Source organism: Schistocerca serialis, chromosome 3 (assembly GCF_023864345.2).
Source record: "Schistocerca serialis cubense isolate TAMUIC-IGC-003099 chromosome 3, iqSchSeri2.2, whole genome shotgun sequence".
NCBI lineage: Eukaryota > Metazoa > Arthropoda > Insecta > Orthoptera > Acrididae > Schistocerca > Schistocerca serialis.
Genome location: NC_064640.1, coordinates 730,631,291 through 730,703,379, shown reverse-complemented (window position 1 = coordinate 730,703,379; position 72,089 = coordinate 730,631,291). Strand labels below are relative to the sequence as shown.

The 72,089-nt window shown below is 40.6% G+C and overlaps 1 long non-coding RNA gene across 1 annotated transcript; it reads left to right on the top strand.

Annotated features, from left to right (window-relative positions):
* Nucleotides 1–17,637: 17,637 nt before the first annotated feature.
* On the top strand, nucleotides 17,638–69,665 carry LOC126470590 (uncharacterized). Its single transcript, XR_007586258.1, has 3 exons — nucleotides 17,638–17,766; nucleotides 50,219–50,297; nucleotides 69,642–69,665. It is a non-coding gene; the product is annotated as an uncharacterized LOC126470590 (long non-coding RNA).
* Nucleotides 69,666–72,089: the final 2,424 nt, after the last annotated feature.

The following is a 72,089-nucleotide window of genomic DNA, read 5'->3' as shown; positions in this document are numbered from 1 at the left end:
TAGAGTGATTAGTCATGAGACTTCAGAGTACACTTTAACTTCTTGTCTGGGTGCATTTTAGCATACTAATATTTTTAACACAGATTTTTTTTTGGAAATTTGTGGTAAGGTCTTATGGGACCAAACTGCTGAGGTCATCGGTCCCTAAGCTTACCCACAATTTAATCTAACTTAAACTAACTTACGCTAAGGACGACACACACACCCATGCCCGAGGGAGGAGGACTTGAACCTCCGACGGGGGGAGCCACGCGGACCCCTGACAAGATGCCTTAGACCATGCGGCTAAACATAGATTTAATTTAATTACATGGAAGTTAATAAAGCTTTAAATTTTTCGTTGAAAATATGACACTTTTTTGGCAATGAGGGAATATTAATTTTTCCTTTTGCTTTCTCCTTTCTCTGCTATTCATTATTTGACATGTTTATACGCTGACCACTAAGCTATGCCGTTACACTGAAAAAGGCTGCTGTATTTTGACTCTGGTGTCCAAGTGCCAACGATTAATTGACAGCCTTCAAAAATTCGGCTTCGCGCAATGTCGCCCGAAGCTTATCTAATGTAATCCCATCTCTGCGATTATAGTAACTGATTAAATGACGGTGAATCGCGTCTTATGCGGAAGGATCCATTAGCTTTTGGTTAGTGCTATGTGAGAAACGTACGTACGTGTGTGTGTGTGTGTGTGTGTGTGCGCGCGTGTGTGTGTGTGTGTGTGTGTGTGTGTGTGTGTGTGTGTGTGTGTGTGTGTGTGTTGAAATACGAAATAAAAGGGCCAGACCCAGGGTTTGGGATCCAAACACATCAAGAAGAAAGCCAGACAAGGAGCTGGAAGTGAATTAATTGTGTACTCTGGAAGCATAAGCATAGCATGTCCGCTGCTCGTTGCCACCGGAGTGACATGCAGCTAGTGAAGTCGCTCCCGGTAGCGCGGTCTCACGAGAAGCAAATTGAAATGTACCGGTCCGCCATGCCGGAAAAGAGGCAAAGCGGGCAACGCCATCAGAACAGGCAAGCCGGCGATTATATGCAGCCGGCCGAGGTGGCCGATCGGTTCTAGGCGCTACAGTCTGGAACCGCGCGACCGCTACGGTCGCAGGTTCGAATCCTGCCTCGGGCATGGATGTGTATGATGTCCTTAGGTTAGTTAGGTTTAATTAGTTCTAAGTTCTAGGGGACTGATGACCTTAGAAGTTAAGTCCCATAGTGCTCAGAGCCATTTGAACCATTTGATTATATGCAGCCAGCGGAAATAAAACGCGCCGCAAACGTCTCCAACACTTCTTCCACTGAAATGGAAGGCGTGATGTTCGACGAGGGGCCACCTACAGTGTATTCCGCCAGATTCACCACACCGCCAGAAACAGAAGAAGGGCCAGCTCCACGTCTCCTGTTACGCTGTATAGGAGGAAAGTCGTGGACTGAGCTCCAAGCAAACCTCACAAGGAGACTTCGCTGCTACCACAGAGGTTGACAGCAGTCTGCTGTCATTATCCACCACGACCACCACACCCTATTACACTGCCACACAGAAGTTCTGCGACTTCGTCATGAAAGAACTTCCCACCCCTGAACCGAGGTGGAAGAAACTGTCGCCGGCCGGAGTGGCCGAGCGGTTCTAGGCGCTACAGCCTGGAACCGCACGACCGCTACGGTCGCAGGTTCGAATCCTGCCTCGGGCATGGATGTGTGTGATGTCCTTAGGTTAGTTAGGTTTAAGTAGTTCTAAGTTCTAGGGGACTGATGACCTCAGAAGTTAAGTCCCATAGTGCTCAGAGCCATTTGAACCATTTTTGAAGAAACTGTCAAGGCCAAAATCGGCAGTTCTCCTGGCCTGTCACACCAGACGAAGTGGTCCACGTGCTAAAACGCAGATTCTACCACAGCGTTGTGGACTCAAACAGGACACGACCTCTCGTGTTCCTGTTTGTGGGCCCCACCTGTCACACCAAAAACGAAGAAATCTTCACCATCGAGAGGTTCCTCCATATCGAAATGTCGATCGCACTGATTCCCTGTGACATGGAGCGATCAGCGCAGTGCTTTCACTGCCAGAAAATGGGGCATGTAGCGAGACGCTGCCCCGACGACAAAGGATGCACCACGTGTGCGCTGTCGGATGACACACGTACCTGCCAGAACCCTGCCACGCCGCACCAAAGGGCGCGAACTGCGGGTGATAACATGTGGCCAGCTTCCGGAGCTGCCGGTTGATCCTGAACTGGTGTCCGCGAAAGAAGAAGAGGTCACGCAAAAGAAAGCAGAAACACTCTGAACTTGGGTCAGATGATCATCTGCGCGACCAGCAGACAAGGGCCCCTACGCCCGCCACAAGTACTGTGGTATGAATGGGACAGCGCTCCAATGCTTTAAATCATACCTAACTGGAAGAGTGCAGAAAGTTGAAATAAACAGTTCACAAAATATGCAAAAAACTGGTGATTTCTCAAACTGCGGAACAATAAAGAATGGGGTGCCGCAAGGTTCGGTCTTGGGTCCTCTGCTGTACTTAATATACAGGGTGTTACAAAAAGGTACGGCCAAACTTTCAGGAAACATTCCTCACACACAAAGAAAGAAAATATGTTATGTGGACATGTGTTCGGAAACGCTTACTTGCCATGTTAGAGCTCATTTTATTACTTCTCTTCAAATCACATTAATCATGGAATGGAAACACACAGCAACAGAACGTACCAGCGTGACTTCAAACACTTTGTTACAGGAAATGTTCAAAATGTCCTCCGTTAGCGAGGATACATGCATCCACCCTCCGTCGCATGCAATCTCTGATGCCCTGATGCAGCCCTGGAGAATGGTGTGTTGTATCACAGCCGTCCACAATACGAGCACGAAGGATCTCTACATTTGGTACCGGGGTTGCGTACACAAGAACTTTCAAATGCCCCCATAAATGAAAGTCAAGAGGGTTGAGGTCAGGAGAGCGTGGAGGCCATGGAATTGGTCCGCCTCTACGAATCCATCGGTCACCGAATCTGTTGTTGAGAAGCGTACGAACACTTCGACTGAAATGTGCAGGAGCTCCATCGTGCATGAACCAAATGTTGTGTCGCACTTGTAAAGGCACATGTTCTAGCAGTACAGGTAGAGTATCCCGTATGAAATCATGATAACGTGCTCCATTGAGCGTAGGTGGAAGAAACTAAAATGAGCTCTAACATGGAAATTAAGCGTTTCCGGACACTTGTCCACATAACATCTTTTCTTTATTTGTGTGTGAGGAATGTTTCCTGAAAGTTTGGTCGTACCTTTTTGTAATACCCTGTATATTAATGACTTGCCATTCTATCTTCACGAAGATGCAAAGCTGGTACTTTTTGCCGATGATACAAGTATAGCTATCACATCCGACAGACAAGAATTAACTGGTGAAATTGTAAACGATGTTTTTCAGAAAATCATTAAGTGGTTCTCTACAAATTGGCTCTCATTAAACTTCGACAAAACACAGTATATACAGTACCACACAGTAAATGGAATGACCCCATTAATAAATATAGACTTCGATCAGAAATCGGTAGCTAAGGTAGAATATTCAAAATTTCTAGGTGTATGCATTGATGAAGGGTTGAACTGGATGAAACACACTGAGGATCTTCTGAAACGTTTGAGTTCAGCTACTTACGCTATTAGGCTCATTGCAAATTTTGGTGATATACATCTGAGTAAATTAGCTTACCACGACTGCTTCATTCTCTGCTTTCGTATGGCATCATATTCTGGGGTAACTCATCATTGAGTAAAAGAGTGTTCATTGCACAAAAACCTGTAATCGGAATAATTGTTGGAGCTCATCCAAGATCATCCCGCAGACACATTTAAAGAGCTAGAAATCTTCACTGTAGCCTCACAATTTATATATATATATATATATATATATATATATATATATATATATATATATATTCACTCATGAAATTTGTTATTAACAATCCGAACGAATTCAAAAGTAATAGCAGTGTACATGGCTATTACACTAGGAGAAAGGATGATTTTCAGTACTCAAGGTTAAATCTAACTTTGGCTGAGAAGGGGGTAAATTATGCTGCCACAAAAGTCTTTGGTCACTTACCTAATAGCATCAAAAGTCTGACAGATAGCCATATAGCATTTAAAATGAAATTAAAAGAATTTCTTAATGGCAACTACTCATTAGATGAATTTTTTGATATAGTAAGTGGGTAATTTCACAACCCCCACAAAAAAAAGTATTGAGTGTCATGTAATATTTTGTCTAATGTAATATCATATATAGACACCTTTTATTAACCTGACACGTTCCACATCACTACGAAGTCTCGTATTCATGATCTGTAGAACAAGTACTAATCTAATGTAATCTAATCTAAACAGCCACAAGTAGAACCGAAGCAGACGCCGACTCGCGCGGTACAAGGCGAGCCAAGACGTCCATAGCTGCGGGTTGTGCTGTTACAAGTCTGCAGAATGAAGCCGCCACCACGCCATGACGTGTCTAGGTGACCACACAGACGGAAAGGCCGCGGCTAGTAGGAAAGATGGTCTTGAGGACTCAGCAGGCCGCCCGAAGAGCTGTCAGCTCGCACGGGCCGGCAGAGCTAGTGCACGCCGCTCCCAGACAACAAAAGGTCGCTCCCAGCAACGCCCGCGCCGCGGCGCCACAGGTGGCCACCCGCGCCGCCTCTCCCAAGGGGCAGGCATAGCCACAGTCTTCGGTTCCAGTCTAGGCGACAATGGACCAACACCACTAAGTTGCTCAAAGAGGTGGGTTACACAGTCCACTTTATGGGTAACGTCCAACCACAGAAACTATCCAGCATGTCCTCCCAGCCAACAAAGGAAGAATGGTGCCAGTACGTGTCCTAGATGTTTCGGACGCCCGGATACGGGGCCAGACGACGACACCAGCATGGACAGCCCTAATAACCTGTCACTGCAACACCCATCCTAACCCGTCCAGAAATTGGCACGATACCATATCATCATCGTTCACGCATCAACTCATCATCCCACTAATCAAGAGCCGGCCGGTGTGGCCGAGCGGTTCTAGGCGCTTCAGTCTGGAACCGCGTGACCGCTACGGTCGCAGGTTCGAATGCTGCCTCGGGCATGGATGTGTGTGATGTCCTTAGGTTAGTTAGGTTTAAGTAGTTCTAAGTTCTAGGGGACTGATGACCACAGAAGTTAAGTCCCATAGTGCTCAGAGCCATTTGAACCATTTTTGAACCACTAATCAAGTCTAGCACGATCCAAAAAAATTCTCTGGCTCTGCCTAGTAAAAGAAGAGATTCATCTTTGCAGATCACCAGAGGGCAGTCCAGTAAGGCAGGTTCACAATTGTTCAAATGGCTCTGAGCACTATGCGACTTAACTTCTGAGGTCATCAGTCACCTAGAACTTAGAACTAATTAAACCTAACTAACCTAAGGACATCACACACATCCATGCCCGAGACAGGATTCGAACCTGCGACAGTAGCGGTCGCTCGACTCCAGGCTGTAGCGCCTAGAACCGCACGGCCACTCCGGCCGGCGGTAAGGCAGGCCACGTGTCACCACTCCTTGGGGAACTGCAGAAAGAGTTTTCCAGTGCTTAGCCCTTTCTGAAGAAGAGAAATTTGTTAACATCGAGTATTGATTTAAGTGCCAGGAAGTCGTTTCTGAAAGTATTTGTATGGAGTGTAGCCATGTATGGAAGTGAAACATGGACGATAAATAGTTTAAACAAGAACAGAATAGAAGCTTTCGAAATGTGGTGCTACAGAAGAGTGCTGAAGATTAGATGGGTACATCACATAACTAATGAGGAGGTATTGAATAGAATTGGGGAGAAGAGGAGTTTGTGGCACAACTTGACAAGAAGAAGGGATCGGTTGGTAGGACATGTTCTGAGGCATCAAGGGATCAACAATTTAGTATTGGAGGGCAGCGTGGAGGGTAAAAATCGTAGAAGGAGACCAAGAGATGAATACACTAAACAGATTCAGAAGGATGTAGGTTGCAGTAGGTACTGGGAGATGAAGAAGCTTGCACAGGATAGAGTAGCATGGAGAGCTGGATCAAACCAGTCTCAGGACTGAAGACCACAACAACAACAACAGCCTGCACTTCATCAGGTCTGGGAAAAGACCTGTCGGTATCAGCGTCACCGTCTGGAAGCATAAGCTCTGGCCTTTTAGCACTTTCCTGTCATGTACAAGAACTTGTGAGGTAGCTAGCACTCGGGATATGTTATTTAGCGACCTATATTTCATCAAATGCTAGTCGTCATAAAAATCTCTTCTCTTTTTCTGTACGTCACAACAAGTTTATGGATGTAGACTATGTTAGATTTACCGTATTCACTCAGATTCATTATTCTAACATTTACTTGTTCAAAGTAAAAGATATCAACTATAGAAAATTGCACTCTCAAGAGCCAATTGGTGAATCTGTGACACCGTTTCTCTCAGATTGTAGACTCCATCACAAAAAATCTCCGTTCCTCCGAACCGGCCATCCCTAACCTTGGCCATTTTCACTCTCTGCTGTCCAACCCTGTTCTCCCTCACATTCAGTCATAGTGGACTCGCCATGAAGAAAGAATATCTATGTTAAAACTACTGCTACAGATCAACCTGAGCACTGATGGCACCTCACGGGACAACGATTCTGAAAGTAAACTCTGGGATTCATGTGAAAAAATTGAGACTACCTAGACAAGAATAAGAAAGGAAAATAATGAAAGTTGCTATTAATTTTGCTTATGTAATACTACCCACAACGGAGACGTAATTAATCAATCAAACGTCTTTTCTATGCAATGAAGACCTTCAAAGTTCAGAGGAGTCATAAAGTTCACTTGCAACATTCACAGAGGGGGTGAAACTTATTCCTGCACGTGGTGCCCCTGCATAGGTACTTGGAATCGATTTCCAATACTGAACTGAATACCAGCATTCCAGAAACAAACACACATTCAGTATAAGATGAACAAGATGGTATCCAGCAATCGGGAAAGGCTCGTACCAGAGCCTAGCATTACAATCATCTCTGTAAACATTGTAGGTTTATCAAAGTGTAAAGAAGAGCTATTACACAACCTTTGTTATACACACATTGCTAAATAAAGTGCTTAACATAACTGGGGATAACAAACTCACCCAAATGATAGAATGCTTTCTTCAAAACAGAAGGTTTTTTGTTGAATTTCAAGGTCAGCGGAGCAGATGGAGGAAGGTAAAGAACGGCCTTCCACAAGGGAGTATGCTAGCTCCTATACTTTTTAACATCTGCACAAATGATCAGTCCCGCCCGCAAGGGACAAAGAGATTTATTTACGCTGATGATGTCGCTCTAACAGTTCAAGTAACATCTTTTGAACTTGTTGAAGAGAAGTTCTCCCTACTCTGGCCGAGCAGTACACGAACTGCACAGGAGAAATAAAGGTGGCGAGTGGCAAAATGCATTCGGTTCTACGTGTCACTACCGACTAAACCCGCAGAGAATAAAAAATCGGAGGAATTCTAAAACTACCGAGTCGGCACGACAAACTGCGTGTGGAGATGAAGACATGCGAGTAACGAAACGTTTCAGACACTCCGAGTCCGTTGTGGCTAACGAATCAGAGGAATATGAAAACCGCCGAGTCGCGCACGAATTCACGAATTGCATACGGACAAGAAAACGTGTGATTCATGAAACATTTCTAGGCGTACATAGCGCTTCGTGAAATATTTGGTACTCAGTAACGAGTACATATGACATGCAGCAGCTCTACCGAGATGTGAGGCCGTCGACAGCCCCTTTGCTTGGCGTTTGTTACGGTCTCTTCGGAAGTCCAGCGGGAGTGTATAACACTAGGGGCAACACATCTTTCCGTACGTGATCACGACAGCGGAGAGGGCGGCTTCGTTCAGAGAACCTCGGTCACTACCCTTCAGGGGATATAATCCATACCGCATAGGTTCTTGAGGTTGTCGGTTAAGTGAGGCACGAGAAAGAAAAGCATGTTAGAGTTGACAGAGGTATACCAATCCTCATCGGCGTCAGCCATTTGAGGTCCAATGCGGGACAAACGTCCCCTTCAGATTTCTCCATGCATTGAGCTCTTCTGTCTTTCGCATCCATGTTGCTCCTGCACGCTTTATAAGGTCATGAACTCGTCTTCCAATAGGTGCGTCTATAATGAGAGCTAAGAGTGACAAAAAAAAACACTGCCACACGTTACCATAAATGGTCTTTCAGAGAATCTCAGGAGATTCTACTTTACGTAAAGCCACTAACCAGCTCAAAAGCTTCAGTTCAATTACTCGTCGATTAATCTACTGCTCAAGTAAAAGTCAACAAAAAGAAGGACGAAATCTTAAATCTCGTATTTAAAAAATTATTCATATACGAAGATAGTACCGACCGCTGCACAAACTCTTAAATGGATGACATAGAAATAATTATTAATAGAACAGAAAAGCGACTGAACCATTTGCAAACGAATGAGGACCAGATCCTGATGGAAATCCAATTTGGTTCCACAGAGAAGGTTCTGCAGCACTGGCCCCTCTCTCAGCTCACACTTACTGTGGCTCTCCCACGGTAAAGAGTTCCAAGTGGTTCACGTAGCCTAGATAAGAAGGGTGAAGGAACTGATGTGCAAAGTTACAGACAAACATCTGAATTTGAATCTGGTTCTGGATCCTTCAGCATATTCTAACGGTGAATACAATGAGTTTGCTAGAGAGAGAAACACTTCTATCCAGAAATCAGCTCGTTTGAAACACAGCTTGCCCTTTTCACACATTACAATTTGTGAACCATGGATGAAGGCCAAAACAAGATACCACACCGTCTGACAAAAAAGTGAAGCACCCAGAATGGGAGGAGGAGACTGACCTCTATTATGTCTCATAAATGTTCTGCGGGAGTCACGTCGGGCGATCTGGGTGGCCAAATCATTCGCTCTACATCTACATCTACATCCACATGACTTCTCTGCAATTCACATTTAGGTGCTTGCCAGACGGTTCGTCGAACCACAATCATACTATCTCTCTACCATTCCACTCCCGAAAAGCGCGCGGGAAAAACGAACACCTAAACCTTTCTGTTCGAGCTCTGATTTCTCTTATTTTATTTTGATGATCATTCCTACCTATGTAGGTGGGGCTCAACAAAATATTTTCGCATTCGGAAGAGAAAGTTGGTGACTGAAATTTCGTAAATAGATCTCGCTGCGACGAAAAACGTCTTTGCTTTAATGACTTCCATCCCAACTCGCGTATCATATCTGCCACAATCTCTTCCCTATTACGTGATAATACGAAACGAGCTGCCCTTTTTTGCACCCTTTCGATGTCCTCCGTCAATCCCACCTGGTAAGGATCCCACACCGCGCAGCAATATTCTAACAGAGGACGAACGAATGTAGTGTAAGCTGTCTCTTTAGTGGACTTGCATCTTCTAAGTGTCCTGCCAATGAAACGCAACCTTTGGCTCGCCTTCCCCACAATATTATCTATGTGGTCTTTCCAACTGAAGTTGTTCGTAATTTTAACACCCAGGTACTTAGTTGAATTGACAGCCTTGAGAATTGTACTATTTATCGAGTAATCGAATTCCAACAGATTTCTTTTGGAACTCATATGGATCACCTCACACTTTTCGTTATTTAGCGTCAACTGCCACCTGCCACACCATACAGCAATCTTTTCTAAATCGCTTTGCAACTGATACTGGTCTTCGGATGACCTTACTAGACGGTAAATTACAGCATCATCTGCGAACAACCTAAGAGAACTGCTCAGATTGTCACCCAGGTCATTTATATACACTCCTGGAAATGGAAAAAAGAACACATTGACACCGGTGTGTCAGACCCACCATACTTGCTCCGGACACTGCGAGAGGGCTGTACAAGCAATGATCAGACGCACGGCACAGCGGACACACCAGGAACCGTGGTGTTGGCCGTCGAATGGCGCTAGCTGCGCAGCATTTGTGCACCGCCGCCGTCAGTGTCGGCCAGTTTGCCGTGGCATACGGAGCTCCATCGCAGTCTTTAACACTGGTAGCATGCCGCGACAGCGTGGGCGTGAACCGTATGTGCAGTTGACGGACTTTGAGCGAGGGCGTATAGTGGGCATGCGGGAGGCCGGGTGGACGTACCGCCGAATTGCTCAACACGTGGGGCGTGAGGTCTCCACAGTACATCGATGTTGTCGCCAGTGGTCGGCGGAAGGTGCACGTGCCCGTCGACCTGGGACCGGACCGCAGCGACGCACGGATGCACGCCAAGACCGAAGGATCCTACGCAGTACCGTAGGGGACCGCACCGCCACTTCCCAGCAAATTAGGGACACTGTTGCTCCTGGGGTATCGGCGAGGACCATTCGCAAACGTCTCCATGAAGCTGGGCTACGGTCCCGCACACCGTTAGGCCGTCTTCCGCTCACGCCACAACATCGTGCAGCCCGCCTCCAGTGGTGTCGCGACAGGCGTGAATGGAGGGACGAATGGAGACGTGTCGTCTTCAGCGATGAGAGTCGCTTCTGCCTTGGTGCCAATGATGGTCGTATGCGTGTTTGGCGCCGTGCAGGTGAGCGCCACAATCAGGACTGCATACGACCGAGGCACACAGGGCCAACACCCGGCATCATGGTGTGGGGAGCGATCTCCTACACTGGCCGTACACCACTGGTGATCGTCGAGGGGACACTGAATAGTGCACGGTACATCCAAACCGTCATCGAACCCATCGTTCTACCATTCCTAGACCGGCAAGGGAACTTGCTGTTCCAACAGGACAATGCACGTCCGCATGTATCCCGTGCCACCCAACGTGCTCTAGAAGGTGTAAGTCAACTACCCTGGCCAGCAAGATCTCCGGATCTGTCCCCCATTGAGCATGTTTGGGACTGGATGAAGCGTCGTCTCACGCGGTCTGCACGTCCAGCACGAACGCTGGTCCAACTGAGGCGCCAGGTGGAAATGGCATGGCAAGCCGTTCCACAGGACTACATCCAGCATCTCTACGATCGTCTCCATGGGAGAATAGCAGCCTGCATTGCTGCGAAAGGTGGATATACACTGTACTAGTGCCGACATTGTGCATGCTCTGTTGCCTGTGTCTATGTGCCTGTGGTTCTGTCAGTGTGATCATGTGATGTATCTGACCCCAGGAATGTGTCAATAAAGTTTCCCCTTCCTGGGACAATGAATTCACGGTGTTCTTATTTCAATTTCCTGGAGTGTAGATCAGGAACAGCAGAGGTCCCAGGACGCTTCCCTGGGGAACATCTGATATCACTTCAGTTTTACTCGATGATTTGCCGTCTATTACTACGAACTGCGACCTTCCTGGCAGGAAATCACGAATTCAGTCGCACAACTGAGACGATACCCCATAGGCCTGCAGCTTGATTAGAAGTCGCTTGTGAGGAACGGTGTCAAAAGCTTTCCGGAAATCTAGAAATACGGAATCAACTTGAGATCCCCTGTCGATAGCGGCCATTACTTCGTGCGAATAAAGAGCTAGCTGCGTGGCACAAGAACGATGTTTTCTGAAACCATGCTGATTACGTATCTATAGATCGTTCCCTTCGAGGTGATTCATAATGTTTGAATACAGCATATGCTCCAAAACCCTACTGCAAACCGACGTCAATGATATAGGTCTGTAGTTAGATGCATTACTCCTACTACCCTTCTTAAACACTGGTGCGACCTGCGCAATTTTCCAATCTATAGGTACAGATCTATCGGTGAGCGAGCGGTTGTATGTGAGTGCTAAGTAGGGAGCTATTGTATCAGCGTAATCTGAAAGGAACCTAATCGGTATACAATCTGGACCTGAAGACTTGCCCGTATCAAGCGATTTGAGTTGCTTCGCAACCCCTAAGGTATCTACTTCTAAGAAACTCATGCTAGCAGCTGTTCGTGTTTCAAATTCTGGAATATTCCATTCATCTTCCCTGGTGAAGGAATTTCGGGAAACTGCGTTCAATAACTCCGCTTTAGCGGCTCTAATTTTGGCTCTAATTGTGGTTCTAATTGTCCAGAATGTTCTTCAAACCAATCGAGAACAATTGTGGCCCAGTGACATAACGCACTGACACCCATAAAAACTCTATCGTTGTTTGGGGATATGAAGTCCTTGAATGGCTGTAAATGGTCTCCAAGTAGCCGAACATGTCACTCCCGGTCAGTGATTGGTTCAACTGGACCAGAGAACCTAATCCAGTCCATGTAAATACAGCCCACACCATTATGGGACCACTACCAGCTTGCACAGTGGCTTGTTGACAATTCGGGTCCATGTCTTTGTCGGGTCTGCACCACACTCGAACCGTCCCATTAACTCTTACCAACTGAAATCAGGACTTATGTGATCAGGCCACTGATTTTCATTCTAGGGTCAATCCGATATGGTTACGAGCCCAGGAGAGGCGCTGCAGGCGATATTACGCTGTTGGGCACTCGAGTCGATTGTCCACTGCCATAGCCAATTAACGCTAAATTTCGTCGCACAGTCCTAACGGATACGTTAGAAGTACGTTACACATTGATTTCTGAGGTTATTTCACGCAGTGTTGGTTGTCTGTTGGCACTGACAACTCTACGCAAACGCCGCTGCTCTCGGTCGTTAAGTGAAGGCCGTCGGCCACTGTGTTGTCCGTGTCTGAGATACGGTATTGTTGGGACATTCTTGACACTGTGGATCTCGGAATATTGAATTCCCTAACGATTTCCGATCTGGAATGTCCCACGGTATTACCATTCCACGTTCAAAGTCTGTTAGTTCCCGTCTTGCGGCCATAATATAGTCGGAAACCTTTCCACGTGAATCATCTGAGTGTAAATGACAGCTCTGCCAATGCGTTGCCCTTTTACATCTTGTGCACACCATACTACCGCCATCTGTATATGAGCATATTGCTATCCCATGACTTTGGTCACCTCAGTGTAATCTTGTCTCGTTTCCTTTTGACTGCCCCTTATACACTACTGGCCATTAAAATTGCTACACCACGAAGATGACGTGCTACAGACGCGAAATTTAACCGACAGGAAGCTGATGCTGTGATATGCTTATGATTAGCTTTTCAGAGAATTCACATAAGGTTGGCGCCGGAGGCGACACCTACAACGTGCTGACATGAGGAAACTTTCCAACAGATTTCTCATACACAAACAGCAGTTGACCGGCGTTGCCTGGTGAAACGTTGTTGTGATGCCTCATGTAATGAGGAGAAATGCATACCATGACGTTCCCGACTTTATAAAGGGCGGAATGTAGCCTATCGCGATTGCGGTTTATCGTATCGCGACATTGCTGCTCGCGCTGGTCGAGATCCAATGACTGTTAGCAGAATATGGAATCGGTGGGTTCAGGAGGGTAATACCGAACGCCGTGCTGGATCCCAACGGCCTCGTATAACTAGCAGTCGAGATGACAGGCATCTTATCCTCATGCCTGTAACGGATCGTGCAGCTACGTTTCGATCCCTGAGTCAACAGATAGGGACGTTTGCAAGATAACAACCATCTGCACGAACAGTTCGACGACGTTTGCAGCACCATGGACTATCAGCTCGGAGACCATGGCTGCGGTTACCCTTAACGCTGCATTACAGACAGGAGCGCGTGCGATGGTGTACTCAACGACGAACCTGGGTGCTCTAATGGCAAAACATCATTTTTTCGGATGAATCCTGGTTCTGTTTACAGCATCATGATGGTCGCATCCACGTTTGGCGACATCGCGGTGAACGCACATTGGAAGCGTGTATTCGTCATCGCCATACTGGCGTATCACCCGGCACGATGGTATGGGGTGCCATTGGTTACACGTTTCGGTCACTTCTTGTTCGCATTGACGGCACTTTGAACAGTGGACGTTACATTTCAGATGTGTTACGACCGGTGGCTCTACCCTTCAGTCGATCCCAGCGAAACCCTACATTTCAGCAGGATAATGCACGACCGCATGTTGCAGGTCCTGTACGGGCGTTTTTGGATACAGAAAATGTTCGACTGCTGCCCTGGCCAGCACATTCTCCAGGTCTCTCACCAATTGAAATCGTCTGGTCAATGGTGGCCGAGCAACTGGCTCGTCACAATACGCCAGTCACTACTCTTGATGAACTGTGGTATGGTGTTGAAGCTGCATGGGCAGCTGTACCTGTACACGCCACCCAAGCTCTGTTTGACTCAATGCCCAGGCGTATCAAGGCCGTTAGTACGGCCAGAGGTGGTTGTTATGGTACTGATTTCTCAGGATCTATGCACCCAAATTGCGTGAAAATGTAATCATATGTCAGTTCTCGTATAATATATTTGTCCAATGAATACCCATTTATCATGTGCATTTCTTCTTGGTGTAGCAATTTTAACGGCCAGTAGTGTATTACAATATTCCTCGAATGTGTTGGTCCGTATCAGGCAGGAGTAATAGGGATCTGACATTACAGAGAAGGTGGCGCTGGCGAGTCATTCTCGTTTGACTTACGGGATTTGTTGAAGGAACTGGATTGTGAACCTCTCGAAAACAGACACTGATTAGCACGTGAAAAGTAGTAATTGAGTTTCTAGCGCCTGTATTGAATGAGAAACGTCCTCCAGCCTACTACGAATTTGAGAGATTAAATTAATAGCAGCTTGGCGTCATCACAACTGTTGGTATGCGGCGCTCGGAATACGCTACAATGGGAAGCAGACCTACCCTCTGTTGTGTGCTTCGCTGCGATCTACATACGGACGCGCACTAATTGTGGGTACGGAACTTTTAACTAGCAGAAAGCAAAATGATAAAGGCAGTGTCTGTCAAGCTACCGTTTCAAGCGATTTTTACGATTATGAAAATGTTGGTTCTGCTACTATTGCTCCACTAATAAGCAAACGTGAGCAGACGGACTCAATGATGACAAGTGACTTAGACAGAAACACAAAATACATTTTTTTTGAGAACGTTAAACTGTGGACCTTTTTTTACTTGTTTGCTTCCGTTTTTAGAATCTGTTTCTTAGTGCGAAATAGTCATCAAAAGTATTGCCATCAAAAGACACCATATAACACTAGCAAGAACAGCAACAATTAACAGTTTGCGCATCGAAGGAGAAGTTCCAGTTAGGCTCCAACAACAAATTTCAGGATTACTCTGCCATTTTTGTAACATAAAAATTCATGTACAATTCCTTGATTTAAATGTATATTATTTGTGGTATTAAAAGGATTATATTTGTTTTTAATCGTAACTGACTATCCTTGCTCCACAGATAATACCCGACTAGTAGTACGAAATAATTTATTTAATTTTTGTAAATATTTGTGGAATGTTTTTGAGTTTTCCCAGTCCCTCGCGAGTCACCTAAACTGCATACTGTACTTAATATAAATAATTACAAGCTATAAAAATTCGATAACTACGATATCGATTATCATCACGATGTTCAAATGTTAATTCCTTGGCAATGATCTTCCTTCCTGCTGCGGACGCCGGACTATTAGGTACGTAGTTATTAGCTCTCTGTAAAAAATTTAAATTTTCGTTGGTAATATAGGTTTCGTTATTAAAGAAGTGTCTTTTCTAATAATGTAGCGAGGCAACAACTCGAATGAAGAAAATTTTTGAATATTTCGGTCACGTTTTGAAAGAAATTTGCGAAAATTTTACGGTTCAGGATCTTGCGCCTTGCATGGGGAAATATAGAGCGCAATAGTGACTACGCAAGAGTAAATCAAATTGTGATGGTAAAAATTTCCAAAATCTCTTGTATCTTGGGTCAAAATGCAGTAAATCTAACGTCAAAACTTTGATTTTGTGATTTTTTGTGTTAACGCAATCTGTGCAGTGGTAACTGATATTCGTTCCGAGTTAATCCAGAAATTTGAAGACGATTTCTACGGTAGCAAATTTATCTATCGCAGTTAATGGTTTACAAATGTATTAGCAGAATTCGCAGAACTGTAAAAATTATACAAATCCATGCCGCACGCGACACCATCCGTATTGCGTGTTGAATGGTTTCGTGTTAAGAAAAAACGAAATATTATATTTGTATAAATGTTTCAAATGATGCAGCTTCGAAGTTTAAGTATAAAATTCATGGTGTTTCATTGCCGTATATGAGGATACGCGCTTAAATCTCATTACAAATTTAATTTTTTTTAACTTGACATGCTTCCGCCATGTTGCCAGTTCCTTGAGCGTACGAAATAAGTTTTCATTGGAATGATACAGTATTTTCGCTAACATTAAAACTTCATTCTGAGGTTGCTGCTAGGATTTACTATTCTTACAGTGGTGTATAAAATAAAAGAATCGGATGTGGTAGGTGTACGGAGTACTGCGGTTCAAGATGGCTACACAGACTACCGTTATTCGCCATCGAAAACGTCTAATGCCGGTGTAATACGATGACGTGCTGTGGCTAAACACATAAATTAAAACGAATCAAATTCCATTCTACGCCTTTAAACATTCTTTCTCTGTGTAATTGTTTGTGAGACGGTCACAGATAATCAGTTTATTGAAGGTTTGCCATGCAACAGTGCACTACCCAATGGTAGCTTGTGATCCCATCTTGCCAATGTGTAGCCAGTTCTCCTTTTAGTCTTGTAATAGCGCTTTTCATGTAGAAAACAAGCAATTCTCCCAATTTTGATCAACTTCGCCGTAATTTAAGATATTTTGTCAAAACAACAAAGCGTTAAGTTACGGATATCACCGCACATCTTAACAACAGGTGTAATGCACTCAACATGACCGATTAAATTGTACAGTTTCTGTCTCCAGACAACTCAACGAATATCTGAGTATAGGGTTGTAAACATTTTCACCAGAAAATGCCAAACTTTTGCAGTTGTTAACATCTTTTAGCTCCTTCTTGAACAACGAAATAAGATTACCAGTATCGTTTTTTTCACAAAAGCCTTATATGACTTCCATCTTACCTTATCAAGCGTTGCTACCCTATCTTGCTGTTGTTGCAGTTAATATTTGGTCGTAAGATTTGTGACACAGCAACAGGTACTTTCGTGTGCTATAGTAATCACAATATTTATATATCCATAGCTTAAAAGAAGGATGTTGCCACTAGCTGATATGCAAAGAAGGGTTAGAATGAGCTACACAAATAGTAAAATAAGGACATTAGGAAACAATATCTATGCATTAGAAAGTGCTATGTTTACTTTAATTTCAGCAGTTAACATACAGTACCTCATTACTAACAACCTCTACACTATGCAAAACTTCATTCAGTATTCTTTTATTTGTTGGATAGATTAATACATAGCTAAGTTCAACTAAATTTAGCCTAACTCATTTTTCTTCAAGAAAAGTAGGTAATGTGCAATGAAGTTCAAATGTTTTTTATTGTTTATTTGTTTGTATTTGCATATGAATAACAATTAGTCAATTATTGCAAAAGTTCAGGAGATGTTTTAGTGCAAGCAGGCAGTTCCATTTTCCAGGCAGTCATTGGTCAATGTGTGCTGCAAAAAATTCTTTTAATGCTCCAGGAATAGTGCAATACATGAGGGTATCTGAGGCGCAATACGTGAGGCACATTTCTCTCTGTAGATTTTCGTAAATACATAATCCTTAACTTATACTGTGTTTAAGTGGCAGATTTTTTTGAAATATTTTATTGTTTTTTCAGATTTATCATCAGTTTCCTAGGAAAAAATTGGAGATCCAAATTTCTTCTTTATTTTGTCCGGCAAACATAATCTTTTGCTTTAGCTGACAATAAAAGAAAAAACGAACCAATAGACTGGACATTTACTGTAAGTTGGCTGAAACATCTACATTTTCAATGTTGTTAATGCTTTTGTTTAATTTATACTAACAGTGAAGAATTAATGTATGTCACTGATTCCAGATTCACTGTTCATTAATACTTATTTTGAAATGTTATCTTCAGGATACTTTTTGGGTTTTAGACTAATGTTGTGGACTATGATGGTGTGAAATGAGGCAAAGTAGGCAGTTTGGACAGTATGAAAATTTGTTTTAACGGAAAGTGAACATAGACTATGACATATATTATTTAGTGTTCCATTTGTTCTGTTTATGTGTGTATGCCATTTGAAGTTATTTTGAAATCAATCTTTATTTCCAAAGGAGATGTAAATTTGTTGGAGCTTACTATCACAGTGGTGTTGATTGCATCACCTTTTAAACTGAAATTTAGGATTTTTTTTTTTTTTGTGTTCATCAATATCTTATTCCTTTCAAAGCACCCATTTTGTTGGGCTGTAGTTTTATTTACAGATTGGGGTGTTTCTTGTAATAAGAGTGATTGTATCCCAGAGTTCAGGTGTAGGTTATTTATGGGCAGGAGGAAGAGGATTGACCCAAGAGTGGCTCATTGAGGAACTCCCCTTATTTTATACATTTTTTTTTAAATTTAGTATTTCTGCATCTGAATTATATGTCCTAGTGTTTATCTTTAGTTCATGTTTTATTTGTATCTTCTGTTTGTTTGTCATACATGATGGGAACCTTTTTAAATGCAATGACTTTAATGCCATATACTTGGAGCTTCTCTAACACTGTGCTGTAGTCCAGAACACTGAAGGCTTTACTGATGTCTAAAAAATGGAAAGTGGCATATTGTTTTCTGTCCACTGTTTCTAGGCATTTTGTCTTTTTTTCCATAAGGCCATACCGAGTGTCAGTGAGAATTTTATTTTTATCCAAAAATTTCACTAACCCATTACACATTACTTTTTATATGATTTTACTAAAGCCTGATAAAAAGGCAGTTGGTCTGTTTCTTCTGTATTTGATTTGTCTCCTTTCTTATTATTAGGCACAACATTAGCAACTTTTAGACAGTCTGGAAATGTGTCAATTGACTATAACTGCAAGAGGCAATCAAATGTTTGTAATTTGTTGTTTTATGATGTAATCTACAATACTGTGAATTCTTGATGACATTTTATTAGAAACTGCTTCAACATGGATGTCTTCATCTGGAGCTGTTTTCAAAATATAGACTAAAGTGGGAAAAGAGTGTAGTTTTTTCATCACTGACTATTAAATTGTTAATGATATCCCATCGTAACACCTGAAAAGATCTGTAATTTGTTGGAGATTAGAAACTGACTTGTTCTCGAGGTTCAGAGTGATATTTTCCCTTTTTGGTGACACTTTATTTGCTTGATTTCTTATTATTTTCCAAACTGCTTAGCTTTTATTTCATGACTCTATTCTGAACTTATCATTAGACATTTTTTGCTTTGACCTGGGGTATGACCCTTCTGTATATCTTAATGTAACTGTTCAAATGAGGAGGTATATTATTGTTTTTTTCTGTATTTGAGCAATTCTCTTTTTCTCATACTTGAGATTTTGTAGCCTGTTGTTATCCATCTCTTTTCTTTGGTAGTTTTACCTCTTATTACTTGTGTTTTGAAGGGAAACGTAGTTTAAAGAAATCACAGAAATTGCTAGTAGAGAACTGAATGTATCTTTATTGTGTGTATTGAACCTACTTGCTGTTACAGTTCTTTATAGTCCTGAGTGGGTGGCATGTAGCTTGGTAGGGTCACGACTTGGGCTTCATGATCACTAAACCTTGTATTAAACATTTTACGGCGCAACTTGTGTTCACAAATATCTGATCCAGGGCAGCAGAAGTTCCTTTTGTGATTATTGTTGAGGTTTTATTGCATATTTTAAGTTGAAAGAATCAGTAAAGTTAAGAAATACCTGTTGCCTTTTGCTGGTTTTAAGGAAATCCATGTTGAACTCTCCACACACCACTATTTGTTTGTTATCTAGATGGAGTCAATTTGTGCATATTTAGGAATGAGTGGAAATTTCCACTTGGGGAGTGATAGATTCATGCTGCAATTATATTTGCATCATTGACTTCAATAAGTGTTGGCTCTAAGCCCCTTTCTGCATTTTGATGATGAAATTTATTGATAGTTTTATATTTCAACCCTTATTCAATTAAAATGACAGTACCTCCTTTTTTATAACTGTTTTCTAAAGAAATAATGTGCTAGTACATATCCTGGTATAGAAAAGGAGCATTCTGGCCAATTTTTAGCCAGTGCTTTGTAATCAGTAGAACATTAGTAAAATGTAATTTTGTATTTAGCCAAATTTCTGTGTCTAAAACTTTGTAATTAACTGAATATTTTGATGGCAAATAGAAAGACTTTCTTGCTGCAACTTATTTGACTACCAGTATTGAGTTCTACATTCACTTATAAATTTTGTCTCAGCATTTTTATTATATCACTCTCCTCATTCTTGTTTGGTAACGATCTGTTCATATAAATTAATCTCTGTGACACTTGTTCATAACCCATTGAGTCCCAACAATATAAAGAGACATTTAATCATAAAATTTGTCACTAATTACCCTTTATTATCATAGTAAGCAACAAATACAGGAAGAATTTGGCAAAAAGAAAACAGTCAATTGTTTTAAGGAGATGGTTTCACTTTGGAACCACTAGGACATACAGTTTTCAATCATCCATCATTTCGTGTGATATGTTCTTATTTTTTTAATTTATCTATTCTTCCAGTATATCTCTACAGATTGTCGGATGTCATTTGCATGACACACACACACACACACACACACACACACACACACACACACACAGGTTACATAGAACTTCAACATTTATTTTAATAGTATAATAAATTAATTATATTTGTTCTTGCTTTAGCAGCAGTCACAATTTTTGCATATTCTTGCTTCATGTATGTTGTACTTCACACAGTTTAAGAATTCTATCACTGAATAGAAGCAGTGATCGAATAAGAATGCCCTTAGGGATTTGTGAAACAGAGAAAATGAAGAAACAACTTTAATTTTATGTTGCAGCCTATTGTACATTTGTATTGCGCTATTTGTACTGAATGTTTCATAGGCTGTTGTCAATACTGACTGAAGATGGAGTTTGTCTTTTTGCCTGGTATTATGTTCATGTACATCTCTTTGATGTTTTTCCTCACATATTTACAATTTTGTAGAGTAAAAAGACAGGGAAGAGGGAGGATGGAAGACATTTTAAAGAGGGGCGTACATGAGTCAGTCTGTTTTGCATGGTGCATTGCTCTTACAGCTCTTTTTTCATAATGAAAGATAACTGAGCTAGCAGCTATGCTATCCCAAAATATAATCCAAACTGTAGAATACTGTGGAACTGGGCAAACTATGGAAATCTAACAGTGTGGAAGCTTGCTTTGTGTGCAAGTAAGCATAGGCTGTAGCATACTTTTTTCAGTGTCGTATATGTTTTTGTTATATGCCTCTGCCATTTAAAATAATTTTGAAGCCATATGCCTAAAAATTTTGTTTCCAGTGAGGGTGTAATTCCACTGGCATTTATTATCACAGAAGTGTCACAGGCCTTCCCCTTCAAACAGAAATTAAGCCCAGTTGTTTTGGAAGTGTTTATTATTAGTTTATTTGCCCCAAACCAGTCATTTAGCTGGTCTGTAGCTTTCTTTCTTTCTTTCTTTCTTTCTTTCCTTTTTTTTTTTTTTTTTTTTTTTTTTTTTGAGCTGTGTTTGTGTATTCCCTGTGATTCTGTGCTTACATCTACATCGTTTATAAACAGAAGGAAAATAATGGGCCTGAGAATGGATCCTTGAGGACCTCCAGCTTTGATTATTCCTGCATCTGAAAAATATGTTCTAGTGCGATCATTTAGTTCATATGTTATTACTACTTTCTGTTTCCAATTTGTCAGGTATGAGGAGAACCTTTTTAATGTGGTGCCTCTAATGCCATACCTTTGGAGTTTTTCCAACAGGATTCTGTGCTCCAAAATGTCAAAGGCTTTGCTCAGATCGAAGAAAATATCAGCAGCATTTTGTTTATTATCCAGTTCTTCTAGAGCATTTTGTAAGAAATTGTATATGGCACTGGTTGTAGATTTATTATTCCGAAAACCTTGTTGGGCATCAGTGAGGATTTTGTTCTCATCCAGAAATTCCATTAATCTGTTATACATGATTCTTTCAATGATTTTTGCAAAAACTGACAATAATGAGACAGGTCTATAGTTTTCCAAATTTGATTCGTCACCTTTTCTATGAATAGGGATCACTTTCGCAATTTGAACACATTCAGGAAAGATTCCAGTTGAGAAATATAAGTTGATTATCTCTGCAAGAGGTGTTGCAATGTTTATAATATACTACTTTACGATAAAATCTTGAATACTAACAGTTCCTGAGGATGTTTTTCTGAAGGTTTTTGCTGTGTGAATCATTTCATTTAGGGATGTGTCATAAAGATAGATTGAGTGGAGGCAAGAATTTGCTATATTCTGTTGGTTAATTGGGCTTTCTTATTATTAATTATTATTGCCTGAAGAGATTTGCTATCTGCTGCAGGTCAGTAATTCTCTTGTTGTCACAATTTAGTGTGATATTTTCCATTTTACTATTTCCTTCCTGCTTTAATACATCTACATTTATACTCCGCAAGCCACCCAACGGTGTGTGGCGGAGGGCACTTTACGTGCCACTGTAATCACCTCCCTTTCCTGTTCCAGTCGCATATGGTTCGAGGGAAGAACGATTGCTGGAAAGCCTCCGTGTGTGCTCGAATCTCTCTAATTTTACATTCGTGATCTCCTTGAGAGGTATAAGTAGGGGGAAGCAATATATTCAATACCTCATCCAGAAATGCACCCTCTTGAAACCTAGACAGCAAGCTACACCACAATGCAGAGCAGCTCTCTTGCAGAGTCTGCCACTTGAGTTTGCTAAACATCTCCGTAACGCTATCACGCTTACCAAATAACCCTGTGACGAAATGCGCCACTCTTCTTTGGATCCTCTCTATCTCCTCTGTCAACCCGACCTGGTACGGATCCCACACTGATGAGCAATACTCAAGTATAGGTTGAACGAGTGTTTTGTAAGCCACTTCCTTTGTGATGGACTACATTTCCTAAGGACTCTCCCAATGAATCTCAACCTGGCACCCACCTGACCAACAATTAATTTTATATGATCATTCCACTTCAAATCATTCTGCACCCATACTCCCAGATATTTTACAGAAGTAACTACTACCAGTGTTTGTTCTGCTACCATATAATCATACAATAAAGGATCCTTCTTTCTATGTATTTGCAATACATTATATTTGTCTGTGTTAAGGATCAGTTGCCACTCCCTGCACCAAGTGCGTATCGGCTGCAGATCTTCCCGCATTTCGCTGCAATTTTCTAATGCTGCAACTTCTCTGTATACTACAGCATCATCCGCGAAAAGCTGCATAGAACCTCCTACACTATCTACTAGTTCATTTATATATATTGTGAAAAGCAATGGTCCCTTAACACTCCCCTGTGGTGTGCCAGAGGTTACTTTAACGTCTGTAGATGTCTCTCCATTGAGAACAACATGCTGTGTTCTGTTTGCTAAAAACTCTTCAATCCAGCCACACAGCTGGTCTGATATTCCGTAGGCTCTTATCAGGCGACAGTGCGTAACTGTATCGAATGCCTTCCGGAAGTCAAGGAAAATGGCATCTACCTGGGAGCCTGTATCTAATATTTTCTGGGTCTCATGAACAAATAAAGCGAGTTGGGTCTCACACAATCGCTGTTTCTGGAATCCATGTTGATTCCTACGGAGTAGATTCTGGGTTTCCAGAAGTGACATGATACGCGAGCAAAAAACATTTTCTAAAATTCTACAACAGATCGACATCATGAACAAATAAAGCGAGTTGGGTCTCACACGATAGCTGTTTCTGGAATCCATGTTGATTCCTACATTTAGAGCAAACTGCCATTCATCACACGACAAAGAAATTCTGTCTCAGTCGTGTTGTACCATCTTGCAGTCATTCAATGAAGACACTACATCATCAGCAAACAGCAACAGATCACTGCTCACACTACTCATCACATTATTTATGGGCATAGAGAACAAGAGCATTCCTATCACACTTCCATGGGATGTTCTGTATAATACCCCTGTGCCATCCAAGACAGTGTTATGGGTTCTATTACTTAAGAAGTCTTGAAGCCACTCATTTATCAGGGAACCTGTTCCATATACTCAGACCTTCATTAACCATCTGCAGTGGGGCACTGTGTCAAATTCTTTCAGGAAATCTAGGAATATTGAATCTGCTTTACGTCCGTCACTCATGGTTCACAGGATATGTGAAAAAAGGGAAAGATGAGTTTCACACAAACAATGCTTTCTAAATCTGTGCCAATTTGTAAACAGAAGTTTTACTGATTCAAGGAAATTTATTTATTCAAACTTGAATATGCTCAAGGATTCTGCAGCAAACTAATGTTCAATATATTGACCTGTAATTTTATGTGTCTGTTCTTTTACCCTTCTTATTTAAAAGAGTAAATTGCACTTTTTTTCCAGTCACTTGATAACTAAGGGTTCAGTGCTGAAAATTACTCTCTGTAAAATTCAATTAGGATTCCATTAAGACCTGGCAACTTATTTGTTTTCAACTCTTTCAGTTGCTTCCCAACACAAGGGATGCATATTTCTATGTCCTCCATATGGGAATCTTCATGACAGTCTAATGATGGTATGTCTGCATGATCTCGTGTGAACAAGTTTTTGAATGTAAAATTTAAACATCATATTTCCTTTGCTGCTACACCAGATTGGTTGGCAAGTGACTAGATAGAAGTGTTCAGCTCACTTAGCGATTTCTCATAGGATCAGAATTTTGTCAGGCTCTTGGTAAGGTCTTTCACAAGGGTATGAGAGTGGAAGTTGTTGCATGTTTTAACATTGAGTACTTGTACAGTTTTTTGTGTCTGATGAATTTACATCGCAACTTTTATGGCAAATAGCATGCAATTTGAACTGTTGTAGCTTTATGTATTTTTCTTTCCACATTTGTATATTTTTAGTTAATTCAATAATCCCATCTTTGCTGTCTATGTCAAGTTGTAGGCTTAATTTTGGTTCATATTATTTCAAACGCAGCCACATTTTTTTTCTTGGGGTCTGTTGTTGCACAGTGAATGTGGTACATTGTTTTTCATTTCACACATGTGATGCCTTGATAATTGTTTCATTTTTTGTGTCTTTCTCCATGCAGTCTACTTTTCTGGAGATGGTGTTGAGGCTTATACTTTTACACACGTTCCTCTCTTTTCTGATTCTGTCTTATGTTTTTCATTCAATTTGTTGATGATAAAAGACAAAATTCAGTTTTCATCATCATACATATTCCTAATTTTACAAAACTGGCACATTTCAAAATTATTGCTAGTAATATTTCGAGAACTAAGACCTTCACTGTTCACATTCAGATTAGATCACATTGTGATTGTGTCTCATGTATTACACACTTCTTTGTTTTTGACCATTTTCTGTACTGAGACACAGGTTTTCATCAAGTAACTCCACAGACAATAGTGATAGTTCACATTTATAGTCACAGTTTTATATTTTTACTGTTTTCATCATCTTTTAATGTAGCATTTGATGAAGTTCCAGTGTGCCAGTATGTCCGAATTTTCCTTCACTGAAGGATCAATTTATCCGCAATGAAAATGGAAAACACTCTTACATAGCATACAGATAATCCCATTCTTAACTGTTTTGTTGTGCTTTTACCATTTTTATCAATTAGAAGCAATTTGTTACAGTAATCCATCTGGAGCTGCAATTAAAGCCCTTACAGTGAATACTGATCTGGGTACCTTGAAAGGGACCTAGCCAGTTTCCTTATTCATCTTTCTCCTGACTGAGCTTGTGCTCCATCTATAATGACCTTGTCAGAGATACATAATTTTTCTTCTTTCCTCCCTTTATGTGCGAATTTTGGGAACTCGTATTCTTCCTTAAGCACACTCATGGTTCCTACAACTTCAGTGTCTTGTTCACAGTACTGAATATACTGCTTTTTTCTTGGCCTAGTCACTCACCAGACACACAATTCCATGAATATATACAAGATACATATCACTTAACAACTGGCTCATATCAGTTATCCAGCTTTCAGTACCAATGAACAGGAAATTCAGATCAGAATATACTGGGATGAAAATACATTTTTGATTATGCACACTGGCTTTAACCCTTTAACTGCTCTGGACATATTAATGTGCATGCTTTGTACCTGCCCCTGTTTGCTCTGAACGTGTTGACGTGCACCACCAGTCCTTCTACCTGGTACTCTGAACGTGTCTACGCGTACTGGTGGTGCGCGTCAACACGTTCGGAGCACACAGGGAGAGGTACAAAGGTGCACGCGTTAACATGTCCACAGCAGTTAAAGGGTTAAAAAGTTTCTATTCTAGATTCTGACAGCTCCACAAAATACTTATTTTATGCCAGTAATGGGGTTGTATTGATCTGGAGCTTCAGTAATTTGTGCCGTCACATCATCTTTGTTTTTAGATATAAATTACATTACAGTTCACTCACAGTGTAACAGGGTCCTCCATAGATCATGAATATGATAACAAACAAGTCTCACACTCCAAATTTAAAAGGAACACTGTTTTTTTTTTTTTTTTAGATAAGTTATTCAAGCACCTTTTTCCTTAATTAAAACCTGTGTTTATTCTCATAACCATAAAAAGTTATAAGAATAATGAAAACATAATTAATGAGACAACGATCCAATTCAGCTTTTCATACTGATGTGGCTTATTGTGGGTCATAGAGACAGAAATTCTTAATTGACTGATGAAAGTTTGTGTCTTATCAGATGTTGTTAGTTTTTTGAGTGATATTTTGGTTAGTATCTTCCAGCAATCATCTGTATTAGTCAATGTAATATCTTCAAGTTGAACAAATATATTTAAAGAAAGACGCAATACATGAAAGTCACAGATCAAGTAAACAGAGTAAGATGTGTGTACACTTTAACAGTCAAATCATAACTGAGCCCAAGTCTAGCGGCCGCTGGCTGACTGGCCGCTTAGGTGGTGCTGCTGCTGCTGCATGGCTGGCAGACAGTCCTCTACATGTGGATGTAGAGGACGTGCGTAACTGCGCAGCGGCACTTTGAAAGATCGGCGAGTCACAACAGTCAACCACTTATAGACCTTAGAATTTAATATTTGCTTACAATAAAAAAGTGCATATGGTCACAGATGTCAACACTCACAAATGTTAATACTGAGTATCAAAGCTATTGAAAGGGTGATGTTCTGTTATGAAGGGTGTGTGTCTTGAAACCAAATAGTGTTTGTACTAAATACAAAGAGCATCTGAAAAGTTTGGTGAGCAGTCAAAGAAAATGAAGGAAACGAGAGTTGCAAAGAACATACCTTTACTGACATTAGTGACAATACACTTCTGACATCAGTCACAAAACTGTCAGCAAATGCTTCTTGTGAAACTGCTAGAAGCACTGTGATCATGTGTTGTTGGATATCCACAACAACTGCATGCTCAACTTTATCTCTCAGTGTAAAGTAACTGTTCTTCAACACACTCCTAAGTCTGTGCATTTGGCACTGGCAGACTTCTTTTTGTTAACCCACCTCAAATTATCTGTGGATTCTTGTGCTTCACAGATGTTGTGTGTGACCTTAGTGCTTCGAGTGATTTCTCAAGAAGCATTTGCGACAGTTTCCAAGAGCTTTTTAACTGATGTCACAAGTGTGTTGTAGCTAATGGTGATTACTTTGAAGGACATTAAATGTATTTTGTTTGTAATTCTTCTTTCCTTTATTGTCTGAGACCATTCTACAGACTTTTCAGATCCACCTTGTATAATAATAAACACTTGGTTGTTGGATGCTGCAAAATTGTGATCTGTTCTTTGGGAACAAATTACTGAGAGAGTCATGTGCAGGAACTCACTTCATCTAATTAACTGCTTAACATAAAGTCCTGAGTTAACTCATTTTTATAAGAGAAACTTTAAATTTTTGTTATACTTAGTCAACTTAAGAACATGAAAAAATAAAAGCTCCCTTGTATCTGTTTAAGTGCTGATAGATAAGTGTAGCCTGGCTGTTGTCTTTTGATTGAGGTGGTTACCATTATATATCATCTTTCGTGTGTGTGTCTTCGGATATTTTGTAATGTAATACTCACTTTCAGCATCTGCCCTGCATTCCTGTTTAGGCAGTGTTTCTGGAAGTGGATAATTATAGTGATCTTGAGTCTAACATTGAATTTAGTTAGTCAGAAATTAACATGAATTTAGTTAGTCAGAAATTAACATCTGTGGTCGCGCTGTTCCAGACTGTAGCGCCTAGAACCGCTTGGCCACTCCGACCAGCAATTTAGGGTCAACTGCCAATTTTTGCACCATTCATATATCCTTTCTAATTCATTTTGCAATTTGTTTTGATCTTCGGATGCTTTTCTGAGTTGATAAATGACATCAATTTCAAACGACATAAGACGGCTGCTCAGATTGTCTCCCAAATCGTTTACATAGATAAGGAACAGCAAACGACCTATAACAATACCTTGTGTGGTACAGTGTCATAAGTCTTCCAGAAATCCATAAATGCGGAATTGATCTAAAATTGCTTGTCAATAGCACTCAACACTTCATGTGAATAAAGACCTAGTTGTGTTTCACAGGAATGATGATCTAAACCCATGTGGGCTGTGTGTCAATAGACAGTTTTCTTTGAGGTAATTCATAATGTTTGAACACAATATGTGTTCCAAAATCCTGTTGCATATTGATGTTAACAATATGGGTGTGTAATTTGGTGGATTACTCCTACTACCTTTCTTGAATATTGGTGTGACCTGTGCAAGTTTCCAGTCTTTGGGTACGAATCTTTCGTCGAGCGAACGGTTGCATACGATTGTTAAGTATGGAGCTAATGCATCAGCATACTCTGCAAGGAAACTAATTGATATACAGTGTGGACCAGAAGACTTGCTTTTATTAAGTGACTTAAGTTGCTTCACTACTATGAGGATAGTTACATCTACGTTACTCACGTTGGCAGCTGTTCTTGATTTGTAGTCTGAAATATTTACTTTGTCTTCTTTTGTGAAGGTATTTTGGAAGGCTGTGTTTAGTAACTCTGCTTTGGCAGCACTGTCTTAGATAGTATCTCCATTGCTATTGCACAGAGAAGGCATTCCAGAATGAGATTTTCACTCTGCAGCAGAGTGTGTACTGATACTAAACTTCCTGGCAGATTAAAACTGTGTGCCAGACCTAGACTCGAACTTGGGACCTTTGCCTTTCATGGCCAAGTGCTCTGTTTAAATTTGGCATGTTTGTTTCATTGTTTCTGCAACAGTGTTCTAACCCGTTTTGTGTACCAAGGACGATCAGCTCCATTGTTTGTTAATTTATTTAGTATAAATCTTTCAATGGCCGCTGATACTATTTCTTTGAATTCAAGCCACATCTGGTCTACACTTATATTATTAATTTGGAATGAGTGGAGATTGTCTCTCAGGAAGGCGTCAAGTGAATTTTTAACTGCTTTTTTAAATAGGTATATTTTTTGCTTATTTTTGGAGGATTTGGAGAATACAATATTCAATCTCGCTACGACAACGCTCTGTTCACTAATCCCTGAATCGGTTTTGATGCTCATTATTAGCTCAGGATTATTTGCTGCTAAGTGGTCAAGTGTGTTTTTACAACCGTTTACTATTAGCGTGGGCTCATGAACTAACTGCTCGAAATAATTTTCAGAGACTGTGTTTAGCACAATTTCCGATGATATTTTATGCGTACCCCCAGAATTAAACACGTATTTTTGCTAACATATCGAGGGTAAATTAAGGTCACCACCAACTATTATTGCATGAGTCGGGTACGTGTTTGAAATCAAACTCAAGTTTTCTTTGAACCTTTCAGCAACTGTATCATCTGAATTGGGAGGTCAGTAAAAGGATCCTATTATTATTTTATTCCAGTTGCCAACAGTGACCTCTGTCCACACTAACTCACAGGAAGTATCATGACAATTTAAACTACTTCTAACAGCAGCAAAAATGCCACCGCCAACCATGTTTAGCCTATCCTTTCGTAACACCGTTAGGTTCTGCGCAAAAATTTCGGTTGAGCTTATATCCGGCTTTTGCCAGCTTTCAGTGCCTATAATGATTTGAGCATCAGTGCTTTCTATTAGCACTTGGAGCACTAGTACTTTCCCAACACAGCTATGACACTTTACTACTGTTATACCAATGGTTCCTGTATCTATGTTATTCCTGTGTTTGGCCTGCACCCTTTGTGACTGAAGCCCTTCTTGTGTTTCCCGAGACCCTCTAACCTAAAAAACTGCCCAGTCCACACCACACAGCCCCTGTTACCCATGTAGCCACCTCCTGTGTATAGTGGACATCTGACATATTCAGCGGAAACCGAAACCCAAGCACCCTTTGACGCAAGTCAAGGAATCTGCAGCCTACAAGGTCACAGAACCAAGTGGTTCTAGGTGCTACAGTCTGGAACCGCACGACCGCTACGGTCGCAGGTTCGAATCCTGCCTTGGGCATGGATGTGTGTGATGTTCTTAGGTTAGTTAGGTTTAAGTAGTTCTAAGCTCTAGGGGACTGATGACCTCAGAAGTTAAGTCCCATAGTGCTCAGAGACATTTTTGAACAGCCTTTAAAAACCCCACTACAAATAGTGTTATACAAATGTACAATGGTGTGCCACATAACATAAAAGTTATTTCTTCATTTTATATGCTTTATAAATTCCTAAAGTCATTATTATTGTAGCATTATTATTTCTAGCAGTTAGTTCATGAGCCCACACGAATAGTAAACGGTTGTGTAAACACACTTGACCTCTTAGCAACAAATAATACTGAGTTAACAACAAGCATCAAAACCGATGCAGGGATTAGTGAACACAGGGTTGTCGTAGCAAGATTGAATATTGTAATCCCCAAATCCTCCAAAAATAAGCAAAAAATATACCTATTCAAAAAAGCAGGTAAAAATTCACTTGACGCCTTCCTGAGAGACAATCTCCACTCATTCCAAATTAATAATATAAGTGTAGACCAGATGTGGCTTGAATTCAAAGAAATAGTATCAGCAGCAATTGAAAGATTTATACTAAATAAATTAACAAACAATGGAGCTGATCGTCCTTGGTACACAAAACGGGCTAGAACACTGTTGCAGAAACAATGAAACAAAGATGCCAAATTTAAACAGACGCAAAATCCCCAAGATTGGCAATCTTTTACAGAAGCTTGAAATTTAGCACAGAGTTCAATGCGAGATGCTTATAACAGTTCCGCAATGAAACTTTGTCTCAAAACTTGGCAGAAAATACAAAGAGATTCTGGTTGTATGTGAAGTATCTTAGTGGCAAGAAACAATCAGTGCCTTCTCTAAAGAGATTAACACTCGAGCATCTGCAGTTCCATTCTTTGCTTTGTATGTGTTGTGCAGCATGTGGTGTGTCTTAAGAAGTTTTCTTGATATTGATATTTTTTGTGTACTGAGGGGGATCTCTACAGAATTTTCCTTGTTGTGGTAGAAAGGCTTGGATGCTTTTCTACAACTTGATCAGATATGTTCTTGACCTTCAGCCACAGTTCTTTCTCATGTTCATTTCATGAATTAAATGACTCTATTTCTCTTTTAACAAATATGATGGTATCTTCCTTATCCATTTTATTGAACATTTAGACTTACTTTTTCCATCTTTCCCACGTTTTCTCTTTTACTGAACATGTAGACTTTACTGCTTACAATTGACAGAATGGAGTTGCTAGTGAGGTCAGTTTGCTGCTTGATGCCATCAGTAAACTCCCATGTCCAGGAACTGAACAGGTTGGCCAGCTGTAGATATAATGTGAATAGTGCTTTTGATATGTTAGTCAAGTCCAGACACCGGTGGGTACAGGGTACACTCTCCCATGCCGTGGCTAGACTGGCATGTTTCGTGATTCTTCTGGCTGCCACTGAGTCTGTGTGATGTTACTTTGCAGAAATTTGGCACCACATATTCTCAATAGTGTCTCAAAAGAAATGTAAAGGCATGGCTTGATGGTGTCACATGAGCTACAGTGAATCCCACTCAAAATAAGGCCACTGGATGTCAACATAAAATTTTAGTGTACATCAGAGAGAGAACTCCCTGAAGCTCCCTACAAGGCTATCACTAAGTACCTGGATGTGGACACAGTTTCATTTCTTAAGAAAGGACACAGTTTTACACCCCCACTCCTGAATCTGCAATTACTATGGGCATCATCAGTGTAGTGGAACAGGTAGCTAGACAACTTCCACCTGAAGCAGTGGGGGAAGTACTTTGTCAAACCTCTTATGCTCACTTGTGAACTAAACCTGTGAAACCAAATATCTCAAACAGGGAGAGGGTAGCCATACAGCTACTAAGAGAAGATCTAGATATTGTGGTTTTACCAGCCAATAAAGGCAATGCAACTATGGTCCTATCCCACCAAAATTACTTGAAGAAAATGTGCTGCCTGCTAGAAGGCAATGCATACTGAAATATTGACACTGATCTCATCTTGAGGGTGGAGGGGAAGACTGTGGCACTTGTCAAAGAATCCGGCTTGCCAGACAAGGTAGTTACAGAGGGCACCAGCTGCACCAGGCCTTAATTGACTGCCGAAGGTTCACAAAAGTGAGATGCCTTTACACACAGTTGTTAGCAACATTGGCACCCCAGTATACTCACTCATTAAATATCTGAAGGATATACTTAGCCCTTATGTTGGGGATTGTTCACATCACATTCTCAGCTCAGTGGACTTTTTTGAATGTCTTAACAACTTTGAGTTTAGGAATACCAACATCCTTTTGAGCTTTGACGTTGTCTATCTTCTTACCAGACTGCCTCTAGAAGAGTCCTTAATTGACCAGCAATATGACATAGAGACCATCAACCTTTTCAGGTGTATCTTCATGTCAGTGTACTTTCTTTTTGACAGTGAGGAAAGGGAGGGAGTAGCCATAGGGAGTTTTCACCACCATGTATCCATAAAATTTCTATAGGGAAGGTCTGGAAGCAATCCAATGGAAAGTTATCAGGTTTTTTAAGTACGTAGACAGCACCTACATCATATGGCCATATGGAAGAGAAAAACTGAATGACTTCTTTGTGTACCTCAGTTCCATACACAAGAACATCAGTTTTACTATGGAGATTAAAGTGGGTGAGTGCTCTTCTTGCTGGGTGTCCTGGTAAAAAGTAGAATGGGCAACACATTGGGCTATAGGATGTACCAGGGAACACACACACACCAACCTATACCCACAAGTGCAAAGGAATGGGGTGTTCGAAGCATTGGTACGTAGGGTCCGCATCCTCTCTGATAATGGAAAGCATCAACCAAACATGTTAACATCTGAGGACTCTGTTCCACAAAAATAGTAACAAGAAGTGGCAAATTTGAAGAGCTTATATCCTTCATCATCAGTACAACTGGCAGAAACAGAAGAGGAACCTCACTAGGATGGGGCCATTGCATTTATTCTTTTTGTGACACATCATCCAGAAAGAAAGGAAGAATTAACTGGAAACACCAAGTGAAGATGGTCTTCTGCCCACCGGCTAAAACACAGGCACTTTGTGGTAGTATCAAAGATGATCTTGGGCTATGGAAAGCTAGATTTCTGTCAGACAGCTTGCCAGTGTGGCAAGACATATACAGGGTGGTCCATTGATCATGACCGGGCCAAATATCTCACAAAATAAGCATCAAACAAAAAAACTACAAAGAATGTAACTTGTCTAGCTTGAAGAGGGAAACCAGATGGCGCTATGGTTGGCCCGCTAGATGGCGCTGCCATAGGTCAAACGGATATCAACTGCATTTTCTTAAATAGGAACCCACATTTTTTATCACATATTCGTGTAGTATGTAAAGAAATATGAACGTTTTAGTTGGACCACTTTTTTCGTTTTGTGATAGATGGCGCTGTAATAGTCACAAACATATGGCTCACAATTTTAGACAAACAGTTGGTAACAGGTAGGTTTTTAAAATTAAAATACAGAACATATGTACGTTTGAACATTTTATTTCAGTTGTTCCAATGTGATACATATACCTTTGTGAACTTATCATTTCTGAGAACACATGCTGTTACAGCGTGATTACCTGTACATACCACATTAATGCAATAAATGCTCAAAATGATGTCCGTCAACCTCAATGCATTTGGCAATACTTGTAACAACATTCCTCTCAACAGCAAGTAGTTCGCCTTCTGTAATGTTTGCACATGCATGGACAATGCGCTGACACATGTTGTCAGGCATTGTCGGTGGATCACAATAGCAAATATCCTTCAACTTTCCCCACAGAAAGAAATCTGGGGACGTCAGATCCGATGAACATGCGGGCCATGGTATAGTGCTGCGATGACCAATCCACCTGTCATGAAATATGCTATTCAATACCGCTTCAACCGCACATGAGCTATGTGCCGGACATCCATCATGTTGTAAGTACATCGCCATTCTGCCATGTAGTGAAGCATCTTGTAGTAACACCGGTAGAACATTTGGTAGGAAATCAGCATACATTGCACCATTTAGATTGCCATCGATAAAATGGGGGCCAATTATCCTTCCTCTCATAATGCTGCACCATACATTAACCCGCCAAGGTCGCTGATGTTCCACTTGTCGCAGTCATCGTGGGTTTTCCGTTGCCCAATAGTACATATTATGCTGGTTTACATTACCGCTGTTGGTGAATGACGCTTCGTCGCTAAATAGAACAAGTGCATAAAATCTGTCGTCGTCCCGTAATTTCTCTTGTGCCCAGTGGCAGAACTGTACACGACGTTCAAAGTCGTTGCCATGCAATTCCTGGTGCATAGAAATATGGTTCGTGTGCAATCAATGTTGATGTAGCATTCTCAACACCGACGTTTTTGAGATTCCCGATTCTCACGCAGTTTGTCTGCCCACTGATGTGCGGATTAGCAGTGACAGCAGCTAAAACACCTACTTGGGCATCATCATTTGTTGCAGGTCATGGTTGATGTTTCACATGTGGCTGAACACTTCCTGTTTCCTTAAATAACGTAACTATCCGGTGAACGGTCCGGACACTTGGATGATGTCATCCAGGATACCGAGCAGCGTACATAGCACATGCCCGTTAGGCATTTTGATCACAAGAGCCATACATCAACACGATATCGCCCCTTTCTGCAATTAGTAAACAGTCCATTTTAACACGGGTAGTGTACCATGAAGCAAATACCGTCCGCACTGGTGGAATGTTATGTGATACCACGTACTTATACATTTGTGACTATTACAGCACCATATATCACAAAGCGAAAAAATTGGTCCAACTAAAACATTCATATTTCTTTATGTACTACACTAATATGTAATAAAAATGGGTGTTACTATTTAAAAATACACAGTTGATATCCGTTTGACCTATGGCAGCACCGTCTAGCAGGCCAACCATAGCGCCATCTGGTTTCCCCCTTCAAGCTAGACGTGTTTCATTCTTTGTAGTTTTTTCACTTGATGCTTATTTCATGAGATATTTGGCCCAGTCACTATCAATTGACCACCCTGTATATGTTAGACAGTAGATACTGTTGAAAGGCATTGCTGAGAACACCAGCAACACACCAGATTTCAGCAGCCCAATAAGTCACCAGTCATCCAACATTACATATTAGAATTATATGGTATGGATTACAAACATACTAAGGTTCTGATGGAGGCATCTAACTTCTGGGACTGTGTCATTAAAGAATCTACTGAGATTCGAGTAAAAGAATTGGTGATCAGCTATGATAGTGGCTACATCCTTAGTATGGTCTGGGGATCTGCAGTTAGTCTGATTAAGAAGAGCCTGGACATATCCCAAAATGAACTGGCTTGAGAGCATGCAGAGGAATAATAGATGTGTTGCCAGCATGCGTACCTGGTGTGCACTGAGGATAGAGTAATTTGTTGGCAGGAGGAGATGGGGAGGAAATGATAGGCACAGATGGCGAACAGAAGCTGAGCAGAGGGAGAGGGGATTTTGTCAATGCAGAAACATTTCTTTGTAATTTTAAAGACAATCTAGCTTTCTAAAAGGCAAGAGTTTACTGGATGCCATGAAAATGTGCAATATCTTACATAGGACACACTATTAACACAGTCAAGGAGAGATGCAAGGACCATCAGTGACACATGCAACTAAAACAACCAAGCAAATCAGCTGTCACCAAGCACTGAATTGAATATGATCATGAAATGAAACATGATAACATTAGTATTATGGCTTAAAAACCAAGGTTTTTTATTATATTGCAAACAATAAGTCTTTTGTATAGTGTAATTAAGAATTCTATTAAAATAAAGATGTCAAAAAACTGAATAAATCAGGATGCAGGTATCAATTTAAACAAAGTTTCAGGTACAGAATTCAAGTTACTAACATTCTGTTAGCCCTCTAATCAAGCAGAGCTAGAAAAAAAATTGTGTTTCATTGAATGACATTGCGGCTTCTGGAAAAACAAATGAGCATCAAATGGCATAGGTAGTACCAGGAGTCCAAATCAGTTTTAAATAGCAGTATGACACCAACAACACTTCAAACTCTGGTTGAAGTCCAGGTAGTGAGCGTATGTAAAAGCACAGGTTGCAACACCTGAAGAGGATGGTTGCGTCAGTCCTCAAAACATTGTGCAAACAAATGGAACCATCAACTAAGGTGGACACCCAAAAGGCTGCCATTGATTTTGACTATATTTTCTCTTGTATATGAACACTTGAAAGAGCTATTCATTCTTTCACCATTCCACTTAACTGCACAGTACCAAGGGTAAATGTTAAAGAAACACAAAAACATTTCATTTTTGATGAAAATCTGTATTTCTTTTACTTCCAATAAAAACATTCTAAATGTATTAGTTGCAACACAGTTTGTGTAAAAACAGTATCATAAGATAAAACAGAAATAAAAATTTTGGGCCAAAGAAGTGTAAAAGTACAGATATGCACATTAAGATATAAACTGTTAATGAAATGTACTGTATGTGCTTAGTGACCCAAAATGTTTTGTTTTACATCAATGGTTATTTACACATTTTTATGTCACAAAATCCTTGATTGTTTTAAAAAATTCAAAATTTTCCACTCTCTCATTTTCTGCTGATAATATCATGAAATCAGGTAATCATTCCTGACTCACTGTAGGATTTATGTATTGTGTCATTATTTTTAGTTTGGAAAAATAACCTCAACTTCACTGTTACTATTAGAAACATGAGCATGGCCATGTACACTGATCAGCCAGAACTTTATGACCACCTACCTAATAGCCAGTATGTACACATTTGGCACAGATAACAGTGGTGATGCATCATGGCATACAAGTAATGAGGCCCTGGTAGGTTGCTGGAGGCAGGTGGTTACACATCTGCATATACTTCAGCATGGATACTCTGCAAATCACATTTAATTGCCTGGCAGAATTTTCATCAAACCACCTTCACAATTCTGTATTATTCCAATCTCATATAGCGAGTGGAAAGAATGAACACCTATATCTTTCTGTACGAGCTCTGATTTCCCTTATTTTATCGTGGTGATGGTTTCTCCCTATGTAGGTCAGTATCAACAAAATATTTTTGCATTCTGAGGAGAAAGTTGGTGATTGGAATTTCATGAGAAGATTCCATCACAATGAAAAACGCCTTTCTTTTAATGATTTCCAGCCCAAATTCTGTATTATTTCTGTGACACTCTCTCCCATATTTCATGATAATACAAACATGCTGCCCTTCTTTGAACTTTTTTGATGTACTCCGTCAGTCTACATCTACATCTAGATCTACATAATTACTCTGCAATTCACACTTAAGTGCCTGGCAGAAGGTTCATCGAACCATTTTCATACTACTTCTCTACCATTCCACTCTTAAATGGAGCGTGAGAAAAAGAACCATCTAAATCTTTCCGTTCAAGCTCTGATTTCTCTTATTTTATTATGATGGTCATTTCTCCCTACATAGGTGGGTGTCAACAAAATATTTTTGCATTCGGAAGAGAAAGTTGGTGATTGAAATTTCATAAATAGATATCACCGCAAAGAAAATCCCCTTTGTTTCAGTGACTGCCACCCCAACTTGCATATCATATCAGTGACACTCTCACCCCTATTGTGCGATAACACAGAATGAGCTGCCCTTCTTTGCACTTTTTCGATGTCCTCTGTCAATCCTACCAGTTAAGTATCCCACACCATGCAGCAATATTCCAGCAGAGGATGTCTCTTTAGTGGGTTTGTCGCATCTTCTAAGTGTTCTGCCAACAAAGCGCAGTCTTTGTTTCGCCTTCCCTACAGTATTATCTATGTGGTCTTTTCAATTTAAGTTGCTTGTAACTGTAATTCCTAGGTATTTACTCGGATTGACAGCCCTTAGATTTGTGCGATTTGTCGTATACTCAAAATTTATCGGATTTCTTTCAGTACCCATGTGGATGACCTCACAATTTTCTTTGTTTAGTGACAACTGCCACTTCTTGCACCATGCAGAAATTCACTCTAGATCATTTTGTAATTAGAATTGATCATCTGATGATTCTACTAGATGGTAAATTACAGCATCATCTGCAAACAATCTAAGGGAGCTGCTCAGATTATCACCTAGATCATTTATGTAAATCAGGAACAGCAGAGAGCCTATGACACCACCTTGCAGAATGCCAGATATCACTTCTGTTCTGCATGATGATTTACCATCTATCACTACAAACTGTGACCTCTCTGAGAGGAAATCATGAATCCAGTCACACAACTGAGACAATACTCCATATGCACGAAATTTGATTAATAGTCATTTGTGAGGAATGGTATCAAAAGCCTTCTGGGAATCTAGGGATATGGAATCGATCGGAGATTCCGTGTCGACAGCACTCATTACTTCATGGCAATAAAGAGCTAGCTGTGTTGCACAAGAATGAGGTTTTCTGAATCTGTGTTTGTTATGTATCAATAAGTCATTTTCTTCAAGGTGATTCATAATGTTTGAGTACAGTATGCTCCAAAATCCTACCTCAAATTGAGGTCAGTGATATGGGTCTGTAATTCAATGGGTTACTCCTACTTCCTTTCTTGAATATTGGTGTGACCTTTGCTACTTTCCAGTCTTTAGGAACAGAGACTGAGCAGTTGTATATGATTGCTAAGAAAGGCACTATTGTGTCTGCATACTCTGAAAAGAACCTGATTGGTATACCATCTGGACTGGAAGACCTATCTTTCTTATGTGATTTGAGTTGTTTCACAACACCTAAGATATTTACCTTATGTCACTCATGCTAACAGCTGTTCTGGTTTCGAATTCTGGAATATTTACTTCATCTTCTTTTGTGAAGGAATTACGGAAAACTGTATTTAGTAACTCCACTTTAGTGGCACTATCATCAGTAACATTTCCAATGCAGTGACAGTATTGACTGTTTTTTGCCACTGGTGTACTTTACATATGACCAGAATCTCTTTGGGTTTTCTACCATATGTTGAGACAATGTTTCATTGTGTAAACAGCTAAAAGCATCTCACATTGACATCCACACTAAATTTTGAGCTTCTGTGAAACTTACCCAGTCTTGGGGATTTTGCATTCTTCTGAATTTGGCATGCTTTTTTTGTTGCTTATGCAACAGTGTTCTGACGTGTTTTGTGTACCATGGTGGATCAATCCCGTCTCTTATTAACTTATGTGGTATGAATTTATCTATTGCTGCCGATACTCTATCTTTGAATTTGAGCCATATCTGGAAGGAATGGAGACTCTCTCTTAGGAAGGCATCAAGTGAATTTTTATCTGCTGTTTTAAATAGATATATTTTGCGTTTATTTTTAGTGGTTTTGGTTGATATTGCTTTGAGCCTCACTACAATGACCTTGTGTTCACTAATCCTTGCTCTCTGTTAGATCAGGATTATTTGTGGCGAAGAGGTCAAGTGTGTTTTCACAACCACTTACAATTTGTGTGGGCTCATGAACTAATTGTACACAGTAATTCTCAGAGAAAGCATTTAGTACAATTTCGGGAGATGTTTTCTGTCTACCACCGGCTTTGAACATGTATTTTCACCAACAAATCGAGGGTAGATTGAAGTCTCCACCATTTATAACTGTATGAGTGGGGTACTTACTTGTAATGAGATTCAAGTTTTCTTTGAACCGTTCCGCTATTATATCATCTGAGTTGGGGGATCGGTAGAAGGAGCCAATTATTATTTTGGTATGGCTGTTGAGTATAACCTCTATCCATAGTAATTTGCGGGAACTATATATTTCAACTTCACTACAAGATAAACTACTACCAACAGACACAAACACACCACCACCTACTTTATTTAATCTATCCTTTCTGAACACGGTTTGCGCCTCTGTAAATTTCAGCAGCAATTATCTCTGGTTTTAGCCAGCTTTTTGTTGCTATAATGATTTCAGCTTCAGTGTTTTCCATCAGCGCTTGAAGCTCTGGTACTGTTCCAACACAGCTATGACAATTTACAACTACAATACCGTCTGCTGCTTGGTTGATTCTTGTCGTTTCTTTGCCGTGTACCCTTTGAGACTGGAGCCGTTTTTGATCTTTCCTGAGACTGTCTAACCTAAAAAACCGCCCAGTCGACACCACACAGCCCCTGCTACCCGTGTAGCTGCCTCCTGTGTGTAGTGGACACCTGACCTATTTAGTGGGACCTGAAACACCACCACCCTATGGCCCAAGTCGAGGAATCTGCAGCCTACATGGTCGCAGAATCATCTGAGCCTCTGATTCTGACCCTCCACTCAACTCTGTACCAAAGGCCCGCAATCAGTCCTGTACACACAAGTCACCTAATTCACATAAATTCCGGGGATGGGGCCAATGAGCTCTGTCAACACGCTCAGTCACTACCCAGATACATTCTATCTGGTTCAGATCTGGCATGTTGGGGGGCCAGCACATCAGATGGTACTCTCTGCTTTGTCCCTTAAACCACTCCATCAATCCCCTGGCACTGTGACATGGTGCAGTATCTTGTTGAAAAATGCCACGGCCATCGGGAAACATGATCATCACAAAAGGGTTTATGTGGTCAGCAATTATTGTACGATACACCCTGGCCATCATGGTGTCTTGCATGAGCTCCATTGAACCAATGCGTGCCCGTGTGAATGTTCCCCAGAGCATAAGGGAGCTGCCATCAGCTTGTCTCTGTCCCACAGTACAGGTATCAAGGAGCTGTTCTCCTGGGAGATGATGGATTCACACCTTCCCATCAGCATGATGAGGAAGGTATTGGGATTCATCAGACCATGCAGTGCTCTATCACTACACTATGCAGTGCTGATGGTCACATGCTCAGTTGTAGTTCCTGATGTTGTGGTATTAACATTGGCACATGCTTGGGTCGTCGGCTGCGGAGGCCCATTGTTAGGAGTGTTCGGTGAACCGTGTGTTAGGACACACTTGTACTCTGCTCCGCATTAAAGTCTGTTGTTAGTTCCGCCAAAGTTCAGTTTTACCAATCTGCACAGCCAGTGACATCTGACATCTGTAATGACTATTTGGTGCCCAACCGCACACCTGGACATGGTTTCACCATGTGTTGAAGACACTCAAATGCCTGAAAAGTCATGCAGTTTTCAGAATGCTCATGCCAAGCCTCTGGGCCATCGCAATCTGTCCTCAGTCAAACTCATATAGATCTCACACCTTCCCCATTCTACATACACACAGACAGCATGCTCACTGGTACTATATGCACCATGCATGTGTCTGACTGGTAGTTATTCCTAGCAAGGTGATAGTGCTGTCACCTGGATGGATTTACATTGATAGTAGGTTGGTCATCATAGTGTTCTGGCTGATTAGTGTGTATGTCAGGGTATCTTCATATCAGTGAGCTATGTTTCCCTAAAAACACCTCTGCTACGTCTTTTTTATCAGACAGTATTGATTTTTGGATCTTAAATTAAGTTCTTATCAGTATCAGCAGTGCTTGAAATAGGGGAGAAACACATGTAGAAAAGATTTTTATCATTGGTAGTAGATATGATCAGAGGTTTTACTACTTGCTGTGCATCTACAGCATGGACTCAGACTTCATCAACAAAATTTCACTTGTTGTTGAGACGTATTTTCTGAGTATTCTGAAACGAATGACAGATGGTTTCCAGTGGCTCATTAAAGATTGATTATATAATTGTGTTTTATTCAGTTTGTTACCTCAGTTAACTTTTTTTCTCTGAAAATATCTTCACAACAACAAAAAAGCCTGTAACATACAATTACCAATTTGTACAATACAAAACACAGAGAAATACAACAACCTTCAGATGCAAAAGTACTGTGATGTGGTTGTGACTGCTGCAGGAACAGTTTAGCATAGTGCCCTTGTGCCTGTTTTCCATTGCTTTCACTGAATCCATACACGGGGTGCATTCATTCAACTCTTCACCAGTAAACCTGTCCATACTACTCTGTCTCACTGTTATTATATGGCCAACACTGCTTGTAAAACAAACACCAGACAAAACTGAGCAGTACCGATCATAACCCTGAGGGCAAAAATAAAGTAGGCATTACTGTTATCAGCAGCATGTACTGTGACAGTGGAACAAGCTGCATTCCAAAAAAGTTGCGCAACAGGTACCATCAAAATTAGCACTGTTGCGTGGATGTTTTCAACGCAACTGTAACAAAGACAAATGTGGTAAAAACTCACATGAAATGCAACTACTCTGTGGCAATCTATCATGGACTTAAGGTCTCATATACAAAAATTTGAAGAGACCTTACATATTTGACAGTAGAGCTATTAACTAGATGGAAGTAGTATTTCATGAAAGAGATGAATTGCATTTGTTTTCATGAAAATTTGAGGTTTACTGATTACACTGTGCCTCTACACCTATGTAGCTCTGAACTACTGTCTGGTTTTTCTCTTAGTGGAGATTTCTCTGAAAATTGCAAGGAACAATTTGAAGTGGTATATTGCCTGTTAGAGGTGTACACTTTCCAGGTCAGTGGTCAGATTTCAGAAATTTTGTGAAAGAAGTTAAAGTTTTACATGGTTTTCATCATTAATGTTGAGTAAATAACTGTTTTAATCCCGTCTTCCAGGTAAAAGTAAGTCCACTGGTGAACTTTTACTTGCTAATCAATGGTGCACTATGTCTTATAATTTGTCTCACATGCTGAACGTTGCTAGGAGCATGTTGATTAAAGCTGCAGACACTCCTAAGGCTTTGGTGAGCATTATGGACTCACCTATGATGAATCGAAGGAACGTTTAAATCTATGGAATCTTCACTAGGTTATCCTTTGTATTACATATCTAAATTCCTTTTAAATGTCTCAGCAGTAACAATAAGAATGGAAAATTAAGCTTTAATTTAGAAGAAAATACATTTTTAGTTGTTTTGCATGAAAGCTGCCACAGTGGTAACACTGGTTCCTGTCAGATCACCGAAGTTAAGTGCTGTCGGGCTGGGCTAGCACTTGGATGGGTGACCATCCGGTCTACCGAGCACTGTTGGCAAGCAGAGTGCACTCAGCCCTTGTGAGGCAAACTGAGGAGCTACTTGATTGAGAAGTAGCAGCTCTGGTCTCAGAAACTGACATACGGCCGTGAGTGCGGTGTGCTGACCACATGCCCCTCCATATCGACATCCAGTGACGCCTATGAGCTGAGGATGACACGGCAGCCAGTCAGTACCGTTGGACCTTCCTGGTCTGTTTGGGAGCAATTTTTACCATGAAAGCTGCTATAAAGAAATAGCTGCCTTGGTACAGACCATTATGTCTTTTCTTCAGTATTTGGGAAGTGCAAGAAATGATGTACTGGAAGCCTTTATACGTTTTAACATTTTTGTTGTTACTATTGTGGTAGTTTTATCTTAGTTAACACTTTACACGGTTTTAACAAACTGGCTCTTTTGGCTGGATAACGTATCATCTGCAGCAACATCATTCTTTAGGAAGTTGGTCAGAATTAATGAAGATCATTTAAACTGTTTGTGTTATTAGAAGTTTTTTAATTTATAGAAATTGCCCAAGCATGTCTTTCACGCTCAAAAAGCCCACCGTAGTATCCACCTGTGGCCACCACCTAACTCTTATCAAACAGTATCTTGTTGTTTGAACACTACAGAGCATGTTGCACTGCAGCTGATTTCACCATTTTCTTCCCATGATTGTTGCCTTAATGCTTCTCTATCCATTTTGCCACCATTCTCATCATAGTCTATTTATTTCAAGTAAGACATCATAACATGTATGGTCTGTTCAGGATGCTTGCTAACCATTAGAAAAAGTGTGGATGTATAAAATATTATGCAGTTCTGAGCAAGAGTATGTTGCTACTGTAAAGAGAGCAATGCACATTATTTTTGCAGGTTTTCCGTTTAGCTTCTCCAAGTTGATTTTTCCGTTATTCTGTTGGGACATTACTTGTGTCTTGGATGTTTGGGGCAGAGCCCCTGTTGCCTTAACCTAGTTACACCCCGTACATATGGCGTGGTGCCCACTTCATTTTGACTAATATTGAAAGTGGGTGGTTCCCTGTCTTTACATCAGTTATGCAGTTACAGTATAAAGATGTGATTTCCAGTTTCAGACATCTTTATTTTACTCATGTGATTCTGGGTCATGCTTTGAAACTGTTTATTGTGTGTGCTGCCATTAAACAGAGATTGGTGTGGTATGAGGTATTTTTCATGAAACTGAATGGTACACACATAGTGCACACTCACGAATGTGGTAATTTCAAAATTCACAACAAAAATACAGGGCAATTTCATCTCACAGAAGCATACAGCACCTAAGTTTTCACCACATTTCATATTTTAATAACGTTAAAATCTTTTCATTAATGCTTTGATAGAGGTCACAAGAAATATATCTATCATAAACTTTACCAGGTAGTGAACAAAAAACTTTTTCTTGATCCTAGTGCAGCAAACTAATAATGGATACATAACGAGGCCCCAGCAGGAAACAAAATGAAATTTGTAAAAAAAATCTGGAACTGGCGATGGTTTAATTCAAATACACCCTGTTAAACCATACTCATGGTTGGTTGGTGTTTCAATTATAAACGTTATAATGTTACAGCCACAGTTCTCAACATGTCAGTTTTCATCAAAATAGCATATATACACTCCTGGAAATTGAAATAAGAACACCGTGAATTCATTGTCCCAGGAAGGGGAAACTTTATTGACACATTCCTGGGGTCAGATACATCACATGATCACACTGACAGAACCACAGGCACATAGACACAGGCAACAGAGCATGCACAATGTCGGCACTAGTACAGTGTATATCCACCTTTCGCAGCAATGCAGGCTGCTATTCTCCCATGGAGACGATCGTAGAGATGCTGGGTGTAGTCCTGTGGAACTGCTTGCCATGCCATTTCCACCTGGCGCCTCAGTTGGACCAGCGTTCGTGCTGGACGTGCAGACTGCGTGAGACGACGCTTCATCCAGTCCCAAACATGCTCAATGGGGGACAGATCCGGAGATCTTGCTGGCCAGGGTAGTTGACTTACACCTTCTAGAGCACGTTGGGTGGCACGGGATACATGCGGACGTGCATTGTCCTGTTGGAACAGCAAGTTCCCTTGCCGGTCTTGGAATGGTAGAACGATGGGTTCGATGACGGTTTGGATGTACCGTGCACTATTCAGTGTCCCCTCGACGATCACCAGTGATGTACGGCCAGTGTAGGAGAACGCTCCCCACACCATGATGCCGGGTGTTGGCTCTGTGTGCCTCGGTCGTATGCAGTCCTGATTGTGGCGCTCACCCGCACGGCGCCAAACACGCATACGACCATCATTGGCACCAAGGCAGAAGCGACTCTCATCGCTGAAGACGACACGTCTCCATTCGTCCCTCCATTCACGCCTGTCGCGACACCACTGGAGGCGGGCTGCACGATGTTGGGGCGTGAGCGGAAGACGGCCTAACGGTGTGCGGGACCGTAGCCCAGCTTCATGGAGACGGTTGCGAATGGTCCTCGCCGATACCCCAGGAGCAACAGTGTCCCTAATTTGCTGGGAAGTGGCGGTGCGGTCCCCTACGGCACTGTGTAGGATCCTACGGTCTTGGCGTGCATCCGTGCGTCGCTGCGGTCCGGTCCCAGGTCGACGGGCACGTGCACCTTCCGCCGACCACTGGCGACAACATTGATGTACTGTGGAGACCTCATGCCCCACGTGTTGAGCAATTCGGCGGTACGTCCACCCGGCCTCCCGCATGCCCACTATACGCCCTCGCTCAAAGTCCGTCAACTGCACATACGGTTCACGTCCACGCTGTCGCAGCATGCTACCAGTGTTAAAGACTGCGATGGAGCTCCGTATGCCATGGCAAACTGGCTGACACTGACGGCGGCGGTGCACAAATCCTGCGCAGCTAGCGCCATTCGACGGCCAACACCACGGTTCCTGGTGTGTCCGCTGTGCCGTGCGTGTGATCATTGCTTGTACAGCCTTCTCGCAGTGTCCGGAGCAAGTATGGTGGGTCTGACACACCGGTGTCAATGTGTTCTTTTTTCCATTTCCAGGAGTGTATATCAATGGCATTAATTAAGATTGAGGGAGATACCACAGTTTCTAAGATATGAAAAGTCAAAAATGTATCATATGCAGAGGATTGCAACAAAATCATTAACAATATTATCTTGAATTTATTTATGTTTTCAATTGCAACAGTATTAGTTTTGCTTTCTGGGTGGTTTTTTGCACTCAGTCTGCAGAATTTAACTAAATGATGTTGTTGTTGTTGTTGTGGCCTTCAGTCCAGAGACTGGTTTGACACAGCTCTCCATGCTACTCTATCCTGTGCAAGCTTCTTCATCTCCCAGTACCTACTGCAACCTACAGCCTTCTGAATCTGCTTAGTGTATTCATCTCTTGGTCTCCCTCTATGATTTTTACCCTCCACACTTCCCTCCAGTACTAAATTTGTGATCCCTTGATGCCTCAGAACATGTCCTACCAATCAATCCCTTCTTCTAGTCAAGGTGTGTCACAAATTTCTCTTCTCCCTAATTCTATTCAATACCTCCTCATTAGTTATGTGATCTACCCATCTAATCTTCAGCATTATTCTGTAGCACCACATTTCGAAAGCTTCTATTCTCTTCTTGTCCATACTATTTATTGTCCACATTTCACTTCCATACATGGCCACACTCCATACAAATACTTTCAGAAACGACTTCCTGACACTTAAAACTACACTCGATGTTAACAAATTTCTCACCTTCAGAAACGCTTTCCTTGCCATTGCCAGTCTACATTTTATATACTCTACTTCGACCATCATCAGTTATTTTGCTCCCAAAACAGCAAAACTCATTTCCTACTTTAAGTATCTCACTTCCTAATCTAATACTCTGAGCATCACCCAATTTAATTCAACTACATTCCATTATCCTCATTTTGCTTTTGTTGATGTTCATCTCATATCCTCCTTTCAAGACACTGTCCATTCCGTTCAGCTACTCTTCCAGGCCCTTTGCTGTCTCTGACAGAATTACAATGTCATCGGCGAACCACAAAGTTTTTATTTCTTCTCCATGGATTTTAATTCCTACTCCGAAGTTTTCTTTTGTTTCCTTTACTGCTTGCACAACATACAGATTGAATAACATTGAGGATAGGCTATAACCCTGCCTCATTCCCTTCCCAACCACTGCTTCCCTTTAATGAGCCTCGACTCTTATAACTGCCTTCTGGTTTTTGTACAAATTGTAAATAGCCTTTTGCTCCCTATATTTTACCCCTACCATCTTCGGAATTTGAAAGAGAGTATTTCAGTCAGCATTGTCAAAAGCTTTCTGTAAGTCTACTAATGCTAGAAATGTAGGTTTGCCTTTCCTTAATCTATTTTCTAAGATAAGTCGTAGGGTCAGTATTGTCTCACATGTTCCAACATTTCTACGGAATCCAAACTGCTCTTCCCTGAGGTCAGCTTCTACCAGTTTTTCCATTCGTCTGTAAAGAATTTGTGTTAGTATATTGCAGCCATGGCTTATTAAATTTTCACATCTGCCAACACCTGCTTTCTTTGGGATTGTAATTATTATATTCTTCTTGAAGTCTGAGGGTATTTCGCCTGTCTTATACATCTTGCTCACCAGATGGTAGAGTTTTGTCAGAGCTGGCTCTCCCAATGCTATCAGTAGTAATAATGGAATGTTGTCTACTCCCGGGACCTTGTTTCAGCTTAGGTCTTTCAGAGCTCTGTCAAACTCTTCATGTAGTATCATATCTCCCATTTCATCTCCATCTACATCCTCTTCCATTTCCATAATATTGTCCTCAAGTACATCACCCTTGTACAGACCCTCTATATACCCCTTCCACCTTTCTGCTTTTTCTTCTTCGCTTAGAACTGGATTTCCATCTGAGCTCTTGATATTCATTCTAGTGGTTCTCTTTTCTCCAAAGGTCTCTTTAATTTTCCTGTAGGCAGTATCTATCTTACCCCTAGTGATATATGCCTAGAACATCCCTACATTTGTCCTCTAGCCATCCGTGCTTAGTCATTTTGCACTTCCTGTCGATCTCATTTTTGAGACGTTTGTGTTCCTTTTTGCCTGCGAATTTACTGCATTTTTATATTTTCTCCTTTCATAAATTAAATTCAGTATATCTTCTGTTACCCAAGGATTTCTACTAGCTCTTGTCTTTTTACCTACTAGATCCTCTGCTGCCTTCACTATTTCATCCCTCAAAGCTACCAATTCTTCTATTGTATTTCTTTCCCCCATTCCTCTCAATCATTCCCTGATGCTCTCCCTGAAACTCTCTACAACCTCTGGTTCTTTCAGTTTATCGAGATCCCATCTCCTTAAATTCACACCTTTTTGCAGTTTCTTCCATTTTAATCTACAGTTCATAACCAATAGATTGTGGTCAGAGTCCACATCTGCCCTTGGAATTTAAAACCTGGTTTCTAAATCTCTGTCTTACCATTATATAATCTATCTGAAACCTTCAAGTGTCTCCAGGCCTCTTCCATGTATAGAACCTTCTTTTATGATTCTTGAACCAAGTGTTAGCTCTGTGCAAAATTCTACCATGCGGCTTCCTCTTTCATTTGTTACCCCCCATTCCATATTCACCTACTACGTTTCCTTCTTTTCCTTTTCCTACGGTCGAATTCCAGTCATCCATGACTATTAAATTTTTGTCTCCCTTCACTATATGAGTAATTTATTTTCTCTCATCATACATTTCATCAATCTCTTTGTCATCTGCGGAGCTAGTTGGCACATAAACTTGTACTACTGTGGTAGGTGTGGGCTTCGTATCTATCTTAGCCACAATAATGCATTCACCATGCTGTTTGTAGTAGCTTATTCATATTATACCTACTCCTGCATTACCCCTATTTGATTTTGTATTTATAACCCTGTATTCACCTGACCAGAAATCTTGTTCCTCTTGCCACCGAACTTCACTAATTGTACTAAATTCTACTAAATATTGTAAACTGTATATTAATCATTTTTATTTTGAACTTTGAGTAATGTTGGTTTATTGCGGTGAGTATATAATAATATGCTTAATAGAAAATAGTTGTTATGTTTCAAGAGTAATTTGTAAAAATATACAGGGTGCTTCACTATTCCTATTACAGGTTTCTGGGTGTTTTGGAGGGGACATTGATATAAGGTTTCAACAAGGAAATGTCTGGAGATGTACCATTTGGATATAAAATAAGTTTGAAGATCTCCCACGGCATGTAACAGTAGAGATGCAGAAGGCATGTATCAATAACATTTGCCAGATCATCTCCATCCATAAGATACAGTTTTCACCCATCTACAACAATGACTGTGAGAAATGGGTACATTTGCAACTTGGATGGTTGACTGTGGTGTTCCAGGGTTTGTAGACCATCACAGATACACCCTGTACAGTGGACAGCAGTACTGCCATATGGAGCAGCTCCTGTAGAACACACATCAGATCACAGTCTCTTCTGTATACTTACCATGAAGTGGGATATTTTAAAGCGATCCAATCATCAAACATTTCTGAAATGGGCTCCATATAAAAACTTTATCTACTAAGTCCCCTCTACAAATGTAGAAACCTGTACTAGGCATTGTGAAACACCCTGCATATTAATATGCCTTAATAAAAATTGTTTGAAGACAGAGAGTAAAATTTGTTATAGAATGTATTTTTTAGACCATTCATGCAGTACTTCTTCTCAATAATTTTATGTTTTGTAGATTTCTCTGATGCTCAGAGGAAATAAAATGTCACTAACCAACAACTTGAAATATCAGTTAAACTTTATTTTCCAGGCTTTTTTGGAGTTTTTCTAAATTGCGGCAGGAAGCGTATCTCAAATTGGAAACTAATCACTAAATTACCAGTCAGTGGGTAAGTACTACATTATGTTTGCCTTGGTTCCCTTAAATCACTTGACACAAATACCAAAACAGCTCCTTAATGAAAATGCTCGCCTACTTCCTCCTTTACCCACTGTCCAGTCCAGTTTTACATTTTATCTGTAATTACTTGAACAAGACATTAAAATGTAACCTCCTTTCAAAATCTTCAGACTGATTTGTTGCCAGGAATCTAAGATATTAACTACATAAGAATGCTCTGTACCCAATAACCCACAGTAGTTCTCAGTAAAGTTATATAGCACAATATCACATTACCCTTTGAATCTGCTACTTATACCTATTGTGTGATGCATCGTGTGGTCACCTGAAATTTCTCCCAGTACGATAGCATTAGTGAGAAGTTTATGTGAAATACTCTCTAAGCTTTCTTTAAAGCATTTAGCCACTTTGATATTTGATTCAGGTAGCTGACAGGAGCAATTGGTTATTATTTTTGACCCAATATTCACACATATCTTTATCCATATTATTTGGCACTCTGAATCAGAATTCATCTCATTATTCAAGCCTGGAGGTTTTGTGAAACTGACTACGCCACTACCATTAGCATAAAAACTGTCTTTGTAGTATACCCTAGTGTAGAAAGAAAATTGACCACACTGAAGCAATTGTTCCACATGAATTGAAAATCATTCAAAACAGTCTCACCATCTTATGTAGTCTCATCTAGCTACAATGCAGTCTCGTAATAATGCATGGGAAGTATCATAGAGATAATGGAAAATATTTTTTTTCTCTTTTTTTCAGCTATTGTGAGCTTTTTCACTAATACCATCCTGCATACACTCCAGCATACCACACGCTATTTATTTTAACTTGATCCTGAGACAACCAGAAACAGGTCGCTATGTATGTTTGTCTATATATTAGTGATGACACCAATAAAATGCAGTAAATGAAGGAGGTAAAAAGGAATACAAATGACTCAAAAATGAGATTGACAGGAAGTGCAAAATGTAAGGATGTAGAAGCACATATAACCAGGAGTAAGATAGATGCCACCTATCTGCGAAGCTAGATTAAGGAAAGGCAAACCTATGTTTCTAGCATTTGTAGACTTAGAGAAAGCTTTTGACAAAGTTGACTGGAATATTCTCTTTCAAATTCTGAAGGTGGCAGGGGTAAATAATATACAGGGAGCAAAAGGCTATTAACAATTTGTACAGAAACCAGAAGGCATTTATAAGAGTCGAGGGGCATGAAAGGGAAGCAATGGTTGAGATTGGAGTGAGGACAATAAAAAGTTTAGACTAGCAGAGATTAGAAGATTTTGAAATGTGGTGCTACATAAGAATACTGAAGATTAGATGGGTAGATCATGTAACTAATGAGCAGGTACCAAATAGAATTGGGGAGACACATTCTGATACATCAAGGGATCACCAATTTAGTACTGGAGGGAAGCATGGAGGGTAAAAATCATAGACAGAGACCAAGAGATGAATACACTAAGCAGATTCAGAAGGATGTAGGTTGCAGTAGTTACTCAGAGATGAAGAGGCTTGCACAGGATAGAGAAGCATCGAGAGCCATATCAAACCAGTCTTTGGACTGAAGACTACAACAACAACAACAACAACAACAACAGCTAGTGTGCTCATCCTCATCTATTAATTCTTTGCCTTATTTCCAGAAGTAATATCTGCAATTCAGTACCTCTGAGTTTCCCTTGATGATTTTGTCATTTCTGTGATTCCTTGCATGCCATTCTACCTCCATGCAATTGTGGAAGCTGTTGTAAAATGCACTGGGTACCTAGAGCTTTTACATGTGTGCAAACCTTACGGGCATCATCTCATTGACAGACAAGAAATTGAAACAGACTAAAACTACAAGACTCTCAAAGTACCAGAGGACAGTCACTCAGGAGGCTTTCCTTCAATTTTATGAGTATGTTTAGACAGATGGAATTATACATTTTGGTATCACCACATCTTTATATAGAATATTTTAAAATATAATTAATGTTTTTGCAAACTTCTAGGCTTTGAGAAACTACCCCAGTCTTTGTACATCACATATGTCATGGTCTATTGTGCTAGATGTTGCTGCACTTTCCTGTAAATGACACCTGGATCAGGATTATTTCCTTTCCTGTACATGGCCTTTGCCAGCACAGCTCCTAATGGTTATTCTAATAGATAAAAATATTTGCTGTATAATTTATCCTAACATCATATTGCAATGCGTGTTATCTGATATGTTGGGGATCATCATCAGGAAGGAGTTTGTGCAGGTTAGATTCCCAAGATAACCTTTATACTTTAGTAGATCTAATTTTTCTGGATTGAATGACACCATTTATTAAATAATTAAGTAACTAATTAAAAACTTGATAAAATTGATATAAAGCACTTCAAATATGGCTGCCATACTTGTAGTTAGAATATTCCCACTGTGGGTGCATAAAATGGTTTTGTGAACTTTTCTTATTTACTAACCCTCAATAATTTTATAAACTATATTACTCTTAATACTAATTGCCCATCCCAAGCAAAAAAATCTGATCTAGCCATTTTTAAATGATTATTTAATTTTCAAAAATATCAAATATCTCTACAACAGTCTTTCAATAACCCAACTCACCCACCTTTGGCACTCTGTGGCTACCATTCATACACATAACATCATGTAGCAAAGTTTGCCTTAAGTCATACATGTAACACCTATGTAGCAAGGCCTGTTATCTTTCATGAATGTCTTTCAATTCTTCTGTCAATATATGCAGACTTCAAACTTGTATTGTGTCAAGAACATAGACATTTATTTATTTGTATTACTTTATCAAGTTGTGCATTGTGCTCACTGACTGTTACAACTAAAGCAATTTTGTGATGTCATTTTACACATTCCAGTCAGGCCAGAAACTGCTGCAATCCATGAGAATTCATAAACTTTTTCAACTTCTTTGTGTGACTCCTGCTTATAAGATGAAGGAGAAAAGTACTGTCTGTTTCAGAAATACTGTCATCAATTTCAAAATTATCATCATCAATGTGAGAACTAAATTCTTAAAGTGGCCCCAAAATTTCTTCATCAGTCAAACTGTCTTCCATTTTATGACAACCTTTTGTGATCAAGAGAACTATGGAAGAACATTGCAACAATGAATGTGTGGCAACTGATTATGTCTTTAATGTATGTTTCAAGTAATGTACTGCTTTGGGAAACAGGAATATCCATCTAGCAGCTCTCCAATATACAAAAAGAGCAAACAACTTACTGTAATCCATCACTGTTTGTAAATAATGCATTGTGGAGTACAGTCAGAAAAGCCATGCTCAAAGATTCTTTGAGTGCTGACTGTTAGGGAAATAGAAGTGCTCCCATGTACTGTTAGTAGGTTTAGGAGACTTGTTTACCTTACCTGTGATGAACTTCTATAACTATTTACAGTTGTGTTGTATATGTTACTGGACACTTTTCGACATGTCCCACAATCATTATTCCTTAAGATCTGGGAGCAATTAAGAACGTTCCACATCAAACCCATTTGGGGCATGCTACATATCTAAGCTGGGCAAAGATCATATCCCACATGTTTGGAACCCACTAAACTCAGAACAGACAATGACACTCCAGAAAAGAGGGAACCACAAACATCTTGTTCTGTATCATATATGTGAGGGTCATTCAGAGTAAACCAGAATATCATAACACAGCTTTATTGCTGATACATATCAAGATAAGGGTAGAACCTTACTTTTCTATGTAATTTTCATCAACACAAATGCATCTTCGCCATCAGTCAAGAAACTTTCTGAGCCTTTCATGGAAGAAAGAACGTGGCTGTCAAACTGTGCACATAGTGTTTAACTGCAATGTCATCTTCAAAATGTTCCCCTCCCAATGCCCTTTTCAGTGAACCAAACATAAAGTAGTCACATGGGGACAAGTGCAGACTGCATTTCCTTGCAGGAGGAGGACATAGTGAATCAGTTGTCAGCATCATTTGTTGCAATTATCAGTCTTGCCACCATCCAGCAGCTTACGATAACAGGCCACATTCACCATACTTCACCAGACAGGTAGCAGTACACCTTTTGAGTCCCAAAACACAGTTGACAAAACTTTTCTGGGTGACCTGGATCAATGCCTATGTCCAACTTTCCTCCACACCTCACTCATCCTCTTGTTTTTTGGTGAATAGTGAAGAACCCATGTTCTGTCACAGGTCATAATATAGTCCAGAGAAGCCACTCCTTCTTCTTCAAAGCAATTGGGAAGACAGTGAAAGTGCCTCTCTGCAGTTTCTCTTGTGCCTTGGTGCTTGGTGAGAAGACAAAAAAACAGATCTTAACAACATTTTTCATGTCCAAGTGTCATATGCACTAAAATGCCAAAGAAACTGATATAGGCATGCCTATTCAAATACAGAGATATGTAAACAGGCAGAATACGGTGCTGCAGTTGCCAATGCCTAAATAAGACAACAAGTATCTGGTGCAGTTGTTACATCGGTTACTGCTGCTGCAATGTCAGGTTATCACAATTTAAGTGAGTTTGAATGTGGTATTATAGTCAGTGCATGAGTGATGGGACACAGCATCTCCGAGGTAGTGATGAAGTGGGGATTTTTCCATACGACCATTTAACAAGCATACAATGACTATCGGGAATCTGGTAAGACATCAAATCTCAATCACTGCTGCAGCCGGAAAAGAATCCTGCAAGAACAGGACCAACGACGACTGAAGAGAATCATTCAACATGACAGAAGTGCCACCCATCCACAAATGGCTGCAAATTTCAGTGCAGGGCCATCAAAAAGTGTCAGCATGCAAACCATTCAACAGAACATCATCAATATGGGCTTTCTGAGCCAAAGACCCACAAGTGTACCCTTGATGACTGCACAACACAAAGCTTGGTTGCATCGACACCGACATTGGACTGTTGATGACTGGAAAATGTTGGCTGGTTGGATGAGTCTCATTTCAAGCTGTGTTGAGCAGGTGGTTGTTTATGGGTATGGAGACAACCTCATGAATCCATGGACCCTGGATGTCAGCAGGGGACTGTTCAGACTGGTGGAGGCTGTGTAATGATACGGGGAGTGTGCAGTGGGAATGATATGAGACCCCTGATATGTCTAGATATGACTCTGACAGGTGATATGTATGTAAGTTCCCTGTCTCATCACCAGCATCCATTCATATCCACTGTGCATTCTGAGGGACTTGGACAATTGCAGCATTACAATGCGACACCCCACAAGTCCAAAATTGCTAGAGAGTGACTTCAGAAACACTCTTCTGAGTTTAAACACTTCCTTTGGCCACCAAACTCCCCAGACAAGAACATTATTGAGCACATTTGGGATGCCTTGCAACATGCTATTCAGAAGAGATCTCCACCCCTCGTACTCTTGCGGATTAATGGACAGCCCTGCAGGATTCATGGTGTCAGTTCCCTCCAGCACTACTTTATACATTAGCTGAGTCCATGCCACATTCTGTCATGGGAGTTCTGCATGTTTGCGGGGGCCCTAGACAATATTAGGCAGGTGTATCAGTTTCTTTGGCTTTTCACTATAAAACGGTATTGACACTTCCAACACTTATCCCCCACCTGTTATGCAATCCTACTTAAGTTATGTTGTGATCACCATCCACAACCCCGTGCAGGGCTTGAATACTGTTCTCATTGACACTGGTCACCAAATGTCATCCATGGCTTTGTTTTTCCCGTTTATCACAACATTTCAAAACTTCTGGGCACAATAGAACATTTGGGTTTTATTGAAAGTAGCATCATTGAACTGTGGCTGGACAATTTTCAAAATTTCGCTAGGTTTTACACCTTTGTCGGCAAGCAAATTGATAATAATAAGTAGTGCTATTCCTGTTCACTCACAGCAATACTAAAAAGGCAGACCTATGTGTATCAGCCTTGTACATGGTTATCACTCTCAATTCCTCTCACTGAGTGAGGTGGCACAGTGGTTGTTAGCACACCGGATATTTGGGAGGAGGACATTTCAAACCCATGTCCAGCCATCCAGACTTCTATGTTCCATATTTTCCCTAAATTGCTCAAGGCAAATGCCTGGATGGTTCCTTTGAAAGAGGATGGCCGATTTCCTTCCCCATTCTTGACACAATCTGAGCTTGTGCTCCATCTCTAATGACCTTCAGTCCTTCTCCTTCTTTCCTTCAATTCTCCCACAAGTGATTCCCAAGTGCCACACTGCTGATGCTACTATGCAAGCCATGTGAAAGAAGTTCTGATTTTTATTTGATTGACCCCGGTAGTAGGGAGTGACAGAAGGGAGTTACATAAAATGATCTGGTCATTTCCCTTCTGAGATCTCTTGTCATCAATTGATAGCACTACAAATAGAATCCCCGCCGGTAATTAAAGGAATTCCTTGAGACTTGTAGAACGCTTCAGAATGATGAAGGACATGAAAGAAATCAAGCGCCTCTTATTGAAAACTGTGAGATTATTAACATAAAATGCACACTAGAAGCTCACCAGAATTTGACAAATGAAGCAGAATAATATATAAACAGCACAATCTGTATCTGTAAATAGACTACATAGTAATTTTTTGTTGATATAGGTATCTGTTACATTCTCATAACATGAAGATAATAGTATAATTGGTAGTATTTAGCAGTGGATTTACAATGCTTCTAATGATTGATCAAATGCAAATTTTATGAGTGTAACATTACCATGCTCAGTAGGCCTACTTGATTCATACTCAGTTTGCAACACAGCAGTTTGAATCATAGCTTTTACCTGTTCACATGCAATATTACTAACTGGAAGATAAAGGTCATGTTAAATAGGTCATGCAGCACCCATGATAAATCTTCTGAGTGGGAATGAATTACTACTGGTGTTCCACAGCATTCAATTCTGTGGCTACTGTTCTTGTTATGCAGAGTGTTTCAGAGCCTTTGCATACAACATCTAGGATTGATAGACCACATCAAGGGAACAACTGATGTTAGAGACAAAATGTTTGCTGTCACTTCCCAGCAATGCTCAGCATTTTTTATTACTGGTTATTCCCCTGAGAGGCACCAGGGCATTGGCACTTTGCAACATTTGTATGCAATGTGTTGCCTGAAATCTAGTCATCTGCTCCATACAAAGGGAGCAGGCCTCATAAAACTAAAGATACTGAATTGCTTCTGAAATATCGTTCTCTGGTTAGGGATACTCATTCTTAAGGTTTTCTTGCTGAAAATGATTGTATCAATTTGCTTATCAAAAATGTCCACAGAATTGCAAATATTACATGTACACTTCCTGAAGTAAAGACTAAGCTGGTCATTTAGGTATTTAGCACATGAGCATCTGGAGACACCGATGTTGTGAATAATAGAATGTAAAGGCTTCCCATCTTTGTGAAGATTCAACAGTTAATAAAGTCTCAGCAGAACTGGTGCTCTCTGTTGTAGCTTCTTAACAACATCATCTGGCAAGCTTGTTTCTTTGAAAAGTGCTTTGAAAAGTCTTCCTCTCCGCCATCTTGGTAAGATCTGTGTCAATCTTCCAGTATGCAATGACTTCTAGCAAGCCCCACATTCGCTCTATGTAATCTTGAATCTTGGTGAGATAGGACCACAGTTGCATTTCCTTTGTTTCCTGGTAAGACTATGGTATCTGCATCTTCTCCCAATTCCCATATGGCTGTCCTGTCACTACTAGAGATGTTTCATAGGTTTTGTACACATGAGAGCATGGCAGTTTGCACAAAGTACTTCTTCTGCTGCTACAGGTGTAAATTGTGCAGCTGCCTATTCCACTGCACTGATGATGTCCATGGTAATGTGCAGATTTAGGAGTGGGTGCAGTATTGGAGCCTTCCTTACAAACTGGAAATGCATCGACATCCAGTTGCTTAGCCAGCGATTGATGATAGTCTTGGGGGGAACATCAGACAGTTGTCTCTCTCATATAAGCATCAAATTTTGATGTCTGGTGTCTGGTGGCCTTTATTTGTGTGGAGTCTGCTGAGGCCCATATGACAATATCAGTGCATTCCCACATCCAGGGACTGAACTGGAAGGCCAGTTGTAGATATAATTCAAATAGCTCCACCAGTATGTTTATCAAGTCTAGGTACCAGTGAGTTAAAGGTTCTCTGTCCTGTGCCATGGCTAGGTTGGCACATTTCTTGATTCTTCTGGCTGCCACTGAATCAGTTTTGTGCATTACCTTACCAAAATTCAGCACCACATGTTCTCCATGGGGTCCCATAAGCAATGCAAAAAGCATGGGGTGATGGCGTCCAAAGAGCCAGAGCAGACTCCACACAATGGAAGGATTCTGGATGTCAAACACAAAAATTTGAGTATATATCAGAGAGACAAGCTTCTGATGATCCCTGCAACACTATCATCAGTCTCATGACCTAGCAACTAGATGAGGATGTGGTTTCAGTTTTTAAGAAACCACCCATTCCTCAAATCTGCACCTTCCATGGACTTCACCAGTACACTGGAACAGGCAGCTGCACAACTTCCACCTGAAGCACAGAAGAAGTACTTCACAAAAGCTGTCTTGCTCTCACATGAACAAAACCTATAAAACCACACACCTCTAGTAGGGAGAGGGAAGCCATACAGCAAATGAGAGAATATAAAGATGTCATAGTCTTACCAGACAATCAAGGCAATGCAACTGTGTTTCTGTCTCACTAAGGTTACACTGAGAAAATGCAGGGCTTGCTAGAAGATTGTGCATACTGGAATATCGACTCCAATCTTATCAAGAAGGTGGAGAGGAAGACTATGGCACTTCTCAAAGAATCTGTCTTGCCTGACATGGTTTTTAAGAAGCTGCAACACAGAGCACCAGTACCATTTAGACTATATGAACTGCTGAAGCTTCACAAAGACGGGATGCCTTTACACACCATTATTAACAAGATTGGTGCCCCATCACTCTCAATCGTTAAATAACTAAATGATCTGCTTAGCCTTTTCTTCAGTAAGTGTTCACATAACATTTTCAATTATTTGGTTATGTTGGACCCTTAACAACTTTACATTTAACGATAATGACACCCATGTGAGCTTCAACATTGTTTCTTTTTTTATTGGAGTGCCTTTACAGGAATCCTTAGGACATACTGACAAGAAATATGGCATATAGATGACCAATCTTTTTATATACTTCTTGACGCTAACATACTTTCTTTTTTATATTGGTTACTACACACATCAAAAAATGTTTTGCATCACCCCGGTTCCTCAAACTCCTGAAGACAGATGTTGACTGTGGATATTGTATCACAGACACAGTCCCTTTGACTGTTCAGAGATGTCACTAAACCAGCCCAAAGATGTAAACAACCATGCATGAGCAGTGCCTATTAGGTGGAGGGGGTCCGAAAGCTGATCATTCCCAGTCATTGCACCAGGAAGGAGGTACACGGTTCGTGTTGTCTGTAGTTCAACCATGCCTAGATGGTCAATACAATATTTCGATCGCATCTGCATTGTTACTTTCTGCCAGGGAGGGCTCTCAAAAAGGGAAGTGTCCAGGCGTCTTGGAGTGAATAAAAGCAATGTTGTTCGGATATGGAGGAGATACAGAGAGACAGGAACTATCGATGACATGCCTCACTCAGGCCGCCCAAGGGCTACTACTGCAGTGAATGACCGCTACCTAGGGATTATTGCTTGGAGGAACCCTGACAGCAACGCCACCATGCTGAATAATGCTTTTTATGCAGCCACAGGACGTTGCATTACCACTAAAACTGTGCACAATAGGCTGCATGATGTGCAACTTCACTCCCGATGTCCATGGCAAGATCAATCTTTGCAACCACGACACCGTGCAGTGTGGTACAGATGGACCCAACAACATGCCGAATGGATGTTCAGGATTGGCATCATGAGCATCGCGTATACCTTCAACCAATCATTGGAGATGTATTTGGAGGCAACCTGGTCAGGCTGAATGCCTTAGGCACGCTGTCCAGCGAGTGCAGCAAGGTGGAGGTTCTCTGTTGTTTTTGGGTGGCATGATATGGGGCCGACGTATGCCGCTGGTGGTCATGGAAGTCGCCGTAATGGCTGTACAATACATGAATGCCATCCTCCAACCAATAGTGCAACTATGTCAGCAGCATATTGGCCAGGCATTCGTCTTCATAGACGAAAATTCTCACCCCCATTATGCACATCTTGTGAATGACTTTCTTCAGGATAACAACGTCTCTTGACTAGAGTGCTCAGCATGTTCTCCAGACATGAACCCTATCAAACATGCCTGGGATAGTTTGAAAATGGCGGTTTCTAGATGACACGACCCCCAAAAACTCTGTGGGATCTATGCTGAAATGTGGTTGAGGATTGGGACAGTCTGGACCAACAGTGCCTTGATGAACTTGTGGATAGTATGCCACGACGAATACAGGCATGCATCAAAGCAAGAGGACATGCTACTGGGTATTAGAGGTACCGGTGTGTACAGCAATCTGGACCACCACCTCTGGAGGTCTCACTGTATGGTGGTACAACATGCAATGTGTGGTTTTCATGAGCAATAAAAAGGGTGGAAATGATGCTTATGTTGATCTCTATTCCAGTTTTCAGTACAGGTTCCGGGACTGTCGGAACCGAGGTGATGCAAAACTTTTTTGGGATGGGGGGGGGATTAGCCATGGGGAGTCACATTCACCAGTTGCACCAACATGTATATGGAACATTTCAAGGAAGAAGCCCTCAACTCAGCCCACTTTTTTCTGGTTTATAGACAACATGGTTTATAGGCCACATGGAAGAGAGAAACTGAATGACTTCTTCATACATCTCAGTTCCATACACCAGAACATCAGTTTCATCATGGAAGTTGAAGTGGATGGAGCGCTCTCCTTTCTAGGTGTCCTAGTAAAAAGAAGACCAGATGACATGTTGGGCTATGTGATGTACCAGAAGAACACACACTGCCAACCTGTACCTACACACGGACAGTTGCCACCACCCGGTGCACCTCTGCACTGGGATGCCCAGAACATTGGTGCATATGGCTCACACCCTCTCTGACAGTGACAGCCTCAATGAAGAACTCTGTTCTGGAAGGACAGCAACTAGAAGTAGCAGATTCATAGAGTCCTACAGCCACAGTACAACTAGTGGAAACAGAAGAGGAATCTCTGAAGATGTGGCCATTATTTTTAGTCCTTTGTGACACATTATCAAGAAAGATAGATTGAATTCTCCAGAAATGCCAAGTGAAGACAGGCTTTTGTCCACCAGCTAAAATACAGGCTCTGCTTAATAGTTTCAAAGATGGCCTCAGACTATGGAAATATGAGGCCTATCAGATACCCTTCCAGTGTGGCAATACATAAATAGCTCAGTTGGTTCATGCTGTTGAAGCTTGTTGCTGAGAACACTAATGGCACATGAGATAACAGCAGCATAACAAGTAAGCAGTCACAGAATATTGCCTATTGGAATTACGTGGAGTCGACTAAAACCATACCAATGTTTTGAGAGAAATGTCTTAACTTCTGGAATCCTGTTGCTGAAGAATCTGCTGAGATTTGTGTAAAGGAACTGCTGATCAGTTGTGATAGTGGCTACATCATTAATAAGGCATGGGAACACCACAATTAGTCAGATTAAGAACAAGAAGGAGATATCCCACAATGAACTGACGTCAAGGGCAGGTGGAGAAACAGCAGAGATACCAGGGCAGCAATGTGTCTGCAGGAGGAGTGCTGGAGGAAATGATGGGCATGGATGGTGGACAGAATGGCAGTCCAGCAGGAGTTGGGTGGAGATTCGATTGCTATGTTGGCTCTGAATCGGTCAGTTCATCAGCACACCTGATGATGGCAGTGTGTTTGCTTGCCAAAATATTGTGTGTATTGGGTACTGACATCCAGTCGATCAGCCTTGAACCAGTTTGTCAAGGTGAAAAGGTTTGTTTGTAATGTTAAAAGACTGTTTAGGTCACCGGAAGCCAGATGTGTGCTGCATTGTATGAAAATGTGGAATATCTTACACAGGGTAAACTATTAAAAGAGTCAAGAAGAGGTGCAAGGACCATCAGCAACACATGAATCTAAAACAGCCAAGCAAATCAGATGTTCTAAAGCTACCAAGCAAATCAGCTGTCACCAACCACTGCCTCAAATATAATCATGAAATGAAACATGAGACCAACTTTTTGTATTATGGTGCAAACACCAAATTTATGTATTATGGTGCAAACACCGAGTTTCTGAGACTGTGTAATTAAGGAGCCCATTATATTAAATATTTGAAAAACCTAATAAACCAGGATGGGGATTTCAATTTACACAATGTTTCAGGTGCAAAATCCAAACTAAACATTTTGTTAGCCATCTAATCAAGCAGAGCTAGGAAACATTGAAAAAAAGAAAAAGTTTGTTTAATTAAATGACACGGTGGCTTCTGAAAAACAAATATGCATCATATGGCATAGATAATACCAGGAGTTGAACATGGTTATATGAGAGTTGGAACTTAAATAGTGACAACTATTTATCCACAACTGATACAAAAGAGTTACATATTTGCACCTGTTACTGTCCTTCAAAGTAGTCACCAACATTGTGTAGAACACATTGCCACCGATATGGAAGGCATAGTATACCGTAAGCAGAGCCTGTTCTGTTGATGGTGCGAATGGAGCATTCTACTGCCTGTTGAATCTCTGGAACAGTTTTGAAGTGAATGCCATGAAGTAGATCCTTCATCTTCAGAATCAAATCAAAGTCACAAGGACAGCCCGGGGAGTATGGTGGGTGGTACAGTACTTCCCAGTCCTATCAACTGAAGAGAGCAGCCACAGCTTGCGCTTTATGTGCCCGCGCATTGTCATGCAAAATGATGGGTGGGTTATGTAGAGCACATATAATAAGCATATATCACAAAACCATACCCCAAAGAATTTAGTCTTTATACATAGATATCATATTCTATTTTTAGTTCATAATTTGATCCAAATTGATTCAACCACATCTACCCCCCCCTCCCCCCACCCTGCCATATTTGGGAGAGCTGCAGCTCATCTAACAATATACATAGAAATTGTATTACATTTACTAGTTTCATGAACTTTTTTAAAAACCAGGAGCCCCTGATACCTCTAGGTACTGCCATACTGGTACAACATTTCTACTTCAACGAGTTTGAATAACACTAGGTAGACTTACTTTTGAAGGAGTTTGAAGTGTACTATTGCTGTCCTTGTCTGATGCTCCAAATTTGCTGTCACAAATAGAGCTGACTTTATGTGATTAATTGAGACCACATCTGGCTTTGCATTTCTGTTAATCAGAAATACCTTTTTGTCATGCTGTAGGATCCTGAGAGCGCCAGAATAGTGAGGAGTAAGGGGTAGTCTGACTGTACCATTTGTCTCATGTCTATTAGAGTTTTTGGGAACCAGACTTTGTATAAGCTTTTGTATTTTGTTTAAAAAATATCCCAGATAGCAAGGGAGTAAGTTTAGATGGCAAAAAATCACCAGGCACATTTATTCATGCGTCATAAACCTGCTGCACAGGGGAACATTGTGTGTTCTTCTTAACACTAGTACGCAATCCCAGTAAAACCAAAGGCAATGGCATGACTCAAGATTCTGGACAGAATGCCAATGCTGTCTAAATGTCCAGTGCATATGCTCTATCATCCCATTACTGGAAGGATGGTAGCTTGTAGTATGGCCATGTTTGCAATCACAAATATTCAATAGTTCTGTGAATAATTGGCATTCAACTTGGTGTTACATATCTAAAGTAATGAGCTGTGGGATACCAAAACAGGTGGTGTAATCTTCGCAGTTAAAAAATGACTGTTTTGTTTTTCTTAAGGTCCTAATAAATATAATTCTTATGAGTAAGAAATATAATGAATGAAGTCTACAAATATGTATTAGAAATAAATTTGAATTCTGCCACCTTGTTACACTTTTAGTAATTCAATGCAAAAGTTCTAGAAGAACTCCATGAAGCAAGTAAGGCCCTGTAGTTAGAAAGGATGGATGTTGCATCTGCATATGACCTCCTCTTAGGGATAATGCTTTCAGATACTAAAATTGAGAAATAAGTATTGTGGAAATATCCTGAACAGGAACAGTCTCTGGCCATGGAGTAAATCGGTCAATCACTGTGACCAAAAGTAGTATCTTTTGGGATGGGGGAGGGGGCCAACAGTGTCAACGTGCAAATGAGGGAATCTCCCAGAAGGGGTGGGATAATCAGCAATATGAGCAGCTGTATATCTACTAATTTTGCATGTGTGGCATTTGACACATTCCCTCATCCAGCTACGGCATCAGTTCCATGTCAGAGGCTGGACAATTTTGTCAATAATTAAATGCACAATCACTTTACCCCTGGCAAGCCAAAGAGTGAAATGAATCAAAAACAATTCAGGGCCCCTTTTCAGGGATAAATGGACAGATTTTTAGTCCTGTTTCTGGTTGCAGCTGATACTGGAGGAGGAGGTCTGTGTCCTTATCTGTTGCCACATTTACCCAGTCAGTAAAAGTAATTGCCACACAGTTGTGAGGTAAACAATCTGCCACCACATTGTCCTTCCCAGAAATATGTTAAACATCTGTAGAAAATTGTGCTATGAAGTCAACCCGGCATACCTGTCATGGAGAATTTAGCTCCGTGACATTTTTGAAAATGGAAGTTAATGGATTGTGGTCAGTATATAAAGTAAAAGTCAGGCCTTCATGCCAAGGACAAAAATTTTTTACAGCAAGAAAAATGGCCAGCAGCTCTCTATCAACAGCACTCCAAGATTGTTGGTATTTTGACAAATTTTTAGAGAAGAAGGTGAGACGTTGCCATGCTTGAAAAGTATATTGTTGCAATATAGCACCCACAGTGACTTGATTAGTGTCAACAAAAAGAGCAGTGGGAGCATACACAATGGGGTGAGGCAGAGGAGAAGCCTTAGCAAGGTTTAATTTTAAATCCTCAAAAGCTTTAACTTCTCTATCATTCCAAGAAAGATTTCTGTTACCAGACATGTTCTTTCCTTTTATGAGGCTTTAGAGAGGCTCTTGTACTTCTGCCAGAATGGGAAGGCATTTGTGATAACAATTTAACATGCTTAAGAAACAGCAGTGGTCTTTGAAAGTCTCAAGGAGAGGCATGTTTTGAATATCAGAAACTGTATCAGGCATACTAGAAATGCCTTTGTTAGACACTGTGTTGCCTAAGAAAAGACCCATCTCCTTCATGAAAATACACTTATCAACATTAATCATGATAACATAGTCCTCCAAACTTCAAAGCACTGCACATAAATGTTTCAAATAGCTCTCATATGTAGCAGAGGAAATTAATATATTGTCAAAATAGCAAAAAACGAATGGAAAACCCTGAAGAAGTTCATGGATGAACCGTTGCCATGTTAGGGCTGCATTATGCAGCCATAAAGGCATAATATTGTGTCATAGGAATCTGCACAAAAGCCTTAGCACAGTCAAGAACTTTAAAAATATGTGCACCCAACAAGTTACTGCTAAAATCAGATATATTACAGATGGGGAACCTACAGGGATTGTACGAGAGTTCAAAGCTGTGTAATCCCCACAGGTTCTCCAGTTTTCATCTTTCTCCTGACCATTTGTAAGGGGCAAGACTAAACATGCTTAGAATGAGAAACAGAACAGTCACTAATCATCCTATCAAACTCTTGCAGCATGCAGCTTTTCTGGAGGAAGGTGACGAGGTCTACTAACCATCGGCAGTCTTGGCAGAGTTTGGATGTGATTGGGACTAGAACAGCAATTCCTCTCCATTGCAAGTGTTGAGTCAGTGGGTGCTGGAAAAGCCTTCAGTACAATAACAGCTTGTTGAGGTCATTATCTGCCACCTGGTCAGTCTCAGGTGAGGGAGGGGGAGGGGGGTGACAGGTCTTCAATCTGCACTGCAGCCACTTCATGTAACTGTCATAGTTTCCAGAGTGCCTTCTCCAAATTCATATGCACCTGCTCCACCCAATCTCGCCGAGTTCCTCAGCTTAATCCCTAATTGTGAAGCACTCAATATTGAAACTTGCAGTGCAACACATTTAGAGGAAAGCAGTGTCTTCTTGCAGGATGTACTGTCTCATGGGAGATGCAGTTGGTCCTGAAATCTTCACATGGTCCACACTGCAGACGTTGTGGTAATCTCGACATAATATAGTAGGGAGTTGAGCACATGAAGGTCTTTTAATAAGGCACTAATTCACCAAGTCCGGTACCAGAGAAAAATGATGCAAGAAATTGGCATCAATAGTAGGCCCAGAAATATGAGCAACAATGAAAGTCCAACCAGGCAAAAAATCATTCTGAAAGGCCTTTGTTAATGTTTGTTTATCAATGGTTTTGATAGATGAATTATTAGCTGTCATTAAAGTAGGAATTTTTGTAACCAACCACTTGCAGTTGGAGGAATAACACTAATCTCTGATCCAGTCTCAATTAAGAACACAGCCTGTGATAACTCCTCTTTAATGAACAGTCTTTCAGAAGCAGCAACATCAGTAACAGTGGCACTTGAGGAGTATTGTAGGTGCTGTGACCGAGATTGATGAGCATGCTCATCTACTGGCATTCGTTGTTACATTTGGGTAGGAGCAGGGCTTGGTACATTGTCTTGCTGTTGTGCCAAAATGCTTATGATACAATACCACCTGTGAGTATGTTGAAACTTGTTTCTTGAATGAGCAGTAGACTCAGAATTCTGTCTCTGTAACTTGGTGTTTGGGCATGCAAATTCATTCACCAAACTCTCCTGTCACAAGCCTGCATCTATGGTGCATAGTGTTCATGAGCAATCAAGACCGTCCTCCATAACCTCTTCAATGGCAGCAAAATTGTTTCTGTTGGCACATGCAACAGCGACTGTGTCAGCTTTCTTAGCCAGCTCATCAATAGACAGATTTGTAAAAGCCGATAGATCTGCCCTGACATTTTGTGGGAGCTGGAACATCCAAAAAGTCTTTAACAAAGTCACAGCCAGTAGTTCATTACCCGTGAGAGTGCAATGTGAGCAAAGAATTTGAGACGGGGAATCACACGTAGACAAGGTTCTGGCTTGAAAACGTTCACCCGTGAGAGTGCAATGTGAGCAAAGAATTTGAGACGGGGAATCACACGTAGACAAGGTTCTGGTTTGAAAACGTTTACTGGAGCACTGTCTTGTTAAAAATACAGAAAGGCTGCAGGCGCAGAGTATCATCAGCCTGTTCAATTGGATTAAGATCTAATCATGAAATAGCCAAGGGAAATTGGTCCGAGACTGAAATGAGGGCATGCAACTTAAAAATAGCTTCATCCTGGGTAGGTCATAATTGTGCCCTTGTATGTCAAAAAGCATGCAACTTGATGTTAAAATTTCTATTGGAGTCACTAGGAATTGATGAAACAGTGTTGTTAATGTGGCAGTCAGCAAAGGCCCTATCTTCATGGCCATGTTTGTGATGGTATCCATTATGCTGCTCTGAAGGCATAAAAACTGCAGCAAACTCGATCACTATTAGGGTCATCACTTCAGTTATACTACATAATAGCACTGAATAAACACTATTAAATGTACAGAACTTCCTTAATTTTGTATATAGTTTCTTCAGAGCACAGACAATAAGCATACATCCCAAAACAGTATCCCAAAGAACTCAGTCCTTAAACATAGACATCACATTCTATTCTAAGTTCGTAACTCGATTCAAATAAATTCCACCACAATGTGAAGTACTGGAAACCTTTATAAGTTTTAAATTTTTTGTTGTTACCATTGTGATATTTTTACCTTAGGTAATAGTTTACGTGGTTTGTAACACACTGACCCTTTTGGCTGGATAGCCTGTCATCTGCAACAACACGATTCTTTAGGAGAATGGGCAAAATTAATAAAAATCATTTAAACTGTTTGTGTTTTTAGACGTTTTTAATTTATAGAAATTATACTAGGTATTATTAGCATGTCTGTTACCTCTCTGAACAACCTACAGCAGTATCCACCTGTGGTTATGACCAAGTTCTCATCAAATAGAATCTTGTTGTTTGGTCACTGCAAAGCATGTTGCACTACAGCTGATTTTGCCATTTCCTTCCCACAACTGTTCCCTTAATGCTCCTCTATTTATGCATGTTACTTTTTCATTTTTTCCATTTAACCTCCCCATGTTGATTTTCTTTTTTCTTTTGGACATTAAGGGGCCTCTTGTGTCTGGGTACCTTTGTGCAGTACCACAGATGCCCTATCCTAGTTACGCCCTGTCCACATGATGTGATACCCACATCATTTTGAATAATGTAGAAAGTGGGTGTTTCCTTCTCATCACATCAGTTAACACCAGCCACAGGATGAAGGTGTGATTTCCAGTTTCAGGCACCTTTATAGTACCCATATGTTAATGGTATTAATTAAGATTTAGGAACATACCACTCTTACTTAAGTATGAAAACCCATAAATATATTGTAAGTAGAGGAATGCAGCAAAATCATTAACAAATATTACCTTGCATTATGTATCTTTTCAATTGCAACAGTACTAGTTTTGATTTCAGGTTTTGATTTTGTACTTAGTATGCAGAATGCCATAAACTGCGCATTGTTTTATTATGGTTAGTGTATATTGATATGTATAAATGGAAAATAGTTGTTATGTTTTATGCGAAATCTACAAAAATATACAGGGTGTTTCACAGTTGCTATTACCAGCTTCTAGGAGGGTGTAGCAAGTAATGGTAGAGCTGCACACTACATGTATCAGGAACAATTTCTGCTTCATCTCAGTCATCACATAATATTTTCAACTAACAACAACTATGGCTGTGAGAAACGGGTATGTTTGCAACTAGCAGGGTTGTCTGTGGTGCTCCAAGGATATGCACCAGGGTTTGCGAGCCATCACAGATACACCTTGTGCAATTAACAGCAGTACTACCATGCCGAGAATCTCCTGCAGAGCACACAGGTCAAAGCACATTTCTCCTCTGCGTGCATACCATGAAGTGGGAGATCTGAAAGTGATCCAATCATCAAACTGATTTTACATCCATATGGCATGTTTCTGGAATGAATTCCTCATAAAAACTTTATTGACTAACTCAATTACTGATGAAGTCCCCTCTAAAACACTAGAAGCCTGTAATAGAAACTGTGAACACCCTGTATATTGGTATGTCATAATAAAAATTGTTTGAACACTTGAGAGTAAAATTTGCTGTAGAATATACTTTCTAGACCATTTATTCAGCACTTCCTCTCCATAATTTTGTAGATTTCTCTGATAGAGGAAATAAAACATTGTTTCTCAGCAACTTGAAATATCAGTTAAACTTTATTTTTCAGGCTTTTAACTGGAATTTTTCTGAGCTACAGTAGGGAGTCCATGTTAAATTGAAAACTGCTCATTAAACTACCAGATAGGGGTAAGTTCCACATTGAGCTATCTAAAATTATGTTTCTCTTGGTTTCCTTAAATCACTTGACAGAAATATCAAAGTTGTTCCTTAATGAAAATTCTGACCCTACACCTTCTCCACCCTTGTCTGGTCCAGTTGTACATTATACCCCTAATTACCCAAACAGGACATTAAAATGTAACCTCCCTTCAAATGTTCTGTCTGATTTGTTGTTGGGAAATCTAAGATGTTATCTAAAAAAGAATCTTGTGTACCCAGCAACTCATGATAGTTATCAGTAAAGAAGAGACATTTAGTACAATATCACATGACTCTTTATGAATGAAACACAAACACTGGTGCAATATTCTACAATATTGTAGACTATTACACCAGTGTTGATTGTGTTTCATTCATAATGTGTAAAATATTCTGCCAAGAATTGACAGAACAGTCAATGCAACATGACTCTTTCTATCTGTTACTTATACTTAATGTGTACTGCATCCAGTGGTAAATTGGAATCTCTCTGATAGGGTTGTGGCAACCATCCTTTAAAGAACTGGGAATATTACCTGTCCCATGGATATACATCTTAGAGACTGTTTCATTTAAAAATAAGTACCCTCATCTTTTTAAAACAAATAATGACATGCATGATTCACACACCCATGGTGATGATGACATTCACTGACAAATCTGAGACTGAGTAAATGCCATGGCAGTGTGAGGCACGTATATAACATACTCTATAATAAATTACTTTGCCCAATCAAAAGCAATAAAAACTCTTTCAGGAAGAATGTCACAACATAATGTTCCAACATTTTTTTTAAATTCTTCTGATGAATTTATATTGCCAGTAACTTTAATTCCATCCAAAATGTATTAACCATGAATGTGAAGGTGGTTAAGTAATAATAATTCTCATGTTGGCTTTGTTTATTACAATAAAGATCACTACTTAGAAACTATTGAAATGTAAATGTATGTATGTCATGTGTATTTCGAAATCTGTGTAGCAAAAAAATTTTATGTTCCATCAGCTATATCTTGCTATAACTTGTACCCCACGTCATGAATATGATTTCATGGATAAATAAATTCACGTGAAATGTCCTCTAAACTTTCTGGAAAGCATTTAGCCACTTTGATGTTTGATACAGATGGCTCAAAGAAACAACTGGTTACTGTTTTTGACCAGTGCCATATTATTTGGCATTCTGAGTCTGAATTTATCTCATTATTCATGATTGGAGATTTTATAAAAGTGGCTACGCAACTACTATTAGCTCTCAAACTGCCTTTAAAACTTACTCTAGTGTAAAAGAAAATTGAGCACACTGAAACAACGGTTCCACATGAGTTGAAAATTATTCATATGTGGACAACAATTCTAGTGTCTTCTACAGGCACCTCTGCTACAATGCAATCTTGTAATAATGCATGGGTTGCATTATAGAAGTACTGGACCTTCTGCCCCCCACCCCATCCCACAGCCAGCAGCAGTGACCTTGTTGACTAACTTCACCCTGCATACACTCCAGTATACCGCAGGATATTTATTTTAGCTTGATTCTAGTGCTGCCTGTGAGGGCCACCAACAGGTCACCGTATATGTAGTGTTGATACTGGTGTGCTCATCCTCATACATTAATTTTCTATGTTGTTCCCGGAAGTGATATTCACAATTCATTCCCTCTGAGTGTCCCATTGATGATTTTCTTCATGATTTTGCAATTTTCTTGCAAGCCATTCTACCTTTGTGCAAGTACAATAGTTGTGGAAGCTGTTGTCGAATGCATTCACATTTTTGCAAACCTTGCATGTTGCCGTAAGTTGTTGAAGATGCCTATGATGTTCATAATGTCTTTGATTGAATATTTATTTGGACTGTTAAGTACCATGTGCATCATCTGATAAACAGAAACCAAACTGAAATATTATAGAATAAAACTCTCAGGCTGCCAGAGGATGGCCATTCAGGAGGCTTTCCTTCAGTTTGATTGGTATGTTGAGACAGATGGAACTATTTGTTTTGGAATCAGTGAAGGACTCATGTTTTGTCACAGGTCATGTTACAGTTCTGCAAAGCAATCTGGAAGCTGTTGACACACGTCTTTCTGCAGATTCTCTTGTGCCTTGGTGAAAAGACATAGAACCTGCCTTACAAATATTTATCAATGTCTTAAGCGTTTCTGATAAAACACATGGAAAAGAAGATTCTTAGATGTGTCCCCAACAGTACAAATGTGGGACTTGCTCAGATGTTAACTCTGTCCCATTGCCAGTATCTATGATATCAGGGAGCAGTTACAAAAGTTGTGAGCCACATCATCTCAGGAGAAGATACAATGGCTTCATGACACACTTCCCATCCAAATCAGTGCATGCG